The following is a 72,089-nucleotide window of genomic DNA, read 5'->3' on the forward strand; positions in this document are numbered from 1 at the left end:
GGTAACCAAGGCAAACAAATGGAGTAAGTATCAGTGGAGGAGAATTTTGCAGACAATGATCAGAACTCTTTTTGAAAGGATTCGGGATTGTCATAGAAATAGACAAGGATGGGCCTGCAATCAAAGCTTTAAATTAGGTGATTTTAATCAGACCCAATCTGTTTTGGCCAGATTGAACCAGGAGCAGATACTTTCAATTTGCAAAAGGAAAATTAAGTGGTGAGATAAGGAGAGCTATAACGGAACAGGAATTGATACTGCCAGGTAAAATAAAGGAAAATGTTCAGGTACATTATTGGTTAAAGGATAATGGAGGAATCAGTAAGGATCACAATGGCAAACTGTGTATGGGAGAAGAGGATTTAGGCCTGGTTCTAAATTAATACTATGTGTCAGTGTTCACAAGTGACAAAGATGATAGAGAGACTCCTGTGCTAGAATGTAAAGAAATTAGCAAAGAGTGAGTGAGAGAGAGAGAGAGAGAAAGTATTGAGTAGTCTGGCAGGCTTGAATGCAGATCAATATCACAGGGTCAATTGAAATGTATCTTGCTTTGTTGAGACGAAATAGCAGGGCGCTGGCAAAAATATTGAATTCCTCAATGACCACAGAAAAGGTGCTACAGGACTACGGATAGTCAAAGTGGACCTTTCATTCAAGAAGGGAGCAAGGAGAAAACCAAGAAACTGCAAGCCAGTCAGTCACCTCTTGTTGGTGGGGAGACTTCTGGAAGTAATTCTGAGGGATAAAGCTAATTTGTATTTGGAGAGGCAGAGGTTAATCAATAACAATCAGCATGCGTTTTATTTTGAGGGGAGTTCACGCCTGACCAACTTGATTCAATGTTTTGATGAGGTATTCAGCTGTGTCAATGAGGGCAATACTTTTGATTTTGTCTCTTTGGACATCAGTGAGGCTTTTGATAAGGTACTGCATGGGAGACTGTTAACAAAGGAATCGATTGCAATTTTGCAAATTGGAACAACAATCGGCTGAGTGGCAGGAAGCAGAGGGTGATGGTTGAGTTTTATTTTTCTGACTGGATGTCTGTGTCCATTGGGTTCCCACAGTGGCCAGTGTTGCGCCCTTGCTGCTTATAGTTTTTATAAATGTTGAATGTAGGAGGCTTGATCAGTTAGTTTGCAGATGATGCATGCGTAATGGGTGGTAAATGTTGAGGAGGATATAGACAGGCTGGTCAGATTGGCTGATCGGTGAGAAATAAAAGTCAGCCTGGATCAGTAAGAAACTACATATTTGGAATGGACAACTGATCATTACATTCAGCTGTTAACTATAAGGTTTGTGGTTCGTGCACAAGCCATGCAAGGAAGATTACTTATTTTTCCCATCAGCATATTCTGTGACACAATCCTGGATTGTCAATGGGGATTTTAGCAGCAAGACTATTTTGCCAAATGTTGCTCGTTTCACAGTTAGACCTCAAACAACAACACCTAATGCACAGTGCTGCAAATTATAAAGAAAGAAAATGGAATTTTGGCTTTAATTTCTAATATTTCACTGCCCCTTAAATGTTGACCATCTCCGATTGAAATCCTACAATCATGAAAATGAGGAAAGAAGCCAAACTTTTTTTGCCAGACAAATACATGTGTGAAGATGAGAGAACAAATAATGACAACAAATTGAAGAGACATACTTGAAACAATATTTCCAGATTACGCCCCCTCCCTGGATTCACTTCCACTTTCTTCCATTCCTGCAAGTGAACGCTTTCTCCCCTTCTCTCCCTCCCAGTATGAGAAAAGGAATGGAAGGGGCGTGGCGTTGCGTTGCTCCCAGATGTTGCACAGTCTCTCCCTCCTGGGAAGAGATAAGCAATGGAAGAGGGAGACATTGCTTTGCTTCCAGATGTTGCCCAGAGGAAGAAGGCTTAATCTGAAATGCAACATCTGCATTTTGCGCTCACAATGGAGGGGTGGGAATTGCCTGAAGAAGCCAGTATGAATCGCTGAGCTCGGCGGTGAAGTCTATGGGTTCAAGGAACGTGGACACGAGCGCCCCTCCCCCAAACATTCTTGTCCTTCCCCCTGCTGGAGCCAAGGTTTCCCGGGCAACGGACTGGGGACTGGGGCCAGCGCGACAACCCTCGGTGAGCTGCCCCTGTCCCCTCTGTCCTGCCACAATTGATGAATCAGAAGGTGAATATGATCAGCGTTTGACGGTTTTGTCAGTTTCAAGTTTCTCTGCTCTCTCTGTGGGGAAAGATATGGAGCATGTGGAAATAGAGAGGGAAGATCATGGAGGAATTTCAAAACAAAGATAGGATTTTTAAAATTTATTTGGCAGTGTACAAGGGGCCTCAGATTGTTCATGCGAGGGAGAACCCAAAAATCACACAACACCAGATTATAATTAAACAGGTTTATTTGGAAGTTCTAGCTTTTTGAGTGCTGCTCCTTCGCCAGGTAGCTGTGGAGTAGGATCAGAGGGCACACAACATATCGTAAAAGATCATGGCGTCATACACTGATTTGATATTTTGAACAAACCTGGATTGTTGTTAAGTCCTTCATCTTTTAGAATGAGTTGCATGTTTTGATTCATTAATATGTATTCCCACAACGTTTTTCAAGTCACATTCCCGAGATAACTTAAGGCTTTGTGCATCTCAGCTCAGACAATGCAGTAAAGGTGAATTTATAAAGTAGGAATTTATAAAAAGTCACATGGATTATATAAAACATTGACTGCTGACAGATTGTGTGTTTTCTTGAGGAAAATAGTTTCAGATAAGACTCCAGCACTGAACAATTTCCAGCACCAAAACTAAACCCTATTATATCCCATAATGACCAATCTATGCACGGTTATTTAAAAATTAAACTTAGTATTTTGTCAATCTGCCCCATGGTCACACTCTTGGTGAAATACAATTTCCATCTCAGCTTGGATTGGAAAACACTGTTTTATCTTACCAATGTACATAAAACCTAAACCTGCAGTTTCACTTCCAGTCAAGAACACATGATAGTTTTCTACTTAGCTTCAGCACATTTCCAGCATTCAACGTGTTCTTCCTCTTAATGTAAGTTGAAAACAAGATTCTGTTCGGTATCTAGGAGTCTGAGCCATGGGAGACAGTGGCTGGAACACATTTCTTCTTCACTGCAGGATAAACCAACACCAGGGCTTTGCTGTCAGTGAAGAGACACAAGAAAGATCAAACTGCCATTTGTCCCCCTCAGCGTGACCCAGAAGGGTGTGTCCTCGCTGAATAGGAGCAGATTTTTGGCCATTCGGCCTATCACGTCTGCTCCACGATTCAATCATGGCTGATAGGTTTTTCAAACTCATTTTCCGGCTTTCTCCCCATAACCTTTGTCCCCTTGGCAATCAAGAACTTATCGACCTCTGTTTTAAATACACTCAATGAACTGGCCTCCACAGCCTTCAATGGCAATGAATTCCAAAGATTCACCACTCTTTGGCTGAAGAAGTTCCTCCTCACCCCCGTTTTAAAAGGTCTTCCCTTTACTCTAAGGCTGATCCCTCGGGTCCTAGTTTCCCCTACCATAGAACATAGAACATAGAACATAGAACAATACAGCACAGAACAGGCCCTTCGGCCCACGATGTTGTGCCGAACTTCTATCCTAGATTAAGCACCCATCCATGTACCTATCCAAATGCCGCTTAAAGGTCGCCAATGAATCTGACTCTACCACTCCCACGGGCAGCACATTCCATGCCCCCACCACTCTCTGGGTAAAGAACCCACCCCAGACATCTCCCCTATACCTTCCACCCTTCACCTTAAATTTATGTCCCCTTGTAACACTCTGTTGTACCCGGGGAAAAAGTTTCTGACTGTCTACTCTATCTATTCCTCTGATCATCTTATAAACCTCTATCAAGTCACCCCTCATCCTTCGCCGTTCCAACGAGAAAAGGCCTAGAACTCTCAACCTATCCTCGTACGACCTACTCTCCATTCCAGGCAACATCCTGGTAAATCTTCTCTGCACCCTCTCCAAAGCTTCCACATCTTTCCTAAAGTGAGGCGACCAGAACTGCACACACTACTCCAACTGTGGCCTAACCAAAGTCCTGTACAGCTGCAACATCACTTCACGACTCTTGAATTCAATCCCTCTGCTAATGAACGATAATACTCCGTAGGCCTTCTTACAAACTCTATCCACCTGAGTGGCAACCTTCAAAGATCTATGTACATAGACCCCAAGATCCCTCTGTTCCTCCACCTGACCAAGAACCCTACCATTAACCCTGTATTCCGCATTCTTATTTGTTCTTCCAAAATGGACAACCTCACACTTGGCAGGGTTGAACTCCATCTGCCACTCCTCAGCCCAGCTCTGCATCATATCTAAGTCCCTCTGCAGCCGACAACAGCCCTCCTCACTGTCCACAACTCCACCTATCTTTGTATCATCTGCAAATTTACTGACCCACCCTTCGACTCCCTCATCTAAGTCATTAATAAAAATTACAAACAGCAGAGGACCCAGAACTGATCCCTGCGGAACTCCACTTGTAACTGGACTCCATGCTGAATATTTACCATCTACCACCACTCTCTGACTTCGACCGGTTAGCCAGTTTTCTATCCAATTGGCCAAATTTCCCTCTATCCCATGCCTCCTGACTTTCCGCATAAGCCTACCATGGGGAACCTTATCAAATGCCTTACTAAAATCCATGTACACTACATCCACTGCTCTACCCTCATCCACATGCTTGGTCACCTCCTCGAAGAATTCAATAAGACTTGTAAGGCAAGACCTACCCTTCACAAATCCGTGCTGGCTGTCCCTAATCAAGCAGTGTCTTTCCAGATACTCGTAAATCCTATCCCTCAGTACCCTTTCCATTACTTTGCCTACCACAGAAGTAAGACTAACTGGCCTGTAATTCCCGGGGTTATCCCTATTCCCTTTTTTGAACAGGGGCACAACATTCGCTACTCTCCAGTCCCCTGGTACCACCCCCGTTGCCAGTGAAGACGAGAAGATCATTGCCAACGGTACTGCAATTTCCTCTCTTGCTTCCCACATAATCCTAGGATATATCCCGTCAGGCCCGGGGGACTTGTCTATCCTCAAGTTGTTCAAAATGTCTAACACATCTTCCTTCCTAACAGGTATCTCTTCTAGCTTATCAGTCCGTTTCACACTCTCCTCTTCAACAATACGGTCCCTCTCGTTCGTAAATACTGAAGAGAAGTACTTGTTCAAGACCTCTCCTATCTCTTCCGACTCAATACACAGTCTCCCACCACTGTCCTTGATCGGACCTACCCTCGTTCTCGTCATTCTCAGGTTTCTCACATACGCATAGAATGCCTTGGGGTTATCCTTGATCCTATCCGCCAAGGATTTTTCATGCCCTCTCTTAGCTCTCCTAATCCCTTTCTTCAGGTCCCTTCTGGCTATCCTGTATCCCTCCACTGCTCTGTCTGAACCTTGTTTCCTCAACCTTATGTAAGCCTCCTTCTTCCTCTTTACTAGACATTCAACCTCCCTCGTCAACCAAGGCTCCCTCACACGACCATTTCTTTCGTGCCTGATCGGTACATACATATCAAGGACACGTCGTATCTGCTCCTTGAAAAAGTTCCACATTTCCACCACATCCTTCCCTGACAGCCTATGCTCCCAACGTATGCTCCTCCATTCCTGTCTTACAGCATCGTAATTTCCCTTCCCCCAATTGTAAAAACTTCCTTGTCGTGCGCACCTATCTGTCTCCATAACCAAGGTGAAAGTCACAGAATTGTGGTCACCATCACCAAAATGTTCACCCACTAACAAGCCCACCACTTGTCCCGGTTCATTACCGAGTACCAAATCCAATATGGCCTCCCCTCTGGTTGGACAATCTACATACTGAGTTAGAAAAGCTTCCTGGACACACTGCACAAACACCGCCCCATCCAATCTACTTGATCTAAAGAGCTTCCAATCAATATTTGGGAAGTTGAAGTCGCCCATGACTACGACCCTGTGGCTTCTGCACCTTTCCAAAATCTGTTTCCCAATCTGTTTCTCCACATCTCTGCTGCTATTGGGGGGCCTATAATAAACACCCAACAAGGTGACTGCACCTTTCCTATTTCTGACTTCAGCCCATACTACCTCCAGAGGCAGATCCCCCTCAAACTTCCTTTCTGCAGCCGTTATACCATTTCTAATTAGCAATGCCACCCCCCCTCCTTTTTTACCACCCTCCCTAATCTTACTGAAACATCTGTAACCAGGAACCTCCAACAGCCATTCCTGTCCCTCATCTATCCATGTTTCCGTGATGGCCACCAGTGGTAACATCTTCCCAATGTCCACCCTGTCCACATCATTGAGTATGATGCAAGTTTCAATCAAATCCTCCTGCGCCCCCATTCTTCTAAACTTCATTGAATATAATCCCAGAGTCCTCAAACGATCCTTTTATGCTAAGCCTTTCATGTCTGGGATTATTCTTGTGAACCTCCCTGGACCCAATCCAGGGTCAATGCAGTTTTCTTGAGGGATGTGGCTCAAAATTGCTCACAATATTCTAAATGTGGTCTGCCTAGAGCTTCAGAAAGCCTCAGAAGTACATCCCTGCTTTTATATTCTAGTCCTCTCTATGTGAATGACAACATTGTATTTGCCTTCCTAACTGCTAAATGACCCTGCAGGATTATCTTAGACAAGAACTCCCAAGTCCCTATGCGGTCCAGATTTCTGAACTTCTCTCCCCATTTAGAAAATCGTCCATGCTTCTAATCTTCCAACTAAAGTGCATAACCTCACACTTTCCCATATTGTACTCCAGCTGCCACTTCTTTGCCCAGTGTCTTAACTTATCTAACTCTTTATACCGCGTCCCCCGCCTCCTTAATACTACCTCCCCCTCCACCTATCTTTGTACGTCTGCAAACCTTTGCCAGAATGCCCTCAGTTCCTTCAGCTAGATTGTTAATATATAAAGTGCAACTGGCCCCGGCTGCAATCCTGAGAAGGACCCTTTTGCCCCCACTTTCTGGCTGTTGGGCAGAAAGCAATCTCCTATCCACATTACCACCATGCATCTACACCATAAGCCCTTATCTTACTCAGCAGACGCCTGTGTGGCACCTTGTCAAAGGCCTTCTTGAAGTCCAGACAGACAACAACCATTGGCTCTCCTTGGTCTAACCTGTACATAGAGTCATAGAGTCATAGAGATGTGCAGCACAGAAATATACTCTTCAGTGCAACTTGTCCATACCGACCAGATATCCCAACCCAATCTACGCCCACGTGTCAGTACCCAGACCATATCCCTCCAAAACTTTCTTATTGATATATCCATCCAGATGCCTTTTAAATGTTGCAATTGTACTAACTTCCACCTCTGACAGCTCATTTTATACATGTACCACCCTCTGTGTGAAAAAAAATTGCCCCTTAAGTCTCTTTTATATCTTTCCTCTCTCACCCTAAACCTATGGCCTCTAGTTCTGGACTCCCCCACCCCAGGGAAAAGACTGTCTATTTATCCTATCCATGCCCCTCATAATTTTACAAACCCCTCAACCTCCAATGCTCCAAGGAAAATAGCCCCAGCCTATTCAACCTCTCCCTATAGCTCAAATCCTCCAACCCTGGCAACATCCTTGTAAATCTTTTCTGAACCCTTTCGAGTTTCACAACATCTTTCCAATAGGAAGGAGATCAGAATTGCATGCAATATTCTAACAGTGGCCTAACCAATGTCCTATACAGCTAGATTGTTAATATATAAAGTGCAACTGGCCCCGGCTGCCATCCTGAGAAGGACCCTTTTGCCCCCACTTACTGGCTGTCTCCTGTACTCAACACTCTGACCGATAAAGGAAATCATACCAAACTTTTTTTCCACTATCCCATCTACCTGCGACTCCACTTTCAAGGAACTAAGAACCATTACTTTTCAAATAATTCTAACAGATTGTTAGGCAAGATCTCCCGTTGATAAAACCATTTAGACGTTGCCCTATTTTACCAGGCACTTCCAAGTATTCAGAAATCTCATTCTTCATAATGGACTCCAAAATCTTACCAACTACTGAGGTCAGGCTAATCGACCTATACTTTCCCATCTTTTGCCTTACTCCCTTCTTAAACAGGAGGGTTACATTAGTGATTTCCTAGTTCTCTGAAACCCTCCCTGACTACAATAATACCTGAAAGATCATACTAAAACCATTATTACCTCTTCACCAATTCCTTCAGAATTCAGGGTGCAGTCCATCTCGTCCAAACGATTTATCCACCCTCAGGCCATTCAATTTTTCTGGCACCTTCTCCTCGCTGATGGCCACCACACCCATCTCTATTCCCCTGACTCTCTTGTGCTTTTGGGATATTACTTGTGTCTTCCACCATAAAAACTGATGCTAAAGATTTATTTCGTTCCTCAGTCATTTCATTGTTCTGATTACTACTTCTCCAGCATCATTTCCCAGTGGCCCAATGTTCATTTTTGCCTTTCTTTTGCCCTTTATATATCTTATATTTCTTAATATTACTGGCTAGCTTAGCTTCACATTTAATCTTCGCCCTCCTTATTTTCTTCTTCATTGTCCTCTGTTGGTTTTGTCGATTCCTAATCCCCTAGACTCCCATTGGCCCTCATCACTTTAAATGCTTCATCTTTTGCTATTATAATAACCCAGACTTCCCTAATCAATCATGGCTGCCTCATCCGCCCTGTGCCATGCTTTTTTTTTGCCTTGGGATGAATCACTGTTGTGTCTCTCGAATTACTTCCAGAAATATTGCTGTTTCACTGTCTTTCATGTTCGGTTCTTCTCCCAATCAAGTCTGGTCAGCTCCTCCCTCATGTCTCCGCAGTTGTCTTTATTCAACTTTAATACCATTACATCTGATTCCACCGTCTCCCTCTCAAACTGCAGAGTAAGTTATATTGTTGTCATACAATCCTCGCATGAGACTGTCCTTTCTGAGCTCCAGGTGATACGAAACACTCATGGAAGAAATACAACAATCAACAGTGACGTGCTGAAGCAAATCTGATGTATTTGACATTTCTCCAGATAGTAAACTCCAGTTCAATTTGAGAAGTTATAAACATCATCAGAAAAAAAACCTCCAAAGGTCAGAATAAAGTCATCTGAAACTCACAGCACAGATGGAGACCATTGTGATTGTACGGATGTAATTGAACTATCCAAGCTGATCTCATTTTATTGATCTTAGTAAATAAACCTGTACATTCTGTATTTCAAGTGCATTCATGTCCTTTTATTTTAATGCAATAAGGATTACTGCCTCTATCAGACAGAGAGTTCCACATCCTCACCATGTCTGGGAGAAATGATTTCTCCCTTCCCCTTCTTTCCGTGAAATATTTTATATTTAAAACCTCCAGTTATCGACCTCTCTGTTCCTGAATAGCTCAATCAAATCCAATCTATCTGGACCCCTCATTATCTTATCAATTCAATTAAATCTCACGTCGGTCTACTTCTCTTCCACAGAAGACCACCTCAACCTGTCCAATCTATATCCAACCTATCCAATCCTGAGAGCTTTAATTCTCCAATTCTGGAAACATTCCCATCAATTTCCACTGCACCATCTCTAGTGTGACCACATCTATCCTGGAATGTAGGGCCAGAACTGAGTATCATATTTTAGCTGTGGTCAAATAGGTGTTCTCATCAATCACAGGAGTTGTATCCCTGGCAGACAGGCTGATGAAGAGGTACCTGGCACGAACTAAGTACAGGAGTTGGGATGTCATGTTACGGCCAAACAAAACATTGGTGAGGCCACATTTGGAGCACCTTGTACAGTTCTGGTCACCCAGGTATAGGGAGGATGTTATTAAACTAGAAAGGGTGCAAAAACGATTTATTAGGATGTGACAAAGACTGGAAGGTTTGTGTTATAACGAAAGGCTGCATAGGCTGGGACTTTTTTTCCCCTGGAGTATAGGAAGCTGAGGGATGACATTACAGAAGCCTTTAAAATTATGAAGGGCACAGATAAGGTGAATAACCAAGCTACTTTTTCCCTGTGTAGAGGAGTCCAGAATTAGAGGACACAGGTTTGAGGTAAGAGGCGAAAACTTTAATAGGGTCTTCAGGAGCAACGATTTCACACAGAGAGTGAGGCACATATGAAATGAGCTGACAGAGGAAGTGGTAAAGGCAGAAACAATTACAACATTGAAAAGACATTTGGAGAGGTGCAATGATAGGAATGGTTTATAGCAATATAAGCCAAATGCAGGCAAATTTGACTAACTCAGTTAAATCCATCTGGTCGGTATGATTGAGTTGGGCTGAAGGGCCTTTTTCAGTGCTGCATGACTCTGTGACTGTAATTATCTTGGTTTTCTCACATGGAACTCAATGCGCAGTCCAGGGGTCTACCTTGTGTTTATTTATTAACTAAGCCAAACCAAACTTCAGATTAAAATAAAGATCGATTCGTTAGCTACTCACTAATCAACTTCTTCCATTATTCAGAAGTCACCCTTTCTTAGTAAGTTAACTAAAATATTTTTTCTTTATTATTATTGAAACACTACAGATTTTCAGTTTCTGCCAAATCAGATGTCTTCACTGTTATAATTATTTTGTCAGTTAGCTTTATCGTTTTTAGAGACATTTGATGAATTGAACACTGATTTCAATTGAGTATCAAAATAACTTGAGTTTTATTATAATTAATCCAGTCTCACTTTGTAGTTCATTAATGTGATGAACAGAACTGTTCTCTGTACTCCAGCTGCGTTCTAACTCATGTTTTCTAATTCTCTACTATAATCTCCATGCTTTTATGTTCTAGGGTCAACCAAACCCCTCACTGACCTCCTTATGGGGATGTGTGGACATCACTCGGAGTGCTGGCTCTTCCTCTAAACTTCATAGTTTCATACTATTTATTGTACATTTCCTTTCCATGTTAGCCGCTCTCGTCCCAGATTCCTTATCTCCAGAATGAATTCCATTAGCCAAGTTTCTTCCCTTTTGTGCAGTCCATTGACACCATGCAGTCTGCTGCTTTCATTGTCTATTTCATGGCCAACTTCTGTCTTATTTACAAACTTTTTCATCATGGTCTTTACATTGAAATCCAAATCCTTGATTTTCAGGGTGACCCCCGTATCCGCAAAATCATTTTCCGTGGTTTCAGTTACACACTGATTACCATGCGCTGAACATATGATAGGGAACCAGAAGCCAAGAGACTGTGGGAAGGCATGTTTCTATGCTCCTATCCGCTGTGGATAAATCCTTTACAACACTTGCCCCTGGTCTTGCCCCTAGGTGGCTGTGTTGGTGAATTTCCAGCTCAGATGAGGACGTGAATGCTTTGCTACAATCCCAACATTGCCAACTTTCTTTCTCAGTGTGAGTGCACTTGTGGTTCTTCAGGCCAGAAGATTGTTTGAGGCCTTGTCCACACAAAGAATACAAATGTGCTTTCTCCCATATGTAAATTTCTTTTTATGTCCCATGTTCAATATCTGTTGATACTCAGGTTGCGACAAATTGAACAAATCCATCATATCCTGATTTGATGTTTGGTTTGAACTTCCCAACTGCAAAACTTCCCCTTCTAACATCCCGTGAAATTGGCTTAAAACAGAAAAAAAGGGAAGACAGAACCCACAAAACAGAAAATGATGTTGTGAAATTGATCTTAATGAACCTGATAATTTATATGAATGGCACTCAGGAAAAGTGGGAACGAAAACTGCTGAATTGATGCAATAACTGAATCCAATAACTGAATATCCATCTGGGAAGGGTAACTACCATCCTGTCTGTATCTACTCAAAAGTCTGGCCTCTAACGGATGACGGAGATGGACAGAGTAAGAGGGAGAATGCGGCTGGAGAGTGAGAATGGGAAAGGGAAGACAGGGTGTAAGTGGGAACAAGTCAGGAGAAAGAGGGAGTGCAAAGAATAGAAACAAGCAGGAGCATAGGAGCATGAGAGGGCAGTGTGTAAGTGAGGCCTGTGCAAAAGCAAGGGAGGACACGTGTGGGAGTGGGATAAATCAGTAGCACAAAGTTGGGAATGGGCAATGATGGAACCCTCATTTAGATATGCTTGGAAGAAATAGCGATAAACTATCACATGGGGTTAAAAACGCTCAATTTTAAAGGTAGAGGAGTTTGGACAATGGCAAAGAGGTAATTAGGCAGGATAGGGATAAAGCACAGCAATGGATAGACATAAATTCAGATTCACACTGAAGGGGTCACATCAGCCCTCCCCCATGAATCTCAGCACAGCAAGATCGGCATTGAGTTTGCAGATGAATGTTCAATAATACTCAGCTTTGGAAAAAATGTTAACATGATTAAATGTAAATTCTACTGCTCCATCTTGCAGCTGAGAAGATGACAGAAGTGAATCAAAGAAAAAGTTCAGAGTTTTTATGTCTTCCATTTCTCTGTAAAATGAGATGACAGCATAAATAAGTATCAGTCAAGGAAGGAATTCAGAGCAGGCAAACACTTCTCATGCTTTGAGTACTAAACATCAACCTGTTAAAGGAGTTTCCAACATCCATCACCATCAGTTCAGGATGGCAACTTACAACATGTTTTGAGGGATGAGGCATTTTAATTACAGGAATATGTTGTAGAGAGCAGACACCAATGCATGGAGTATTTCAGGGAAAATCTCTGGGACACTTACACCAAATAACCCTGCTACCTTGTGGCCGAACACTTCAACTCCCCCTCCCACTCCGCCAAGGTCCTGCAAGTCCTGGGTCTCCTCTAATGCCAGATCAAAGCCACCAGAGTTTATCTCTCATCCCCCTCTACATTCCTGAAGAACGGATGGAGGGGGTTTATTAAGGCCTCCAGAGATAGGCAAGCACATTGAAAGAGAAGCTACAGATTAGTTCTTTGCAGTTTCAGGTCTTTTCTCCAGGAATGGTCCGAGGTGAACAAATGCCATCTCAGCCAGTGATGGGAAGCGCCTGTGCAAGCTGGGTGGGTGATGTCACAGTCCAGGGCAGGGCTGAGCATCAATCCTGCAAATGATGGCAATCTGAGACGAAACCAGAAATTGCTGGAGGAATTCAGCAGGTCTGGCAGCATCTGTGGGGAGAGAGAGGGAGAGAGAAACAACATACTTAACGATTCCAGTCCATAGAGTATCTTCTTCTGAACTCAGTGCCCAGGAGGTGCAGTCCACTGGGCGATAGCTTTTTCATTAAATTCACCCACAGGTGATATTTGCAACAAACAGCAGTCTACGTTAATCCCAGGATTTCTCTGGAGTGAATATCTTTAACGAACCTGTTCTCATGTTATGACCACATTTCTGGAACAGATGGGACTTCAGAATCCAGCCATCCTTAGCCAAAGTAGTTTTCCTCAGGGTAGAGTCCTTGGCCCAACTGTCTTCAGCTGCTTTATGAATAACTTTCCCTTCTGAGTTAAAAATTACACAACACCAGGTCAACCAGTCCAACACCGGCATCTCCAAATCATTTCCCTTCAGAAGTAGGGATGCTGGCTGACGATTGCATCATTTGTGATTGCTCACACACTGAAGTAGTGCATAACCATACATAGCAAGACCTGGACAGCAGACAGTGGGGAGAAACCATTTGTGTGCTCCGTGTGTGGGAAGGCTCGTTCATCCAGCCTCATGGCACATCACTGTGTTCATACTGACAAGAGATTAAACGCTCTCACTGTGGAAAAAGCTTTAAAAGCTCTAAAGATCTAATTCAACATTAACCTGATCACACAGGGAAAAAAAATCATTCAGCTGTTTCACAGGGGGAAGGAATTCACTTGGGGATTTAGCATAATGTCACATAAATGTCTTCACCACAGGGAGAGAATCTTCATCTGCTCTGTGTGGGGGGGGGAGGATACACTTCACGCTCCAGCCTAATGTTACACAATCAAGTTCACACTGGATAGAGACCATTCATCTGTTCTGTGTGTGGGAGGAGATTCACTCGATCATCCATCCTAATGTCACAGTCACATTCACACTGGAGAGAGAACTGCTCTGTGTGTGTGGGGGGGGGATGCACATCTTCATCTAGCCAAAGGTCACATAAGCCATCTCACACTGGAGAGAGACCGTTTATCTGCTCTTAGTGTTGGAAGAGCTCCAGCCAGTTATCCAGCCTCACTAAACATCGACGTGTTCGCAGTGGGTGAAGCCATTCACTTGCTCCATGTGTGGGAATCGATTCACTTCTTCTTCCCACCTCACTTACCACAGGTGTGTTCACACAGGAGAGCGGTCTGCTCTGTGTGTGGGAAGGGTTTTATTAAATCAGCACAGCGTCAGAGACACCAGTGTGGTCACACTGGGGAGAAACCTTTTACCTGCTCTGTGTGTGGGACGGGATTCACTCAATTTCCAATCTCAGCACAAACGGAGTTATTCACACCAATGACAGAGCATTTAAGTGTTGTGAATGTGAGAAGATCTTTAGAAGCAGCAATGATTTGATGAAACACCAGCAAACCCATTCTGGAGAGAGTCTATTCACCTGCTCTGTGTGTGGGTAAGGGATTCAATGTTTCTTCCATATGTCTGTGACACCAGCGAGGTCACGTGATTATATTCGGCTGGTACTACACCCAGGACTGAATCGTGTTCACTCTGATAGCTGGGGTTTATTTCAGCGGATATGAATATTCTGTTTCGTTGGACCTGTGTTTAATTGTCCTGCTATCAACCTCATCAGATACACAGAGTTTATGTCACTGATTTCTCTCCGATTAGAGGATACTGAGAGATATTTTGCTACTGACCTTGTGTGAAGTGCAGTCACTGTTGTAAGACATACAGCAGCTAAATTTTGTGCAACAAACTCTTACAAAAAAAACATGCTGAAAATAATCAGCAGGTCAGGCAGCATGTGTGGGGAGCACAGTTGATAACAGAAAAATGGCTCTGACAGGCACTCTGTTCAGGGGTGATTATTGAGGGATGCACATTGAGTAGCAAAACTGACAGACCTGCTCTGCTCTTTGAAATAGCTTCATTGGATCTTTTAAATCCACCTGTGAGGGCAGATGTGGGTCCAACTAAAGGTTCCCTCTGAAAGATAGGATCTCTGACAATGCAGTTCTTCCTCAGTCCTGCAGCACAATATCAGCCGGGATTTTACAGTGAAGATTCTGGATGGGATGTTTGAGCTCACAACATCCTGACACAGAGATAAGCATGGAACCACTGAACATTAACACCACATCATTAGTTAAGATTATTTCAGATGTATGTATGACAGATTTTTTTATGGGACAGAAGATGGCCATTCAACCATCTTCTGTTATTACTGACTCTTTGAGCTTTATTCTAGCTTTTACGTCTTTGTTTATTCTCATGGTCACGTTCACCCATTGGGCTCTTGGTCAACACGGGATAATGATTTGCAGAGCAACACAAGAGCTGATTCTATGGCAGGAGTAGTGGAACTTTTTATTAAATTATGAAGAAAACGGCAGATATCAAACATTACAAACTGGGGCTGATAGGAACGAAAAGGGCTTAACCATTCAGGCCATTTCTTTTTTTTTGACTTTTAAAAAAATATAAAGTTATTTTAAAAGACAAATGCAAGTATAATAAACAAAAACGTAAATTTCAATCTAACTACTTAACTACTAATCTACCCTACAAAATGAAACAAAACCAAACAATGTGCAAAATAACACTAATAACTACGTGAGTGACTGAAAAAAAAGCACACAACTCAGAATAACAATGTTTGGCACGAAGCTCCCAAACAAAAAACGGGAGCATTGTACATATACCTATATTCACTCAGGAGTCGCCCTTCCAGGGCCCAGAGCTCAGCAAACCTAACCATCCTGTTTAAACAAACGCCCTAGTTGAGATAGCAGGCAAATCTGTATCCAAATAACTCAAAAATAGCCGCAATGTCTTATAAAAAAAGCTCTGTTTTGTGGTGCACCATATTCGTGAAACAATCCAAGGGACTGTGTTCCATAAGTACTTTTTGCCATCCCAGCAAGCCCGACTGGTTTTCAGACATCCAATTCATCAGAAATATTCTTCTGTGTACAGTAAGTAAGAATATTGAATAGTTTCTTCCCATGCCCATCTAAAGATAATAAATTTGGTAGACCTAGAATGAGAGATGTCGTGACTACTTTAACTTCAATCCTCAATACCCTCTCTATCTCTGTCGCCATAGCATTGCAACAAACATGGAGCCTGTGGCATGTCCAGAAGCAATGGGTAAGAGCACCTACAATTATTTAATATTTGGGGCACGTTGGAGGTTCTCCTTTTTTAAAACTTCACCAGATGGTCTGGTGCCAAATGAACCTTGTGTATAACTTTTAACTGCATAGCATTATGTCTTATTACAGATTGAGATCTTTTGTGTGTTCTTCCATATGTCCTCCTACGTTTCAGAAGAGACCTCCACTCGTGGCTCTTGTTCCCAGACTTACATAGCTGATTAATATCTTGGCAGGCCCTACCACCTAGCGGGCGATAGAGAGCATTAACCAACAGGTGCTTGTGGCACATAACAACAACCTCTCTGTATCTGGCTTATGGGGCTTAGCAAGAAGCGTAGTCTTCTTCTGGAGAAATCCCTAACCTAAAAAAAATGAAAAGAACTCTACTGGGCTCAGTTTGTGGCTCAGTTGCTCGAAGGACACCACAACCTCCCTCTCAAACAAGTCTCCAAACTTGAAATTCCTCTCTCTACCCATAGTTTGAACCCTGAGTCCATCATCCCTGGTCGGGACCCTAGCATACCAACTAGGGGGAGAGTGGCAAAGTCTTGGATAAACAATCTTCACTCTGATGCATTGCCCTCCATGCCTTGATCGTCCTAATAACAATAGGGTTCTGGCAATGGTCCATAACTGTCCTTATCCATGAACAACAGGTTAATAAGAGAGCTTTTTTCTGAGAAGCCTCAATATCCAGTCACACTAAACCTGGATCGTTACCTGCCCAATCAAACAACAAAGGACAGCAGTGAACTCAATTGACATCTCTGGATGCCTGTGAAATCAACTCCTTCCCATCCTTGAAGCAACTTCAATTTAGTAAGTTTGGTGAGGGGCCGCCGACGATACCAACCAAAATAACTAAACCAAACCATAAGTCTTCTCAACATTGACCTGGGAGACATTATAGGGAGCATGTGCTTGGGATAAAGCAAATGAGGAAGGACATTCATCTTAATAATGACTATTTGGCGCAACCACAAAATTGGAAGTGCGTCCCATCTCTGGAGTTCCTGCCTAATATTTTCAAGCAGGTGAACAAAGTTACTCCAAAATAACTGATCAAACATGGGGTTATAAGAATACCTAGGTATCAGAAAACTGCCTGTGACAACTTAAAAGGTAACCTTGGGCCACCTTCAACCTCTAGAACTTCCTTAAGGTCCCCCAAAGGCATAGCCTCCGACTTTGGAAAGTTGATCTTATATCCTGAAATATCTCCAAATGAATTAATATATTGTATTAGATGGGGTACGGAAGTCATCAGGTCCAATAAAACCAGAAGGACATCATCTGCATATAATGTAATCTTGTGTCCCCTTGATCCCACTTCCAGAGCGGTTATGTGGACGTTCCAACAAATGGCCTCTACCAACAGCTCTATCACCAACATAAACAATAATGGTAAGAGAGGGCAGCCTTCATGACTACCCCTACCAATCCTAAAGTTCTCAGACTTCACCACCTTGGTGATGACTGCGGACAGAGGGTGGCGATATACCCCCCTAGTAAAGACCCCACTCAGCCTAAACCACTCTAAGACAGAAAAGAAATGGAGCCATTCCACCCGGTCAAATGTTTTCTCTGCATTTAAGGAAATTACCAACTCCTGGATCAATCATTGCTGAAATGCTTGGATCATATTCAGCAACCTTCTAATATTATTAGAGGACCTATGACCCCTTATAAAACCTGTCTGGTCCTCTTTGGCAATATAGGGCAACACCTTCTCCAATCTCAGCATCAAAATGTTAGACCAAATCTTAAAATCTGAATTTAATAGAGAGGTGGGCCTATATGAAACACAGTCCTCAGGAAACTTCCCCTTTTTAAGAATGATGGAAATATTAGGTTGTCTTAAAGATGGTGGGAGGCATTCATGCATATAGGAGTGATGCACATTTCCAGCATCAACTCGGAATGAATCCCAGTAAACCCCTTATAAAGCTCACCCAGGAGGCCATCAGGGCCAGGCGCTTTCCCACTTTGAAGTTGCATAGCTGCCTCCTGTATTTGCTGAACTGTCAAGTGGGCATTATGGAGAGAGACCTATTACAAGATCACCCCCAGGAGGTCAAGGTCCTTAAAAAAGGACCTATCTTCACCTATTCTCACAACCTTCAGGTTGATACAATTCAGTGTAAAAACTCTGAAAAGCCTCACTAATCCTTCTGGCATCGTATGTAAGGACCCTGGTGCTGTCTCTAATTACAATAATGGATTGGAGACCATGCTTTTTCCTAGTTAGATACCCTAAATATTTCGCTGGCCAAACCCCATACTTGAACAGCCTTTGTCTAGGAGAAAGTGAGGACTGCAGATGCTGGAGACCAGAGTTGAAAAATGTGATGCTGGAAAAAGACAGCAGGCCACGCAGCATCCAAGGAGCAGGAGAATCGATATTTTGCGCATAAACCCTTCAGGAATTTGTCTAACAAAAGCAAGTTCTTTCTTTGTGGTTTGTGTAAGTACTGAATTCAGGGCTGTCCGGAGGACCATGATCCATTATAGATTGGTCATGAAACACCTCGCAAAATATACCACTTCAGTGGCTTTCATCCCCATCTGAAGTAAATGCTGCGGTTCCCCCTTCTGTTGGTTCTGGTTAGCCAAATAGGAAATAGCTAATCCCCTAGCAAAGGCCTTAGCGGTATCCCATAGCATAGACGGACTACTAGCCGTGTCTGAGTTGATAGTCAAAAGCTCCTGAAACTCCCTTGAACAGTTTTCCACAAATTTGGAATCCTGAAAGAGAAAAGGATCCAATTGTCAATGCCGTGAACCTTGTTCCTCATTCTTGGTCTTAACCTCCAAATATACCACCACGTGATCAGAAATAGCTATGTTCCCAACTTTACAACCAATAATCGAATCCAGAACAGTTGAGGGCGCCATAAAAAGATCCATGCTCATATGATATTTATGAGGGTTTGAAAAAATAATGGAATCCCTGCTGGTAGGGTGAAGACATCTCCAAATGTCCACCAGCCTCAACTCCCCAGTCACCTGCTTGGCCCACAAAGAGATAGTTGGAGGCTCGTTAGGCATCCTGAAAACTGTCAGATCCAAAAGGCAATTGAAATCTCCCCCTATAATATTGCGCTGCGTTCTAAAGGCACTCAGCCTAGAGAAGGCATGAATCAAGAGTTTGAGGGGATGTGCCGGGGAACAGTAGACATTTAAGATGCTATATTCCTCCCAAGTATCAGGGCCTTAAGAATCACAAACTTCCCTTGCTCATCTTTCACCTGTTCTAATAATGTGAACGCAAGATCTTTTTCTGGATAAATATAGCTACACGCACCACCCTATGAGTGAAAAAGTTGCCGCTTGGTCTCTTTTTTATATCTTTTCCCCTCACCCTAAACCTATGCACTCTAGTTCTGGATTCCTCTACCCCAGGGAAAAGACCTTGTCTATTTATCCTGTCCATGACCCTCATGATTTTGTATACCTCTATAATGTCACTCCTCAGCCTCCAATGCTCCTGGGAAAACAGTCCCAGCCTATTCAACCTCTGCCTATAGCTCAAATCCTCCTACCCTGGCAGCATCCTTGTAAATCTTTTCTGAACCCTTTCAAGATTTGCAACATCCTTCCAATAGGAAAGAGAGCAGAATTGCACGCAATATTCCAAATGTCCTGGGCAGCCTCAACACGACCTCCCAACAGCTGTACTCCAGCTTTAGGTGATAATACTAAGGTAATGATAAGTATTTAGATTTTGAACAGACAGTCTGCTGAATCTATTTAATATCACAAACAATTCCTTTTGAATAGAAATCAGAAAACTGGAAGTACATGTAATATGAGTCATACGGTAATAATGGGAGAAAGTTGGGACTGCAGATGTTGGATATCAGATTCCAAATGTGTGGCACTAGAAAGTCACATCTGGTTAGGCAGTATCCGAGGAGCAGGAGAATCGAATTTTCGAGCATGAGCATCAGGAATGTGGGATGCCCAAGGGGGCTAAGAGGTAAATGGGAGGGCTGTGGGGCTGTGGGGAAGGTAGCTGGAAATGTGACAGATAGATGAAGGTGGGGTGGGGGTGACAGTGATAGGTGGGAGAGGAGGGTTGACCAGATAAGTGGGAAGGAAGATAGACAGGTAGGACATTTCAAGAGGGCAGTGCTGAGCTTGAGGTGAGCTTGCTGGGATAAAGTGAGGGGAGGGGAGATGAGTAAACTGGTGAAATTGACATTGATCTGTGAAATTCACAAACCTTTTGGTGGATGGATGCTTGGACAGTGAATAAGTTTAAGGCAGAGTTTGACAACTTTTGACTTGGCAATGGGTTGAAGGGTTTTTGGGGAAGGCAGGAAAGACGAGCATATCAGTCATGATCAAATGGCAGAGATACTCAATGAGGTAAAAGCAATGACTGCAGATGCTGGAAACCAGATTCTGGATTAATGGTGCTGGAAGAGCACAGCAGTTCAGGCAGCATCCAAGGAACTTCGAAATCAACGTTTCGGGCAAAAGTCCTTCATTAGGAAACATCGATTTCGAAGCTCCTTGGATGCTGCCTGAACTGCTGTGCTCTTCCAGCACCACTAATCCGAGATACTCAATGGGCCGAATGGTCTAATTCTGCCCCATGTCTTATGAGCTAACGAACTAAAGTTATTCTGCAGTACTAACAAAAAAAGTAATTCTGATTTCTATACTGTCCAGTTTAACTTACTTTGGGTGTAGTTCAGGAGAGCATCCACATGCATTCTAGTGGATGCCTAGAATGTTTAGATGAGACACATACATTTTTTCTGGAACTATTTGCATTTTTGCCCATCATTTTTCATCAGGAACCACACTTGGTAGCCTGATTCCAAGCTGAAATGCCAGGACCACATAGGGGCGATAAGCAAACGTTTTGTGAGAGACCCCTGCTTTAATCATCTGTGTCCACCTTCCCCTACCTGAACCATTTACTGTGTATGAGTCCGCATTCTCAACACATTCTGGATAAGAAAGTTTCTCATGAAATCCCCATTGGATTAATGAACTCTTCCAAAATCTTCAAGAATTCCACCAGATCATGCTTCAATCTTTTCTTTTCTATGCCACCCCATCCTGCTGTTTCTGAGGGTGAAATGCTGTCAGTTCGGGTTTTATCTTTGTTAAACTGTGACACCTTCGCTTGTGCATCCATTCCATTTCTTGAATGACGAGAACGGAGACTGGGACTGTAATCCCAGTAAAATCTGAACCCATGGTTCTGAAATAGGTGGCATGAATCTCCCTGAATTTTCAGTGAAATCTCTGTAGAATGCAACCCCCATGTTTTGGCCCTATGCTTCAGGTATGTTGAGAAGTTCTCAGAGAGGTCAGTTAAGATTCAACCACATTGGTGTGGATCAGCAACACCAAGTATTGACAACAGATATGCCTCAGAAACAAAAATGGAAATTGCTGGAAAAGCTCAGCAGGTCTGGCAGCATTGAAGAGAAATGAGAGTTAATGTTTTGGATGCAATTAGCCTTCCGCTGAGGAAGTTTTTCCGGCAATTTCTGCTTTTGTTTCTGATTTCCAGCACCTGAAATTCTTTCAGGTTTTATTAGATATGACTCTGTCTTGGTCAGGGTCCTGAGTAGGCATGCTTAGTATTCCCACCTGTCGCACGGGAGACTGGGATTTAATTCCCAACCAGGGAGAGTGCAGCATTTTTAGGAGCCTGTTGTGGTGCAGTGGCAGTGGTAGTGTCCCTGACCCTGAATTGAGAGGCCTAGGTACAACTGCCAGCTGTCCCAGAGATTTGGAACAGCATCTCCCAACAGACTCCTGGGAAAGAAACAATACAAGCTCATGGGGGCTTGCCAAATCATTGCCCCATTCCTCATTGTCTCCCATTGTCAGAAGACCATCCATTCCTGTTAGGTCTTCCAGTCACGCCCAGAGCCTCCAGGAACAGACTGACGTCAGGCCGCCAGTACACTTCGTAGCATGGAGCAGGACAGAGGTGGAGCCGTCGGGTGTGGGAGAGGAATGGAACGGTGGCTGGGCAGGAGAGGGCATCCTGCACCTACACCTTGGAAGGGTTTGTGAGACAAGGTGGGAAGGTAAACTGGACAGGGGGATAGGAGGAGGAGGGGGCCCAAGGAGGTTATAAACTCGAGGGGGGGACCCGAGGCTGCAGTGGGGTGAACTGGCCTTCATCTTGGTGAGGGCAGGAATTCTTATGGGTAACTGTCCGGCAACTCGGTATGAGGAAAAGGCGTGTCTGACTTTTGGGAAAATCCATGAGGCTGTGATCAGGAAGGAAACCCTACAGGTGGGTAGGCCAGTGGGACGATTTACCAACACCACCTGGAAACCCCAAACCCCAATCAGACTCAGTGCTTTAATTTTCAGTCTGCAGCCAGAAGCTGGAGAACTGAATCCAGAGACAGGATAGAAAACTGGGAATGGGGAAAAGAGATTGGACTCCCTACAGTGTGGAAACAGGCCGTTGGCCCAACAGATCCACACCAACCCTCCAAAGAACAATCCACCCAGACCAATTCCCCTACATTTACCCCTTCACCTAACACTATAGGGAATTTAACTCAGCCAATTCACCTAACCTGCTCATCTTTGGACTGTGGGAGGAAACCAGAGGAAACCCACACAGACACAAGGAGAATGTACAAACTCCATACAGACAGTTGCCTGAGGTAGGAATTGAACCTGGGTCCCTGTGAGGCAGCAGTGCTAACCACTGCGCCACCTGCTGCTATTGCTGTTGTTGATCACTTTCAAGATTGACAGTCAGACTGATTTTTTTCAATTTGATATTACCACAACTATATCTCGCTAGAGTTAGGTAATCTGGATATGTTGTTAGATTAGATTAGATTAGATTACTTACAGTGTGGAAACAGGCCCTTCAGCCCAACAAGTCCACACCGCCCCGCCGAAGCGTACCAACCCATACCCCTACATCTGCATCTACATGACATCGACATCGACCCCTTACCTAACACTAGGGGCAATTTAGCATGGCCAATTCACCTGACCTGCACATCTTTGGACTGTGGGAGGAAACCGGAGCACCCGGAGGAAACCCACGCAGACACGGGGAGAACGTGCAAACTCCACACAGTCAGTCGCCTGAGGCGGGAATTGAACCCGGGTCTCCGGCGCTGTGAGGCAGCAGTGCTAACCACTGTGCCACCGTGCCGCCCACGTGTTGATTTTTGGGACTGCAGTGTCCCTTTTTAAAAGCACCAACGTTGATCCTGGATTCGAGATCTGTGTTTGGAGAGAGGAACACATATTCTGTGGAAGGGAAAACGCAAAATCATCAATATTCCAACAGAAAGCTGACAAAGGAGATCACCAAAAACGCTTTATCTAACAACTGCTCTGTTCATTGCCCTCTATTGCGCAGATTGACAGCATCATAATTTGTGATAGGAACTGGATGAAGAATGAAGTGAAATCGAGCTGTATTGGAGCCCTCACTTGGTTTTCCAATACCTTCTCCATTCTTTTCACTTTGGCATTCTCCTCTGATGTGGGGAAATTTACCTGAATACCAGATCAGACAGTCAGCTCTACAATCAATCCAGACTGAAAACAAAGACAAAAATAAAGCATGCATTTAGTCAGAGATTTCCTCTACCTTACACTGACGACAGTGCACTGATCACTCTCACAAACTGATCCACAATGAAGCAATTGTTCATCAGTCCTATGTTTAAACATAACAGATCCACACTTGGATCAGGATAAAGACCATCCTTCTGTGATTTTGAGACTGTCGTGAGCTAACCTGTTTCCTAGAGCAGAACTCAGTACACATGTTGGGAAAGCAGGGATCACCTTTAGCTGTCCCTTGAATTCTACATAGAATAACCACACCCCGACTCTGAGCATGTTGCTTTCTGAGCTCTGTGGTCTCAGAATCTTGTTGTCTGGAATTGGAAAACAGAGGACTGAGAGCAATTTTGGTCTATGGTCTATATTATAGATGTTATATATATGTAGATATTATTTATTTTAGAGTTTGGATTTTGAACTAGCATCTTTACGCTTTGATCTGTTAATGTGAAGGAGTTTAATTTGTTTTTTTAAGAAGTTATTCATCTGTGAGATGTGGGCATCACTGACTGGGCCTGCATTTATTTCCCATCCTGGGTTACACTTGAGAAGATGGTAGTGAGCTGCCTTATGTAGAGAATCCCACCAGTGTGGAAGCAGGGCATTCCACCCAATATTTCCTGACCAACCCTCTGAAGAGCATCCCACGCAGACTCTGACTCATCCCCCTAATGCTGCACTTCCCATGGCTAACCAACCTAACCTGCACATGCCTGGACACCATGGGTAATTAGGTTATCCAATCCACCTAACCTGCATATCTTTAGACTATAGGAGGAAACCGAAGCACCCAGAAGAAACCCCATGCAGACATGGGAAGAATGCACAAACTCCACACAGATGGTCATCTGAGGCTGGAATTGAAACCCAGGTCCCTGGCAATCTGAGTCAGTAACACTAATCACTGAGCCACCACTCCTTCTTGACCTGACCTGTGCTTTGCATATGGTGGACAGATTTTGAGGAATCAGGAGGTGAGTTGCTCACTGCAGTATTCCTAACTTCTGACCTGTTCTTGTAGCCACTGTGCTTATGTGGCAAATTCAGTTGTATTCCTAGTCAATGGTAACCCTCAGGATGTTGGTAGTGGAGTTTTCCGTGATGAATAGCAAGGGGCGGTAGTTAGATTGTCTCTTATTGGTAATGGTCATAGCCTGGCATTTGTGTGGCATCAATGTTACTTGCCATTTGTCAGCCCAAGCTCGGATATTATCCAACCTTGTTGCATTTAAGCATGGACTGCGACAATATCGGAGTAGTTGTGAATGGTGCTAAGCATTGTACAATCATTGGCGAACATCCCCAATTCTGACCTTATGATGGAAGGAAGGTCATTGATGAAGCAGCTGAAGAGCGTTGAGCCCAGGATACTATTCTGAGGGACTTCTGCAGACATGTCTTGGAGCTCAGATGGTTGACCCTAAAACAAAGATGACCATCTTTCTGTGTGCTAGGTATGACTCCAACCAGTGGAGGATTTGCCCCCAGTACCCATTGATTCCAGTTTTGCCACAGCTCCTTGATGCCACACGAGGTCAAATGCAGCCTGGAGGCAAAGGGCTGTCAGACTCCCTTCACTTCTGCAATTCAGCTCTTTTGTCCATGCTTGAACCAAGGCTATAATGAGGTCAGGAGCTGAGTGGCCCTGAGGGAACCCAAACTGGGCATCACTGAGCATGTTATTGCTGAGCAGCTGCTGCTTGATAGCACTGTTGATGACTCCTTCCGTGATTTCCCTGATGATCAACAGTCGACTGATGGGACAGTAATCGGCTGAGTTGATCCGTGGTGTGTTTGTGAACAGGACATACCTGGAGAGTGTTGCACACTGTTGGGTAAATGCCAATGTCATCATTAGACCGGAGGAGCATAGCCAGGGAAACAGGAAGTCCTGGAGTGCCTCCTCAGTCTGTTTTAATGGAATGTTGTCAGGAACTACAGCTTTTGCCTTCAACTGTTTCTTGATATCACATGGAGTGCATCGAATTGGCTGAAGACTAGTAACTGTAATTCTTGAAACACTGAAGAATGCTCAGATAGATCAGCCAATTAGCACAACTGGCTGAAGGTTTCTGCGAAAGCTTCAGCCTTATCTTTTGAACAGATGTGTTGGGCTCCTCCATCAATGAAGATGGGGCTATTTGTGGAGTCTCCTCCTCCAGTGAGTGGTGCAACCAGGGTTGCTCCCCTGGATTGATGGTAATGGTTGAGTGCCATGGTTGAATGCCGTGCCATGAGTTTGCTGATTGGGCTGGAGTACAATTGTGCTGCAGTTGTTGGCCCACAGCCCCTCATAGATACCCTTACTTGTGCAACGACTTTTCCATTTAGGACAGTGCTAGTGCTACAGAACACAATGGAGGGTAGTCTCAATGTGAAGGTGGGACTTCATCTCCGCAAGGACTGTGTGGTAGTCACTTTTACCAATACTGTCATGAACAGATATATCTGCAGCCTGTAAGCATGAGGTCAAGTGTGTTCTTGTTGGTTCCCTTACTGCCTGCCGCAGATCCAGTCCGGCAGCTATGTCCTTTCGGACCTGAACAGCTCAGTCAGTCACACTGCTGCCAAGTCACTCTTGGTAGTGGACATTGAAATCTCCCACCCAGTGGATATTCTGTGCCCTTGTCATCCTCAGTGCTTCATTCAAGTTTTATTCAACATGAAGATGAGCTGATTAATCAGCCGAGGGAGGACGGTATGTTGTAAGCTGCAGGAAGATTCTGTACCCACGTTTAACCTAAAGCCATAAGACCTCATGGGGTCCGCAGTCAATATTGAGAACCACCACAGCAACTCACTCCTGGCTGCATCACACTGTTGCACCACCTCTGCTGGGTTTGCCCTGTCAGTGGAACAGGACATATCGAGAGACAGTGATAGTGGTGTTCTGGGACATTATCTGTAAGGTATGATTCTGTGAGCATGATCTATATCCTGATGTATTGTTTGACAATCTTCCTCACTATTCTCAACTCCACTAATTCTCATGGCATTGTCAGAGGCGAGAGTGGTGCTGGAAGAGCACAGCATGTCAGGCAGTATTCAAGGAGCATGAGAATTGATGCCCAAAACATCAAATTTCCTGCTCCTCAGATACTGCCTGATTGTCTGAACCCAGTCCCACATGTCAGCAGTGTGAACATACTGATGTCTCATCAGTTGTGCTACAAAGTGGAATCCACTCCCCCCTAATAATTAAAACCAAAACACCCAGATATGGTTTTGTTTCGTAATCTGATAGAAAAGTGTCACAAGGGGTATAACCTACCTCTTATATCCAATCTGCTAGAAAGAAGTGGTTAAATGAAATAGAATCCTTTCACCCATTCTATAATTAACGATTTATTTATCTAACAGTGAACAAATTGACAGAATTACTAACAAATTGGACAAATTTTCCCTAAGTACCGAATATTCCCTAACTGAACAAAATTCTACTGGAATGAAAGCTGTTCAAATTAACACAAGTCCCATTTATATAAACCTAATTAATAAGAAAACAGTCAATTAAAATTTACTATCTCCAAGTTCATGCAGTCTATATCTTCTTGGCTTTATCTCCAATCTTCCTTCTGCTGATCTCACGTCACAAAACCTTCCCTTCCTATGATTGCTGTATCAGGATCTTGAGGTGCAAATACTGTGAGTCCTTTGATGTGCTTTTTTAAGAGAATTGAACCATTTTTGTCTAAAACCCAGATTTTTTTTTCTCTCAGATTGCAGACTTGCTTTTGCTGCGGCTTCAACTTGGCTCCCCCTTCAGTCAGCAGGGGGCTCTGTGTCCGGGGGCAGGGAGCTATATGTTTAGGGGGCAGAGGGCTCGATGCAAGAGGGGCGAGGGGTTCTGTGCTCAGACAGCAGGGGGTTCTGTGTTCAGGGGGCGAGACACTTTGTGTTCAGGTTGACAATGGGGCTCTATGCTCAGGGGGCAGGGGCTCTGTGCTCAGAGGTGGGTTGCTGTGTTCAGGGGCTGGGGGGTCTGTGTTCTGGGGGCTCTGTTCAAAGGGTGGAGCTCTGTGTTTTGGGGGAGAGGGGCTCTGTGCCCAATACATGGTGGGTTCAGGGGATGGGTAGCTGTGTTTGGGGGCAGAGAGCTCTGTGTTCAGGGGCCGGAGGGGCTCTATGACCTAGGGCAGAGCGCTGTGTGTCATAGAACATAGAACAGTACAGAACAGAACAGGCCCTTCAGCCCACGATGTTGCGCCGACCATTGATCCTCATGTAAGGTAAACCTAATGTACGAACCCTCAAATTTCTGTGACCATATGCATGTCCAGCAGTCTCTTTAATATCCCCAATGACCTCGCTTCCACAACTGCTGCTGGCAATGCATTCCATGCTCTCACAACTCTGCGTAAAGAACCCACCCCTGACATCCCCTCTATACTTTCTGGCAAACAGCTTAAAACTATGACCCCTTGTGTTAACTATTTCTGCCCTGGGGAAAAAATCTCTGGAAATCAACTCTATCTATACCTCTCATTATCTTGTACACCTCAATTAGATCCCCACTGTTCCTTCTTTTTTCCAATGAAAAACGTCCGAGCTCAGTCAACCTCTCTTTGTAAGATAAGCCCTCCATTCCAGGCAGCATTTTGGAAAACCTCCTCTGAGCCCTCTCCAAAGCATCCACATCTTTCCTATAATAGGGTGAACAGAACTGGACACAGTATTCCAGGTGCGGTCTAACCAAAGTTTTATACAGCTGCAACAAGATCTCACGGCTCTTTATCTGAATCCCCAAAACACCATATGCTTTCTTAACAACCCTGTCCACTTGGGTAGCAATTTTAAGGGATCGATGTACCTGCACACCAAGATCCCAGTGTTCCTCCACACTGCCAAGAATCCTGTACTCAACTTTCAAGTTCGACCTTCCAAAATGCATCACTTCACATTTATCCAGGTTGAACTCCATCTGCCCACCTCTCAGCCCATCTCTGCATCCTGTCAATGTCACACTGCAGCCTACAACAGTCTTCTATACTGTCAACGACACCTCCAACTTTTGTGTCATCTGAACTTTGTTAACAAAGTTTGCAATCTCCTCATCGAAGTCATTAATAAAAATTACAAAGAGTAGAGGCCCAAGACCAGAGCCCTGTGGAACACCACTCACCACTGACTTCCAGACAAAATAATTTCCGTCCACTACCATTCGCTATCTTCTGTCGACCAGCCAATTCTGTATCCAGACAGCTAAATTTCCCTGTATCCCATTCCCTCTGACCTTCTGAATGAGGCTACCATGGGGAACCTTATCAAAGTGTACAGTCATGGCAGCGCAGGCGGTGGAATGTTCCTCCTGCAGGATGTTTGAGGTAGGGGTGACCACCGATACTCCTGCCGACTTCGTCTGCAGGAAATGCAGTCAGATCCTGCTCGTCACCGAACAAGTTAGGAAACTGGAACTGGAGTTGGATGAACTGAGGATTATTCGAGAGGCTGAGAGGGTGATTGATAGAAGCTACAGGGACATAGTTACGCCGGAGAACAGAGGTAGCTGGGTAACAGTTAGAGGTGGGAAGGGGAAGAAGCAGGCAGTGCAGGGTTCCCCTGTGGTTGTTCCCCTAAATAATAAGTATACAGCTTTGGAAACTGTTGGGGGGGACAGCCTTGCAGGTGTAAGCTGCAGTGAAGGGGTCTGTGGCGTGAGGTCTGGCTCTGAGACTCAGAAGGGAAAGGGGGAGAGGAGGAGAGTGCTAGTTATAGGAGACTCACTAGTTAGAGGGATGGACAGGCGGTTCTGTGGACATGGGCGAGACTCTCAGATGGTTTGTTGCCTCCCGGGTGCCAGGGTCCGAGACGTCTTGGACCGTGTCTTTAGAATCCTTAAGGGGGAGGGTGTGCAGCCAGAAGTCGTGGTACACATTGGCACCAACGACATAGGTAGGAAGAGGGGTGGGGAGGTCATTCAAGAGCTCAGGGAGTTAGGCTGGAAGCTAAAAGCTAGGACAGACAGAGTCGTCATCTCTGGGTTGTTGCCGGTGCCACGTGACAGTGAGGCAAGGAATAGGGAGAGAGTGCAGTTGAACACGTGGCTACAAGGATGGTGTCGGAGGGAGGGCTTCAGGTATTTGGACAATTGGACTGCATTTTGGGGAAGGTGGGACCTGTACAAACAGGACGGGTTGCACCTGAACCAGAAGGGCACCAATATCCTGGGGGGGTAGGTTTGCTAGCACTCTTCGGGGGGGTTTAAACTAATTTGGCAGGGGGATGGGATCCGGACTTGTAGTCCAGCAAGTAAGCTAGCTGTGTGTCAGGATGTCCAAGACTGTAGGGAGGCTGTGGAGAAAGTAGCACTGACAGGGAATACTTGCGGACACAGAGATGGGCTCAAGTGCATATACTTCAACGCAAGGAGCATTAGAAATAAGGTGGGTGAACTTAAGGTGTGGATCGGTACCTGGGACTACGATGTTGTGGCCATCACGGAAACGTGGATAGATAAGGGACAGGAATGGCTGTTGGAGGTTCCTAGTTACAGATGTTTCAGTAAGATTAGGGAGGGTGGTAAAAAAGGAGGGGGGGGGGGCATTGCTAATTAGAAATGGTATAACGGCTGCAGAAAGGAAGTTTGAGGGGGATCTGCCTTTGGAGGTAGTATGGGCTGAAGTCAGAAATAGGAAAAGTGCAGTCACCTTGTTGGGTGTTTACTATAGGCCCCCCAATAGCAGCAGAGATGTGGAGAAACAGATTGGGAAACAGATTTTGGAAAGGTGCAGAAGCCACAGGGTAGTAGTCATGGGCGACTTCAACTTCGCAAATATTGATTGGAAGCTCTTTAGATCAAGTAGATTGGATGGGGCAGTGTTTGTGCAGTGTGTCCAGGAAGCTTTTCGAACTCAGTATGTAGATTGTCCAACCAGAGGGGAGGCCATATTGGATTTGGTACTCGGTAATGAACCGGGTCAAGTGATGGGCTTGTTAGTGGGTGAACATTTTGGTGATGGTGACCTCAATTCTGTGACTTTCACCTTGGTTATGGAGAGAGATAGGTGCGCACAACAAGGTAGATTTTACAATTGGGGGAAGGGAAATTACGATGCTGTAAGACAGGATTTGAGGAGCATGAGTTGGGAGCATAGGCTGTCAGGGAAGGATGTGGTGGAAATGTGGAACTTTTTCAAGGAGCAGATACGACGTGTCCTTGATATGTATGTACCTATCAGGCAGGAAAGAAATGGTCGTGTGAGGGAGCCTTGGTTGACGAGGGAGGTTGAATGTCTTGTAAAGAGGAAGAAGGAGGCTTACATAAGGTTGAGGAAACAGGGTTCAGACAGAGCAGTGGAGGGATACAGGAGAGCCAGAATGGACCTGAAGAAAGGGATTAGGAGAGCTAAGAGAGGGCATGAAAAATCTTTGGCGGATAGGATCAAGGATAATCCCAAGGCATTTTATGCATATGTGAGAAACCTGAGAATAACGAGAACGAGGGTAGGTCCGATCAAGGACAGTAGTGGGAGATTGTGTATTGAGTCGGAAGAGATAGGAGAGGTCTTGAATGAGTAGTTTTCTTCAGTATTTAAAAACGAGAGGGACCGTATTGTTGAAGAGGAGAGTGTGAAACGGTAAGCTAGAAGAGATACTTGTTAGGAAGGAAGATGTGTTGGGCATTTTGAACAACTTGAGGATAGACAAGTCCCCGGGCCTGACGGGATATATCCTAGGATTATGTGGGAAGCAAGAGAGGAAATTGCAGAGTCGTTGGCAATGATCTTTTCGTCTTCACTGTCAACAGGGGTGGTACCAGGGGACTGGAGAGTGACAAATGTTGTGCCCCTGTTCAAAAAAGGGAATAGGGATAACCCCGGGAATTACAGTCCAACTAGTCTTACTTCGGTGGTAGGCAAAGTAATGGAAAGGGTACGGAGTATCTGGAAAGCCACTGCTTGATTCGGGACAGCCAGCACAGATCTGTGAAGGGTAGGTCTTGCCTTACAAGTCTTATTGAATTCTTTGAGGAGGTGACCAAGCATGTGGATGAGGGTAGAGCAGTGGATGTAGTGTACATGGATTTTAGTAAGGCATTTGATAAGGTTCCCCATGGTAGGCTTATGCGGAAAGTCAGGAGGCATGGGATAGAGGGAAATTTGGCCAGTTGGATAGAAAACTGGCTAACCGGTCGAAGTCAGAGAGTGGTGGAGCCCAGTTACAAGTGGAGTTCCGCAGGGATCAGTTCTGGGTCCTTTGCTGTTTGTAATTTTTATTAATGACTTGGAAGAGGGAGTCGAAGGGTGGGTCAGTAAATTTGCAGATGATACGAAGATTGGTGGAGTTGTGGATAGTGAGGAGGGCTGTTGTCGGCTGCAAAGAGACTTAGATATGATGCAGAGTTGGGCTGAGGAGTGGCAGATGGAGTTCAACCCTGTCAAGTGTGAGGTTGTCCACTTTGGATGGACAAATAAGAATGCGGAATACAGGGTTAATGGTAGGGTTCTTAGTAAGGTGGAGGTGCAGAGGGATCTTGGGGTCCATGTTCATAGAGCTTTGAAAGTTGCCACTCAGGTGGATAGAGCTTGTAAGAAGGCCTTTGGTGTATTAGCGTTCATTAGCAGAGGGATTGAATTCAAGAGTCGTGAAGTGATGTTGCAGCTGTACAGGACCTTGGTTAGGCCACATTTGGAGTACTGTGTGCAGTTCTGGTTGCCTCACTTTAGGAAAGATGTGGAAGCTTTGGACTGGGTGCAGAGAGGATTTACCAGGATGTTGCCTGGAATGGAGAATAGGTCATACGAGGATAGGATGAGAGTGCTAGGCCTTTTCTCATTGGAACGGCGAAGGATGAGGGGTGACTTGATAGAGGTTTATAAGATGATCAGAGGAATAGATAGAGTAGACAGTCAGAAACTTTTTCCCCCGGGTAGAACAGAGTGTTGCAAGGGAACATAAATTTAAGGTGAAGGGTGAAAGATTTAGGGGAGGATGTCAGGGGTAGGTTCTTTACCCAGAGAGTGGTGGGGGCATGGAATGCGCTGCCTGTGGGAGTGGCAGAGTCAGAATCATTGGCGACCATTAAGCGGCAATTGGATAGGTACACGGATGGGTGCTTAAGCTAGGACAAATGTTCGGCACAACATCGTGGGCCGAAGGACCTGTTCTGTGCTATATTGTTCTACGTTCTATGTTCTAAGGATATACCAGATCTAAAGGTTAAAGTTCAAAATTGGAGGAAGGCCTATTTTGATGGTACTAGGGAAGAACTTCCAAAAATTGTTTAGATGTGGATATTCGCAGGTAAAGTGATGGCTGGAAAATGTGAATAATGAGATAATGAGAGTCCAAAGACAAAGTGTTCCTGTTAGGGTGAAAGGCAAGGTTGGTTGGTGCAGGGAACGCTGGGACTAGCGAAATCGCGGTTCGGTGAGACCTTAGGGTCTGTTTCTATGCTGTACATCTCTATGACTCTATAATGAAGGAAGCATATGTCAGGTATCTACAGCAGGGTGCCACTATTTAAGGAAAAGCCAGGGAACTATAGACTGGCGAGCCTGACATTGGTGGTGGGCAAGTTGTTGGAAGGAAATCTGTGAGACAGGATTTACATGTATTTGGAAAGGCAAGACTGATTAGGAACAGTCAACATGGCTTTGCATGTTGGAAATCATGTCTCACTAACTTGATTAATTTTTTTTCTCAAAAAGTAACGCAGAGGATTGATGCAGGCAGAGCAGCAGACATCATCTCAAAAGGACTGCAGTAAGGCATTCTTCAAGGTTCCTCATGGGAGGCTGGTTAGCAAGGTTACATGGAATACAGGGAGAACTAGCCATTTGGATACAGAACTGGTTCAAAGGTAGAAGGCAGAGGGTGGTTGGGGAGGGTTGCTTTTCAGGCTACAAGGATCGGTGCTGGGTCCACTGGTTTTCATTATTTTATATACTTGGATGTGAACACCGGAGTTATGGTTAGTAAGTTACAGATGACACCAAAATTGGAGCTATAGTGGACAGCGAAAATGATTACTTTAGAGTACAATGAGATCTTGATCAGATGGGCCAATGGGTGGCAGATGGCGTTTAATTTAGATATTGCATTTTGGAAAGACAAATCAGGGCAGGACTTACACACTTAACAGTAAGGTCATGGGGAGTGTTGCTGAACAAAGAGACCTTTAAGTGCAGATTCAAAGTTCCTTGAAAGTGGAGTCTCAGGTAGGGAGGATAGTGAAGCTGTCTGGTATGCTTGCCTTTATTGGTTACTGTGTTATTATAGGAGTTGGCAGGTCATGTTGCGGCTGTACAGGACTTTGGTTAGGCCACTTTTGGAATATTGTGCACAATTCTGGCCTCCCTCGTATAGGAAGGATGTTGTAAAATTTGAAAGGGTTCAGAAAAGTTTTACAACTGTGTTGCCAGGGTTGGAAGATTTGAGCTATAGGAGGAGCTGAATAGGCTGGGCTGTTTGCCCTGGAGCATTGGAGGGTGAGGGGTGACTGTATAGAGGTTTATAAAATCATAAGGGAAATGGAGAGGATGAATAGACAAGGTCTTTTCCCTGGGGTGGGGAAAAAGTATAGAACACAGGTTTAAAGTGAAAGAGGAAAGATTTAAAAGGAACCGAAGGGGCACCTTTTTCACACAGAGTTATATGTGTACAGCTGGCAAATGGGACTGGATTTATCTCGGATATCTGGTTAGCATGGTCAAGTTGGACTGAAGGGTCTGTTTCTGTGCTGTACGTTTCTATGGCTCTGTGTTATCTATAACACTCTCAGACATACAGCACGGAAACAGACCCTTCTGTCAAACTAGTCCATACTGACCAGATGTCCTAAATCAATAGAGTCCCATTTGACAACACTTGGCCCATATCCCTCTAAACCCTTCTTATTCATATACCCACCCAGATGCCTTTTAAATGTTGTAATTGTACCAGCCTCCACCACTTCCTCTGGCAGCTCATTCCATAGACCTCTGCGACTCCACCTTGAAAGAATTATGAGTTCCCCATAGTGTCTGTGTTCAGCAACACTCTGCAGGAGCCTATCATTAAGTGTAAAAGTCCTGCTCTGATTTGTCTTTCCAAAATGCAGCACCTCACATTTATCTGAATTAAACTTAATAAAATAGGCCAGGGAGTGGAGATTAAGGTCCCGTTCTATTCACAGATAACCTTCCTCACTGTCTACTATCTGCAAAGAGAAACCATTCCTCCAATGTTCAAATCATTTATATAAAATGACAAAAAGCAGTGGACTCAGCACCGATCCTTGTGGCACACCATTGGTCACAGGTCTCTAGCTGAAAAACAGACCTGTGACCAATTCGTTATCCTGTCTCTTACTTTTTGTATCTCAATGGGTAACTCTCCCTGAATTCCATGTGATCTAACTTGTTAATCATGTGGAAACTGATCAAAAACCTTACTGAAATCCATACAGACAACATCCACTGCTCTGCAGTCAATTTTATTTGTCATTTCTTCAAACAACTCAATCAAGTTCATGAGGTGCAAACTCCCACACACAAATCAATGTTGACTATCCCTAATCGGTCCTCATCAGTTTCCAAATTCAAAGTTTGGTAGAAGATTTGTAGCTCGGGTGCTCGTTGTTGTGGTTCTGTTCGCCGAGCTGGGAATTTGTCTTGCAAACGTTTCGTCCCCTGTCTAGGTATATTGGAATTCCTAGAGTCTGTGGATGAGTGCCATGCCTCTATCAGCAAACACATCGACCTGGACCCAATATACCGGCCACTACAGCGGACAGCTCGAACTGACAACCAGAAGCCGCAGAGACAGGCCACTATAAATGCCGGAGGAAACAGCACAGAAGCACTTCACAGGAGGCTCCCAAGCACTGAGGATGTCACCTAGACAGGGGACGAAACGTTTGCAAGACAAATTCCCAGCTCGGCGAACAGAACCACAACAGTTTCCAAATTCATGTAAATCCTGTCCCTCAGAATCCCCTCCAATAAAATACCTACAACTGACTTCAAGATCACCGGTCTGTAGTTCCTTGCCTTTTCCTAACCACATTTCTTAAACAATGCTACCTTCAATTTTCTAGCACTCACTGCTGGCTATCAATGGGATAAATATCTCAGCAAGGGACCCAGCAATGACTTCCTTAGCTTACCCAAAGTTCTACGATACAGATCTTGGGGATTTATCCACCTTTATGCTTTTTAAGGCATCCATCACCTACTCCTCTGCAATATGGCCAGTTTTAAAGTTATCGCTGTTTATTTCTCAAAGTTTTATAGCTCCCATATTTTTTCCCCACTGTAAGTACAGATGTGAAATACTTGTTTAGCATCTCAGCCATTTCCTGCATTTCCACTTCTAAGCAGCCTTGCTGATTTTTAACGGGTTTGGAATCATAGAATCCCTACAGTGTGGAAGCAGGCCCTTCAGCCCAACAAGTCCACACAAACTTCTGAAGAGTAGCCCACCCAAACCCATTCACCTATTACTCTACTTTCACCCTTGACTAATGCACCTAACCTACACATCCCTGCACACTATTGGCAATTTAGCATGGCCAATTCACCTAACCAGCACATCTTTGGATTAATGGGAGGAAACCAGGGTACCTGGAGGAAACCCATGCAGACACGGGGAGAATGTGCAAGCTCCACGCAGACAGTCGCCCGGGGCTGTAATCAAACCCAGGTCCGTGGCAGTGTAAGCAGCATGCTAACCACTGAGCCACTGTGCTGCCCAATGACTGTGTCAAAATTGACCTTACCCCAATTTAGAATTTTAACTTTTAGATGAGGTCTATCTTTTTCTACAACTATTTTAAATCTAATAGAATTATGATCACTGGCCCCAAAGTATCCACCCACTGACAACTCTGTCAAACGTGTGGCCTTAATTTCCAAGAGAAGGGAAAATTTTGTGCAGGGATGAACATCAGTACAAACAGCCCAAAGATTGCAGTTCATTCCTTGATTATGGTTTTCAATTATGGTTTTTGGTGAACCTGCTGGTGTCTCAGCAGGTTGCATGACTGAGTGAATCCCTTCCCACACACAGAGCAAGTGAATGGTCTCTCCCCAGTGTGAACTCGCTGGTGTATCAGCAGCTGCATTCTCTGAGTGAATGCTTTCCCACACTCTGAACAGGTGAATGGCTTCTCCCCACTGTGAACTCGCTGGTGCCTCAGCAGGTTGGATGACTCAGTAAATCCCTTCCCACACTCGGAACAGGTGAATGGCTTCTCCCCAGTGTGAACTCGTTGGTGTACCAGTAGTTTAGATGAGCGAGTGAATCCTTTCCCACACACAGAACAGTGGAATGTTCTCTTCCCAGTGTGAACTTGCTGGTGTTCTAGAAGGTAGAATGATTGACCGAATCCTTTCCCACAAACAGAACAGGTGAACGGTCTCTCCCCAGTGTGAACTCGTTGATGTTTTAGCAGGTAGGACGACTGACTGAATCCTTTCCCGCACACAGAGCAGGTGAACAGTCTCTCTGCAGTATGAACTCGCTGATGTTTGAACAGGTAAGAAGTCAGCATGAATCCTTTCCCACACACAGAGCAAGTGAAAGGTCTCTCTGCAGTGTGAAGTCGTTGGTGTATCTGCAGGTTTGATGACTGACTGAATCTTTTCCCACACACAGAGCAGGTGAATGGCTTCTCCCCAGTGTGAACTCGCTGATGTTTGAGTAGGTGAGAAGTCAGCATAAATCCTTTCCCACACACAGAGCAGGTGAATGGCTTCTCTGCAGTGTGAACTCGCTGATGTTTGAGCAGGTGAGAAGTCAGCATAAATCCTTTCCCACACACAGAGCAGGTGAATGGCTTCTCCGCAGTGTGAAGTCGCTGGTGTATCTGCAGGTTGGATGACTGAGTGAACCCTTTCCCACACACAGAGCAGGTGAATGGCTTCTCCCCAGTGTGAACTCGCTGGTGCATTTCCAGCTGAGACGGGTAAAGAAATCCCTTCCCACAATCCCCACATTTCCACTGTCTCTCCCCAGTGTGACTGCGGTGGCGTTTGGACATTTCAGATGAATCGCCACAGACCCTTCCACACACAAACAGTACGTGTTTCTCCCTGGTGCGAACAGGGCTTTTTCCTTCAGTGTTCAAAATCCTGAGATACTGAGGTCATTGCAAACAGAGTGACTGTCAGATCCGGATATGGTTTCGGTCGATTTCTCTAACTGTAATCAAAATTTCAAACAGAAAATAAAATGAGAGAGAGAAAGAAAGAGAAAAAAAAAGACAGAGAGAGAAAGATAAAAAACTGAACTGGTTCATAAATATCCTTCAGGGAAGGGAACAAGTCAGTGTCTGCACAAAACTACTGAAATAGAGAGAGGTGGAAAAGACAGGTACGGAGCAGAGGCGTTTTATACATCTGCAGCTCAAACCAATTCCTATTTCTCTCCATACCTTTTGATCCATTTGAAGGACTAAGAATAAGAAACAAAATACCTGAAATAAAAGCAGAAAAAGATGGAGATACACAGCAGGTCTTGAAGCATCCAAAAGAGTGACAAATTCAGGAACCATTGTTATCATTACAAACTGTTTAGATGGTCACCCAATGCATTGCAATATAGGTGGCACGCTCACTACTGGAAAATGGGATTAGAGTAAATAGGTGCATGACGACCAACATGGACAAGACAAGAACATTGTGTTCAACAGTTTTATATCAGAGACTCTGACCACATTTAGTCTCATGTTTCTCTGTGACTCTCTCTTTTAGGAAGCAGGCAGGAGCAGCAAGCAGTGAAGAATGCAAATGATACATTGGCTTTCATTGTTTGACTTTTCAAGTACAGAAGCAGGGATATTTTTCTGGAAGGGCTTTGGTGAGACCACACTTGGAATATTGTGGACACCTTTGTTATTCCTTCCCAAGGAAGGATGCCCTTGCTACTGAGACAGAATAATGAAGGATCACCAGACTGATTTCTGGGATGTCAGGACTGATGTATAAAGAGAGACTCTATCCTTATTTAATCTTAATTTCTTTTGTTTTTCTGAGTCACTGACAGCATCACCAACTAATATTATACCTCCAAATTCCTGATCAGAGTCTGATACATCTAAGCCTACATTTTGGTTCTCATCCCCCCGACAGACTAATTTGAACCCTCACAATCGAACTAGCGAAAGCATCCACAAGAATATTTCTCCCAGCTTTGCCTGGGAGCAAGTGGTCAGGCCTGTATATGTTAGACCTTCTCCAGAAACAGTCCCAATGCCTCAGGAATCTAAACTCTCTCTGGTACACCATTTCTCCAGCCACACATTCAGCGGATCTATTCCCTTCTTTGTGCTCTGAGCAACACATGTGTTATAGCTGTCCATGACTAAACATGGCCAAAAGGGTTGGCAGCTACAGAAAGCAGCTGTTCAGTCAGACTTGTGCTCTCCATACAGAGCTACTGGAATAGATAATGAAAGGTCCTGTGGGGGTCATAAAAGAGTCCTGGTGAGAAGAAACATTAGGAAATTTACTTGGGTTTCTGTAAGCAGACAGTTCAAAACACATCAGCATTTGTAATAACAAGCATTTTTGAAAGGCCTAGTTTAGCCCCAGTCCAAAGTTTGTTGTTAAGTAAAGAGTAGAAGGATCCCACAGCATTCTGAACTGTTTGGGTACTGGTAAGCTAGAAATGCAAACAACAAATTAATGTGAAAGGGTTAGCAAATGTTTGAAGGTATCATTAGGGAAGACAAAGCAATAAATGGTGTAAACACAACCCTGAAAAGATCATCAGCATAGGAAGATGGGAAAGAAAGCTTGTAAAATGAGAGGAGTCAGGATAGCGGGAGACACAAACAATCAAAGCTCAAGTGCAGATGTGGACAATTTGAACAAGTTCTTACATGCAAAAATCAAGGGAAGAGTGACAGAGATAGATTACAAAATACAAAGTAGTTATTTGTGGAGTCAAAAACAAATATTGTTTAACAGAATTAAACAAAACAGTGGAATTTGAATAGATGTTTTTTATTAAAAGAAAGTAATAATGGGAAGTATTTAGAGTAGAAACAGTAAAGACTTATTTAAAAATGAAAGTTTAGTTTAAAATTTACTTACAGTGTGTGTACAGCAGGAATTGTAAACTGCAGCTACAAATCAGAAGGATTGTTTGTTTGATCTCTCAGACTGAAGTGAGAAAGGGCTGTTCTCAATGTCTCAGCTGTGTCACAGAATTGTAGTCACTTCATAATAGAGTTGATTGCAACATCCCAAAGACAGATGAAGAAAATTTCTGGTAAATATCATGAGATTATGGGAGGACCTAGGGCTATCCATAGTATTATCTACGATTGTACGTTTACTGGATTGAATGAATAAATTAGGGGTGTGTAGCTAACTATGACATCAATATTGCATGTAAATATTGTCACGTAAAAGGTACAAAAATGTTGTATTTAGATAGGGAGGTTTGAGTATCATTGACCGCTCCTCCAATCTGAAGTGTAAATCAGACAGCCCCCACATAAAAGCCAGATTCAGACAGGGCTCTGGTCACTTCCATGAATGGTAAAAGTGCTCTGAATAAAGGTCGCTTGTACTGCTGAACACACAGCTCAACACTCCTCTTCAATATTTCTCCCTACAACAACGTAGCACTGGCTGTAAGTCTGACATTACTAGATTGTGAGGTCTTGTATTTTAATATTTTTCTTCCGCTTTCAGGTCTTCACCCCATTATTTTCCTACGTCGTTGGTAGCTAGGTGTGGCTGTTCACCCTCCCACTCCTGACGGTCCTGCAGTTGCTCCAACATCCCATCTTGGATTCACGTCTGTCTGTTGGATCCCATGCCACTATAGTCCTGCTGCTTGTTTTCCGCCACTTCTGTACAACAGGGCCACCAGTGGGGCCATGAACTTGGCTGATGCTGCTATCCCACCCCTCACCACCTCACTCCAAACAGTACCCAAAGCAGAAGGGGATGACCACTGGGGTCTTCTGCACTTCCTTCCTAAGCCTTTTACTTTATCTGATGGTCACCCATTCCCTTTCTGCCTGTGTAATCCTCACCTGCAGTGTAAGCAACGCACTAACTGTGCTGTCCATAACATTCACAGATGCTCCATAGTCATTCCATCCACAGCTCCAGCTGTGAAAAGCAGTTACCCAGTAGCTGCAGATGGACACACTTCAGGCACATGTAGCCAGCAGGGACACTGGAAGCATCCCTTATTTCCCACATTGTGCAAGGGGAACACACCATGGGTCTGAGGCTTCCAGTCAAAACTTCTCTCCAGGTTCAGCTAGTTACTCCCTTTAAGAAATTTTAATTAAGCTGGGACCTGCCCCTTTATTTCAAACACTTCTAATGTTATCAAAAGTGCCTGACTTTATTTAAATTGATATATACTTTAAACCATAAGAAAGTTCTCTGCAGGTATCACTTACTGATTGGCTGTTTTCATTAGGACCATGTGACTTTCTGAACAGCCTGAACTGAGACTGAGCACCAAACACAGTCTTTCAGCTTCAACCTCTCCCTGTCTCACCTCACTCTCTGGTTTCACTCAACTCCAAAGCACAGTCATTGAGCCAGAAGGCAGTGCAGCCTTGTCAGCTAATTGGCTGCTCACATCCACACTGCCCTCAGCCTCCTGTACTGTTCCAATGCAGCTCAATGAGAGCTCAGGGAACAACATCTCACCTTTCAATTCTGCCCTTTAAAACCCCAGACTCAATGTGCACTTCAGCAGTTTTTGGATCAACAGAGAGTTGTCAGGATCTGGAATATCCCACCTGAAGGGGTATTGGAATTTGAGTCCAGAATGAACTTTAAAGGAAATTTGCAGGTATTTGAGAATGAGGAATTTATGGGTTAAAATCAGGAAATGGATGATTGGGACTAAATATGACAGTGCCTTCAAAGACACGAGATGTAATTTGGATAAATCTGTGCTCCCCTTCTCTTTCCTCAGCTGCAGGGCCCAGAACTGAGCACACACCCAAGGGTAATCTAAACAATAATCTGAATATCCAAGTTACAAACATATCAGAAATATTTTCCCACAATATAGACAAACCTCTTTCTTTCCACAGTTAAATGCCAGTGAGTGATATTTAGATCCTTATGACTCCACTTACTGTCAGAACTGGTTTTGAGATCCCGGTCTGCAATTTATTTTCAATTAGTATCCTGCAAAACAAATTCACAAAAGAAAAGTCACTGTCAGCCCAGGATAGAAATCTTGCAACACCCTCGAAACACCCCATCCATGCCCCTCATGATTTTACAAACCTCTCAGATTGTCTAGAAATGACAAACATTTATTTTGGTTTCAGTTTGTGGTGTGTAAATCCTCCTCTTCAAATTACCCTACTCCCCCACCAGAAAGATGCAGAGTGAAAATACACCCATTATGAGAGATTGAGGAAGTCAGATATTGACAAAGAGTTGATCAAGGAGCACAGAAGTGAATGAGAGCTGTTCCGGTATTCCAATCTCAATTGGATGAACACTGAACAAATGGATATGCTTTGACAGGTCATATTGTTTAAAGCAGGGCTTCCTACATTGAGTCTGCCATAGGTAACACGGAGCTGTAACCGGTTTACAGGCAATGCTCCTCCACTAAGTACCTAAAGTGTAACAGCAGCAGTGATGCTGCCTAAAGCAAGTATTCTGCCAGCATCAGCACACCTCCGCACCCCCCCCCCCGCCCTGTTCCTTTACTGCGTCCTGCATTTTCTGTAAGTGCTCGAGCCTCACACACAGCAATAGTGCAGACAACGACAAGTTACGTGACATCCACTATTCCTTCTGTCACTCACTCTGATTGGTTGGAGGAGCAGTGCTTCCGCTCAGTCCTCCAGGCCCACCCTCTACCCTCCTAATGGACCAGAGCTTACGTCAATCACACGGGCTATCACTGAGAGCTGAAGCATGTGCAATGCTTTCTGTTTTTGCTGCTGTTCATCAGCTCGGAGTGATGGTGAGAGTTCATAGAGTCATAGAGATGTACAGCAAGGAAACAGACTCTTCGGTCAATTCGTTCATGCCGACCAGATATCCTAACCTAATCTAGTCCCTAGTCCCATATGCCAGCCCTTGGCCCATATCCCTTTAAACCCTTCCTATTCATATACCATCCAGATGCCTTTTAAATACTGTAATTGTACCAGCCTCCACCACTTCCTCTGGCAGCCCATTCCATACACACACCATCTTCTGTGTGAAAACATTGCCCCTTAGGTCCCTTTCATATCTTTCTCCTCTCACTCTGAACCTATTCCCACTATTTCTGGACTCCTCCACTCCAGGGAAGAGACCTTGTCTATTTACCCTATCAAAAGCCCCTCATGATTTTACAAACCTCTGTAAGGTCACTCCTCAGCCTCCAATGCTCTAGGGAAAACAGCCCCAGCCTATTCAGCCTCTCCCAATAGCTCAAACCCTCCAACCTTGGCAACATCCTTGTAGATCTTGTAGAATTTTGTTAGTTGTTTTAAGCAGGTGTACAGTGAATATTCCAGGAGTGATGCAGTTGGTCAAACAACTTTGTTTAAAATAAATCAGAATTTATTTGCAAGATTACTGAAAGAAATATAAACAACAGAGAACAGAATACAGAATAACCTAAACTATCTGAAACCCCAACAGATTAGCAGTATGCTATCACCGATACTTGCAACAATCCCCACAAACACCCCTTGGCACAAAAGGTAAAATCAAACACAGGGTCTTACGGGAGAGAGGGAGGATCCGCATGGACCTGCTTCTTTGGGTCCAGCAGCTACAAAACTTCACTGCTAAAACCCAAACCAAACCTGAGCTGGGGAGAACTGGTCACTCCCCCTTCATTTTACAAGTGTTTTTTGAAAACATGCCTGAGGCAGTATCGGTAAGCTATAATCAAATTGGCCCTAAAATCTTTCAACTTAAACTTTTCAGAGTCTGTCTTTTACGACCTCTCAAAAAAATCCAAGGACAGCATAACCTTGTTAAAGGAGCAGTATCGTCACACCCCTATGCTCACATCCAAATCATTTTTATAAATTACGAAAAGCAGTGGACTTAGAAACAATCCTTGTGACACACCACTGGTCACAGGCCTCCACTCTGAAAAGCAACCATCCACCACCACAGATGGGGAAGCAGTGTGTCATTCTTGATTCTTCCAATGTAAGGAACAACAACAACTTACAGTTTATTGAATCTGTCACATTGTCACTCTCCCACGATTCCTCACAGGTGATGAACATACTGATTAAAGATATCGATTTTAATGACACACTATCTTGAACGAGAGAGATGTGCAAGGAGGAAATTCCGGAACTTGTATTGTAGGCAGCTCAAAGCCTGGAGTGATGTAAGTGGGGTGAGTGAGAAAGGCTATTTGGAAAGGGGAATAAAAACTAAGAACTGTGGATGCTGTAAATCAGAGACAAAAATAGAAGTATCTACTGAGTTCAGAGGAAGGGTCACTCGACCTTAAACATTAACTCTGATTTCTCTCCACAAATGCTGCCAGACTTGCTGTGCTTTTCCAGCAATTTCTGTTTTTGTGTAGAAAGGCAAGGAATGAATCGGGTTTTAAAGTTGGCAAAGGTTCCAGATACTGTCTGCGATAGGCAGGAGGGTTGCCTCATGGAGCTTGAAGTATGGCAGTGCAAGCCCTGACCACAGTGGGACAGAAGATTTCTGCTGCTTTTTACAGAATGACAGATCTTGTATCCGTGGGCTTATACTGCTCTGAGGTAGAGTTGGGGTCTGATGCTGCTAAATGAAAAGGGACAAAACTCTCCCCTCTTCTTACTATTTTCACCCCCAAAACTGAATGCGTACCTGTCACACTACTTCTATTCCAACCACAATACCTTGTCCCACAGTAGATGTGTGGGGGCTTGCACAAGTAAAGAGAAACAGTCATTGCTGGACTCTCTGGGGCTCAAACTCTCAGTAAACAGCAAAAGCAATGGAGTAGTGAGAGCAGAGATTTCAGAAGACTGTTTGTACCTTCACTAAGACCCGCAAAATGCACCAGGAAAAAAAACAAGAAGCATCTGGACTACAAAATGGTATCAATCAATCACTTCGGGGGAGGCAGTAGGGGGAGTTCACAAAATACTCAGTTTCCTTTGCTGGGTAATCCAAGATAGAGGATGGGAAAAATTGTGGCTGCTTTTTTTTGATGTATTTTCAGTGTTGAAACTGATTTCGTTAATTCTATGAGTGGTAATTACAGTTTGATAAGCTGTTGCATTGTTTTGGAAGAAGGAAGATAGACAAAGGCCAATGACCACATGGGAATTGATTCAAACAGCAAAATACACTGTCTTACCCAGCAGTGAATCCACAAAGCTAACGGTTCTGCTGTTTGATTTCAAGCATCTCCAAACCACCAGAATCATTGAAGAAAAATTAACCAACAGTGAAATTCATAGATGACCATGGAGACACCTTTGTTAGCTAAGTGGCTTTTTAAAGTGCAACATTACTTTTCCTTTGTAAATTTACAATAGTGAGTAGACTGGGCTCGTTTTTGATGGAAAGTTTTATTTAGATTTGTCTCTTTATTAAACTATAAAACGTTGGTACTAATTTAGTCTGGAGCAGTATTTTTTTTTTAAGAGCAGTAAGACTGTGCTGTTTTCTGGGTCTGTAGACTGCTAAGGTGCAAAGATGGCCCTTAGTAGAGTGTCGTGCTCTTCCTGTCAGACGTGGGAGGTTAGGGAGAGTTTCCATGTTACTGATGGTTATGTCTGCAGGAAGTGTGCTCGTTGGAAATCCTATCGGATCATACAGATTGGTTGGAGAGGCAATGAGGTATTTACTGGAACTGGGGGTATGATGGAAGGGAGAAAAGCTACAGATACAGTCAGGTAGATGGGTGACCTCCAGAAAAGGTAGGAGGGGTAGGCAGGTTGTGCAGGAGTCTCCTGTGGCAATCCCCATCTGAAACAAGTATGCTGTTTTGGAAAACATAGAGGGTGATGGACTTTAAGGGGAATGCAGTATTGACAGCCAGGTTTCTGATGCCGAGACTGGCACTAATGTAACAAGGGATATCACAGGTTCCAAATGATTGACTGAGATAGGGGACTCTCTAGTCAGAGGCACAGACAGAGGTTTCTACCACTGACAAGGAGACATCAGAATAGGGTACTGCCTCCCTGGTGCCAGGATCAAGGATATTTTGGAGAGGGTACAGAATATTCTCAACTGGGAGAGGGACTACTAGGAAGCCATTGTACACATTGAAGCTAGAAACATGGGAAGAGAAAAGGACGAGATTCTGAGAAGACAACATAGAAAGTTAGGCAGGAACTTAAAAAAGGAGGTCCTCGAGGGTACTAATACCTGGATTACCTGGTGCTTAGAGCTAGTGAGGGTATGAAATGGAGGATAGAGCAGATGAATGCGTGGCTGAGGAGCTGGTGCAGGGGAGAAGGGTTCACATTTTTAGATCATTGGAATCGCTTCTCAGGGAGAAGTGACCCGTACAAGAAGCTCAGATTGCATCTGAATTGGAAGGGTACTAGTACACTGGCAAGATGATTTGCTAGACCTGCTCGAGAGGATTTAAACTATGGGAGAGGAGGGACACCCAGGGAGATAACGAGGTAAGAAATCAGTCTGAGATTGATAGTGTTAAGAAAAGGAGCAAGTCGAACAGTTAAGGCAGGCAGGAACAAAATAGTGAACAAGATAGGACTGATAAACTCATTTATTTCAATGCAAGAGGCCTAACAGGGAAAGGGGATGAACTCATGGTATGGTTGGGAACATGGGAATGGAATATCACATCGTGGCTCAGGGATGGATTGGACTGACAGGTTAATGTTGTCGGATACAAATACTATCAGAAGGATAGAAGGGAGGGAAAGAGAGGAGGAGTGATGTTTTTGTTTAATGTTTAACATTATGACTATACTTCAGCAGGATATTCCTGGGAATACATCCAGGGAAATTATTTGGGTGATACGGAGAAAAAAGAAAGGGGTAGTCAGCAGGAAGTTGAGAAACAAATTTTTAAGGAGATCTCAGTTAACTGTGAGAATAATAGGGTGGTTATGGTAGGAGATTTTAACTTTCCAAACATAGATTGCCATCGTGTTAAGGTCTTTTATACAGACATATTTGTAACATGAATACAGGAACATTTTCTGATTCAGTATGTGGTTGTATCTACTAGAGAAGGTGGAAAACATGATCTACTCTTGGGAAATAAGGCAGGGCAGGTGACTGAGGTGTCGGGGGGGGGGGGGGCGGGGAGCACTTTGGGGCCAGCTCCTGTAATTCTAGTAGTTTCAAAACAGTGAGGGAAAAGGAGTGACTGGATTTAAGAATTGAAGTTCTAAATTGAACAAAGGCTAATTTTGACGGTACTAGGCAAGATCTTGTAAAAGCTGATGGGGGGGGGGGGGGGGGGGGGGCGGGGGGAGGTGATGTTCGCAGGTAAAGTGATAGCTGGAAAATCGGAAACTTTCAAAAATAAGATATTGATAGCCCAGAGAAAATATGTTCCTATTAGGGTGAAAGGGAAGGCTGGTAGTGGTGGGAATGCTGAGACTAGAGAAATTGAGATTTTGGTCAAAGAAAAGGAAGCATATGTCAGATATGGACAGCAGAGACTGAGTGAATCCTTAGGAGAGTATAAAAGCAGTAGCAGTGTACTTAAGAGGGAAATCAGGGGGACAAAAAGGGGACTGAGATTGCTTTGGCAAGAAGGATTAAGGAGAATTCAAAGGGATCTTATAAAGACATTAGGGACAAAAAGGGAAGTAGGGAGAGAATAGGGCCCCTTAAAGATCAACAAGGCAACCTTTGTGTGGAACCACAGGAGATGGGGGGTTGCAGAGATACTAAACAAATATTTGGCATGAGTGTGTACTGTGGAAAAGGATGTGGAAGGTATAGAACATAGGGTAACAAACAGCAACATCTTGGAAAATGTGAAAATTACAGAAGTGGTGATGCTGAATGTCTTACAACGCATAAAGGTGGATAAATCCTCAGGACCCGACGAGGTGTACGCTAGAACTATGCGGAAAGCTAGGGAACCGATTGCTGAGCCACTTGCTGAGATATTTGTATCACCGATAGTCACAGTGAGATGCCGGAAGACTGGAGGTTGGCTAATGTGATGCCACTATTTAAGAAAGTTGGTAGGGAAAAGTCAGGCAACTACAGACTGGTGAGCCTGACCTCGGTGGTGGGCAAGTTGTTGGAAGAATCTTGAGGGACATGTATTTGGAAAGGCAAGGACTGGTTAGGGATAGTCAGTATGGTTTTGTGTATGGAAAATCATGTCTCACCGACTGGATTGCATTTTTTGAAGACGTAACAAAAACAAAGGGCAGAGCAGTGGACGTGATCTATGTGGAATTCAGTAAGGCATTCCACAAGGTTCCTCATGGGAGACTGGTGAGTAAGGTTACATAGAATACAGGGAGAACTAGCCATTTGGATACAGAACTGGCTCATAAGGTAGAAGGGTGGTGGTGGAGGGTTGCTTTTTAGACTGGAGGCCTGTGACAAGTGGAGTGCCACAAGGATGGGTGCTGGGTCGACTACTTTTCATCAGTTATATAAATAATAAGAGCATAAGAGGTATAGTTAGTAAGTTTGCAGATGACACCAAAATTTGAGGCATAGTGGACTGCACAGAAGTTACCCTTAGACAAGAACAGGATCTTGATCAGATGGGCATTTGGAGTTTAATTTAGATAAATGTGAAGCGCTGTATTTTAGAAATGCAAATCAGGGCAGGACTTATCTACTGAATAGCAAGGCCTGGGGAGTGTTGCTGAACAACGAGACCTTAGAACGCAGGTTCATAGTTTCTTGAAAGTAGAGTCCCAGGTAGATAGGGTAGCGAAGGTATTTGGTATGCTTTCCCTTGTTGGTCATTGTGTGTGTTGCAGTTGTACAGGACTTTTGGAATACTGCATGTAATTCTGATCTCCCTCCTATCAGAAGGATGTTGTGAAACTTGAAATGGTTCAGAAAAGATTGACAAGGACGTTGTCAGGATTGGAAGGTTTCAGGTTTCAGATTAGAAGAGGCTGAATAGGCTGAGGCTGTTTTCCCTGGAGCATCGGAAGCTGAGGGGTGACCTGAAAGAGTTTATAAAATCATGAGAGGCATGGACAGGGTGAATAGACAAGATCTTTTCCCTTTGGGTGGAGAAGTCCAAAAGTACTGGGCATCGTTTAGGGTGAGAGGGGCAAGATTTAAAAAGGACCTATGAGCTGCCAGAGAAAGTGGTGGAGGCTTGTATAATCACAACATTTAAAAGGCATCTGGATGGATATATGAATAGGAAGGGTTAAGAGGGATATGGGCCAAGTGCTGGCAAAAGGGACTATATTTATTGAGGATATCTGGTCAGTATGGACAAGTTGGACCAAAGGATCTGTTTCTGTGCTGTACATCTCTATGACTCTATGTTTGAGAACATTTTCTTCATCAATGTAAATGTTCCTACTACAGAAAGAAGAAAATGTGACCTTCTCTTGTTTAATAAGGCAGGGCAAGTGACTGAAATGATAGTTGGGGAACACTTTGGGTCTAGTGATCATAATTCTATTAGTTTCAAAGTGGTTATGGAAAAGGATAAGCCTTCATTAGAAGGCATGGTTACTGAGCTAGCGGATGACACCAAAATTGGTGGTATATTGGACAGGAAAGAAGGTTGTCTAAGATTACAAAGTGATCTTGATCAATTGGATCAATGGGCTGAGGAATGGCAGAGTTTAAATTGAATATTGCATTTTGTAAAACAAACAAGGGTGGAACTTATACAATTAAAAGTAGAGTCTCAGATAGTGCTGTCAACAGAGAGACCTTGGGGTTCAGGTACATAATTCTTTGAAGTTTGTGTCACATGTAGACAGGGTGGTTAAGGCTGGCCTTATTGCTCAGACCTTTGAGCATTGGAGTTAGGATATCATTGTTGAGGTTATGCAGGTTGTTGATGAGGCCTCTTCTGGAGGCCTCATCTGTTCACTTCTGTTCAGCCTTTTGTAGGAAAGATATCATTAAGCTCGAAGAAGAGATCTAGCAGGGTGCTGCAGGGAACAGAGGTTTGGTTTTTTAAAAAAAAAGAGGCTGGAATCTTTTTCAGTGGACAATAGGGGATTGAAGGGTGACCTTATATAGGTTTGTAAAATCACGAGGGACTTACATAAGGTGTCCTTCCCATAGAGTGGAAGACCTAAAGACTAGGAGGCATATTTTAAAGGTGAGAGGAGAACGATTTATAAAAAGAGATGAGGGGCATGGACAGGGTGAATAGACAAGATCTTTTCCCTTCGGGTGGAGATGTTTCATACTGAGAATAGACTTCCAGAGGAAATGGTGGATCTGGGTTACAATGTTTTTAAAAGATATTTGAATAAGTACTTGAATATGAAATGTTTGGAGGGATATGGGCCAAAGGCAAGCAGGTGGGATGAATTTAGTTTGGGATTACAGTTGGCATGAACTGGATGGACTGCAGGATCTGTTTCCATGCTGTACGAATGTATCTATGATTCACGAGGAAACTCAAATGTCTTTTATCCAAAGTTGTAGATGACATGAAGCTGGGTAGGACAGTGAACTGTGATCAGGATGCAGATATGTTTCAGTGTTGTCAGCAAAGTGATAGAAGGTGTCATCAACAGTGCCATCAAACAGCTCCTACTCAGCAATAACCTGCTCAGCTCCTGACATCATTACAGCCTTGGTTCAACCATGGACAAAAGAGGTGACTTCCAGAGGGGAGAGTGACAGTCCTTGACGTCAAGGTAGCATTCAACCAACTGTGGCATCAAGGAGCCCACAAGAAACTGGAATCGATGGGAATGAGGGGGCAAACTCTATCATAAAGTCAGAAGTGGGGACGTTCACCGATGATTGTGCAATGTTCAGCACCATTCGCTACTTCTCAGATACTGAAGCAGTCCGTGTTCAAATGCAACAAGATCTGAACAGTATTTAGGCTTGGGCTGACAAGTGCAAGTAACATTCACGCTACACAAATACCAAGCTATGACCACCACCAATGAGACAATCTAACCACTGCCCTTTGGCATTCAACTGTGTTACCATCACGGAATCCTCCACTACCAACATCCTGGGGGTTAGGCATGTAACGGAATACTGCCCACTTGCCTGGATGGGTGCAGCTCCAACAACATTCAAGAAGCTGACACCAGATGAAGGATAATGTAGATAAATGGGAGGTTATCCAGTTTGATCACAAAAACAGGAAGGCAGATTAATTTCTGAATGGCGAGAGGCTGGAAAAGGAGGAGGTGAAATAAGATTTAGTGTCCTTGTCCACAAGTCGCTGAAAATAAGCACGCAGGTGTAGCAGGAGGTGAAGGTGGCAAACGGTGTATTGGCGAGAAGCAGGGATGTCTTGTTGCAATTGTACAGTCTTGGTGATTCCACATTGTGTGCAGGTTTTGAAATCTTACCTGACGAAGAATGTTCTGCTTAATGGAGGGTGTACAACAAAGGTTTACCAGACTGATTGCTGGGTTGGCAGCATTGATGGATAAGGACAAAACAAATTGGTTAGGATGAAACCCACTGGAGTTGGAAGGAAAGAGAATCTCACAGAAACCCAAAAACATTCTGACAGGACTAACAAGGTAAATACAGGAAGGATCTTCTAATGAATGGGTAGTCAAAGGTTAAGGATATGGGGTAGGCCATTTAGGACTGAGATGAGGAAATATTTATTTTCTCAGAGTCTGGTGGTCTGCAGAACTCGCTGCCACACAAAGCAATTTAGGCCCAAACACTGAATGTTTCCAAATTGAAGATAGATATAGTTCTGAGGGCTAAAGGGATCGAAGGATATACTCTAAAGGGAACAAGCTATTGAGTAGAATGATCAGCCATGATCATACTGAATAGAAGAGCAAGATCGAATGCCACAACAGTGTACTCCTGTTCCTATTATCTATGTTTCTATTGTGTTAAAGGTGGGATATAAAAACAAAATGATTGTAACTGACACAAATATCTGCACTACATTTTCACTACTGGATGAAAATTCTGTAACTCCTTAGTGAACAGCAATATGGGTGCAGCTTTGCAACACAGACTGCAAGGGTTCAAGAAGGTCAAGAAGGTGCAGAGTGAGTTTGGAAGCTTCTGAACTGGCTGCTCCCTCTCTCGTTTTCTACCCAGCTCTCAAATTTTTCAATGTTCTGAGAAAAGCAAGAACAAAGTATATAGATCAAAGTAAATATTTATAGGAGTTTGCTGAAACTGTTTCCATTGACTGCTGACTTAGAAATTAGATAAAGTTTACGTGCCTGTGAAAATCTCATTATCCAAGAATTGCACAAAGGCTTAGCATCCATTGTTGACAAGTATTTACTTGAACTGACAATTTACATTAATTTCAATTTCTGTTTCATCTATCCCTACGTGTCTGTGAGTCAGTGAGAGAGTGGAGGTTATGAATGAAGAAAAAAATGTATTTAAATCACAGATATTGATGAGATTAGTTGCTTATATTTGTTTTGCTCAAGTTATTATTTCTTCTTTCTATAAACTCAGTGTCCAAGATCTGTTACTTATAAAGTCTAGTTAAGAATGTTTGGGCAATGTGGAGGGTCATTCAATGTTTTAATTTCACTGTGTTGTGAATCCAGTGTTAGTGAGGCTGGTTTGCTTTGGGCTGCTATCCTTGTGTCATAAAAAGTGATGGTCAATATTAGCTCAGAAAAAGAAATGATCTCCAGTGCAGGACAAACAATTCCTGCCCATGGGAAGATAAAGCTGGGAAATCACAACGTATACTGGGAGATGGGCAGCAATGGAAACCTCATTTGCACACAGTCAGCAGAAATAACAACAAAATACTAATAAAGGTTCAAATAATCCTGGAATTAGAGACAGAGAGATGATGTGGAGAGGTATAAGAGAGCACTAGATGGGATACAGATTCAGATCCACAGGAAAGGTGCCACATCAGCCCCAGGACTATGGAAGCACAACAATGCACAACAAGATTGAAATTGTAGATGAATGCTCAAAAATACTCACCTGCCAAAGAGTCCCACTGTTTTCAAATATCCTGCTGGAGCCTGGAGCTGGAAAGATATCAGAAGCAAAGAAATTCTTGCTGCCTTCAAATCTTATAAATTCCTGGAAAAGGAGATGACAGAAATCAGAAGTTCCAGTGAGGTTAGAAATGCAGCAGAGATAGGGTTACAAGGAATTGAAAGGAAAGTGGAATTGAGGTCAGAATCAGATCAACCATGAGCTCAATGAGCCAAATAAGACTAAAATATCGCAGCAGAAATAGGCCACTCTGAGCATTGAGTCTGCTCCACCATTCGATCATGGCTGATTTGTTTCTCAAGCCCATTCTCCTGCCTTCTCCCTTTAACCCTTGATCCCCTTACAAATCAAATACACTCAAAGACTAGGCCTTCACAGTCTTCTGCGGCAAAGCATTCCACAGATTCACCACCTTCTGACTGAAGAAACTCCTCCTCAGCTCAGGTCTAAAAGGGTATTCCCTTCACTGTAAGGCTGTGTCCTCAGTCCAGGGGGAGTAAGGGACAGGAGGGGATGTGAGGAATGGGGGGGGGGGGGCTCAGTAACGGATGGGCAAAGGGGAAGGAAGGAACTTGGGGAGTGGGGGGGGGGGGGGGGGTGAGAGAAGTGGTGAACTGACAATAACCCCAACATCCGAAGGGCCCACACTGCTCAATTTTCTCCCTGTCACTCCCTAGTCTGCTCTCAAAGTCTCCTCCCAATTGGCAACCAGTTCAGTGAAACAGTTTTGTAAGTGGCCACTTTTCAATCAATCGCACATACACAAGTGCCTCCCAACACCATACTGCACATACTCCTCAGCAAATGTGGCTCAGTGGGTAGCACTGCTGCCTCACAGTCCCAGGGATCTGGGTTAGAGTCCTCCCATGGGTGACTGTCGGTGAGGAGTTTGCATGTTCTCCTGGTGACCGCACAAGCCTCTTCCAGGTGCTCCGGTTTCCTCCCACAGTTCAAAGATGTGCTGATTCGATGAGTTACCCAAACTAATTGCCCCATTGTGTCCAGGATTTTTCAGGGTGGGTGGATTAACCATGAGAAATACAGGGTTACAGTAACAGGGTGAGGCTGGGTGCGATGCTCTTCCTAGGATCATTGTAGACTAGATGGGCTGAATAGCCTTTTTCCACACTGTAGGTATTCTAGGATCACTGCAATGATTGAATTCAATCACTTGTTTTCAGCCCTATTCATACCAAAGACAGACAAACAGTCATTGAGTAATTTAGCATGGAACAAACCCCTTGATGCAACCACTTCATGCTGACCATAATGTCAAACTATACTAATCCCACCAGTGTCTGCTTGGCCCATATCCCTTGAAACATATCTCATTCATGTACTTATCTAAATGTCTTTTAAACGTTGTAACTGCCTCCACCACTTCCCTCTGAAAATTCAATCCACACACGAACCACTCCCTCTCTGTGAAAAAGAAATGTCCCTCATCTTTTTAAAATCTTTCTCCTCTCACGTTAGAAATACATTCCTCATCTTGAAATCACCCACCACCTGCCATTTACCTTATCTATACCCCTTACGATTTTACAAACCTCCATACGGTCAACTTTCAACCTACTACACTCCAGTGAAAAAAGACCTAGCCTTTCCAGCCTATCCTTATACAGTAGCGCCTCGACATACAAATGACCCCGTTCACGAATAAATCGGTTTACGAACAGGATTGTACGTAAAACTTTACTTCAACGTATGTATGAAATTCAAGGTACGAATGAAGGTACAAATGCAAAAAGCCAGTGGTTTCATTGTCATTGTTCTGCTTTGCTACGCACGCTTTGAATATCTGAATAATGGGAAAATTGATTCAGTTCGTGAACTTTTTGGTTCGCGAACCGGGTCCCGGAACGGATTAAGTTCGTAAGTCGAGGCGCTACTGTAAATTCAAACCTTCCATTCCTGGCAACATCTTGGTAAATCTCTGCTGAACCCTCTCCAATTTAATGGCATTCTTCCTGTAGCAGGGCAACCAGAACTGGACACAGCACACCAGAACAGGCCTCATCAACATCCTGTACTACCTCAATATAATGTCCCAATGCCTACACTCGATGGTCTGAGCAATGAAGGAAGCGTACTAATATCTTCTTGAGGTTTAAAGGGATAAATTAGAAAAATTTTAAAAAATTACAAAACTGGCCAGAATACTTCAGTAGTTTCCATGATGCATTATTTCACAGACACAAAGGTTGACAAATCCTCAGACTGTCGCATCAATAGACAAAATTCTTCTCTCAAAAAACCAAAGATCAAAAATAGTATCAAAAATCTCCAGCTTGCTTCTGTTTGATCACATCCTCTCCCAGACACTAACCTCATTAAGAGTTAAGAGTCTACAGAGTTCTTTAGACAAGAAACAACCTGCAATTAACATTCAGGCTCGAGCCTTAACAACAAACACCAGCTGGTTTACTCTTATCAAAACAAGCTGCTGCTCACAATCCAGAGGTCCACCACTGACCTCAGTTTCAAAACAAAAATGATTTTAAAATTCAGCAAAAGTTCTCTCACAGTGTACTGACTATGGAGAGAACTTTAACCAGTGATTAAGTGAACAAAACATGACACACTAGAGTTTAGAACAATGATAGATCTCATTGAAGCAAATCAGATTTTGAATTGTCTAGACAGGGTGTGAGAGGATATTCCCATTCACGCAAGAATATAAGACTAGAAAGTATAATCTCAGAATGAAGAGATATCAAAATTGAGTGGAGAAGGAATTTCTCCTTGTTGGAACTCTTTGCCATAGAGCTGTGGGGGAAAAGTCTGTTTGTACCTTTAAGGCTGAGACAGATAGATTCTTGATCAGTAGGGGAAACAAAGGTTCTACGAAAATGCTGGAAAGACAACATGAGGAATATTTGATCAGCCACAATCCTATTGAATGATGTGACTGGCTCGAGGGGCCAAATGTTCTGATTACATATGGTCTTCCAGTGGACTGTAGAAACAACTGAGTTACACAGCCTGAGTAAAAGTGTACAAAGGAACCGACTGCAGAAAGAGCTTTAAGAGCTCATTAGCAGCTGTGGAATTCACTGCTCAGAGAAGCAGTTGACGCTATCTCTTTGAATGTTTTTGAGGCAAAGATAGACCTGTTCATGAAAAGATTAGCCAGGCTGATATTGAATGGCAGAGCAGGCTAGGTGAGCCAGATGGCCTACTCCTGTTCGTCTTTCCTCCAGTTAACCTAGACCGAAAGAGAAATGATATGGATGTTCTGTCCATTCAGTTAGAATTTATCCGGCCAGCAGAGACACTATTGACGTCCTGAGGAAATATCAGGATAATGACAGGGATACTCAGTTACCCATCTGAGTTGCCCAACCAATGGTGCAGTCACATGCGCAGGAAGAATTCAGTCAGACATCCAGCTGCTGAAAGGCCTGTTAAGTTTTCAGGGGGGTCTACAGTGGTTAGATTCTGGTGGGATTGCTGCTTTTTTAAATCTAAACCAGCTGCATCTCCCCTTCATATTGCCCTTCGTAAGCCCGCCCTCCGACGGGGAGAAACCAAACAAACCAGTAGGGCCCCAGATGGAGTCATTGGCTCACATTTAAGGGGAGGAGGTGAATGGAGAGACTACACACGGCTCCGCCCACTCCCGGTGACATCACCGCGCTAACGGCGCCTACAGACCCTCCCACCCGACCAAAACAAATACTACTGGCCTTCAACGGGGGCCTGTGGCAGGAAGAGGCCTGAGGCTCTCTGCGGCACTGGAACACCCGATTTGAGCATTGCGACCTAAACTTCGCAATCGTGAATTCTTCTTTTCAGAATGTTTCTCCGAGCACTGGCCGTTTTAACCTTTACCTACCGCCCGTGGATGTGATAAACAAACATTCACTTCCAACCGTCACTCCCGGCACGCGCATATTCAAATATCCCAACCAACTGTACGCATGCATCGCTCTTCTGCCCGCATGATTGACAACGCCTCAGGGCAAATAGGAAGCAGAAGGCGTGATAGTAGCCGCCAGCCATCCAATCAGAGTAAACATGTGGTGACAAATGCCCAATCAGAGATATTGGGCGGGCTAAAGTCTTAACCTATCGAGGGGTGCGAGGGGCGGGATTAGTTCTCCAACCAATCCGTGAATGAGGAGTTAAACATCACACAATGCCAGGCTATAGTCCAACAGGTTAACTTGGAAGCACTAGCTTTGACAGCGCAGGTAGTTGTGGAGTATCTTGGTGAACGAGCTGTGCACAGAAAGCTAATGCTTCCAAGTAAGCCTGTTGGACTATAACCTGGTGGTGTGTGCTTTTTAACTTCGTATACCCCAGTCCGACACCGGCATCTCTAAATCGTGAATGAGGAGGCGAAACTGGAGCCAGAACATTGTCCTGGACTGACGGGAGAGAAGGGGTTGCTTTCTCTCACTGTTTCTGCAGCACATTTAATGGAAGCATTTCCAGATCGTCAATTTCAAACAGGTATCAAGCAATATCAAATAAAGTCACTCCCCATTCTTTAACTCCTCAATATCATCGGCCTTTCACCGTGCAAGATAAAAGGGTGTATGCGAAAAATTTCCGGGATTAGTGTCACCGCAAAAACTCAAGAGATTTAACAGCTGGCGCAGGATGTTGTCCAGGTCTGGGCACCTCACCTGTGGAAGGAAAGGCAAGGGAAAAGCACAAATATACCTAATTAATCCCTGGATCATATTATGAGCAGGGTATTACAAAAATTAAATTCCCCTGCTCCCTTCCCAAAGCTCTGCAAGATTATTTGCCTTAAATGCTTGTTTAATTTCCTTTTTTTTTAACCTGTCGATTCTTTTGGTTTCCACCCATAAGCAGAGAGGACTGGAAAAGATGCTTTATTTCCCCCCTGTGTCTTGCCTGTCTTGTAAGTGATTGGTCTAATACACGAGCGAACCTTTAAAAATGTATATGAATCACTTAAACAAGAGAATTGCAGGCATGGTAGCTAACGATGGGTAGAAAATATTTTTTATACATTCATGAGATGAGGGTGACAGTGTCTGCCCATCCCTAATTGCCTAGAGGCCAGTTAAGACACAACCACATTGCTACGGGTCTGGAGTTACATGTAGGCCAAACCAGGTAAGGGTGGCAGTTTCTGTCCCTAAAGGACATTAGTGAACCAGATGTGTTTTTCCAACAATCTGTAATTCATGGTCATCATCAGATTCTTGATTCCAGGTATTTATTGAATCCAAATTTAACCGTCTGCTGTGGCGGGATTTACATCCAGGTCCCCAGAACATTATCTGGGTCTCTGGATTAGCATCTAGCAATAATACTGCTAGGCTGTTGCTTCCCCCATAAATATGTTATGATGAAGACATAAGGAGTTTATGGACCCACGCGGATGAATTTTGTGAATAGAAAAAATAATGCAGATGGAGTATAATGTAGGAAAATGTAAAGTCATTCACATTGGCATGAAGAATAAATAAGAGCAGAACATTACTTTTAAATGGAGAATGGCTGCAGAATTGTGAAGCTTGGAGGGATTGAAAGCACCGGTGACAGAGGGGCCATAATCAAGGGACCCAATGGGCTACTATCCTTTATTAATCCAGGAACTGAACATAAATGTTAAGATGTTATGCTTCATTTGTGCAGGAAATTGGTAAGATTCACATCGCAAATACTGTTTTTATCTTTGTCGAGGAAGTGTGTACATTTATTGGAGTGATTCAGAGGAAGTTTACTAGATTGATACCTGGATTAGGTGACTGTGACAGTGAACTCGAGAAGCATCTTCAGGGAAGAAGGTGTTGGGTGAAAGCAAGGAGATAATCTGATGGATTAGCATTCCAAACTTAGATAAAGAGGGAATATGCAGGACATAGTCATTTATAGTTTCACAATAAATATATTCACAATGTCCAGAATAATGTGGTCTGAATGTCTATCCTGGACGATACCTCTTGTAAAACCATATTCTTCTTCATGAGCAGATGGGGAGGATTGAGGATGACTCCCTTCCGCTTCAGTCTTGTGTGTCCTGAGGCTATTAAATAGTTCAAGGCTGGATCCACAAGCACTGCCACATATGGGGCAGATAATATTTGCTCAAGCACATAGGAATACAGCTTTGATTTTCACATGTTCCAATTTAGTAGTTTAACTTTTAGGATCCAGTCCATCTTTTTGCATCACTATTTTAAAGCTAATAGAATTATGGTTGCTGGCCCCAAAGTGCTCCCCCACTGACAACTCAGGCACCTGCCCTGTCTTATTTCCCAACAGTAGGTTAAGCTTTACACCTTCTCTAGTAGATACATCCACATATTTAATCAGCACGTTTTCTTGTACACACTTAAATTCCTCTACCTCCAAGCCTTTTTCACTATGGCAGTCCCAGTCTATGTTTTGAAAGTTCAAATCCCCTAGCCAAACCAGCTTATTATTCTTACAAATAACTGAGATCTCCTTCCAAATTTGTTTCTCAGTTTCCCACTGATGAATTGGGGAGGGGGGGCGGGGGGGGGGGGAGGGCTCTATAGTCCAAGAAGCTGATTATCCATTTCTTATTAGTTCCATCCAAATAACTTCCCTGGACATATTCCCAGGAATATCCTGCCGAACATAGAACATTACAGCATAGTACAGGCCCTTCAGCCCTCAATGTTGCGCCAACCTGTGAAACCAATCTGAAGTCCATCTAATCAGCACTATTCCATTATTATCCGTATGTTTATCCAGTGACCATTTAAGTGCCCTTAAAGTTGGTATTCTACTACTGTTGCAGGCAGGGCATTCTACACCCACACAACTCGGCGTAAAGAACATCTGTCATCTGTCCTATATCTATCAACCCTCAATTCAAAGCTCTGTTCCCTCATGCTAGCCAACACCATCTGAGGAAAAAGACTCTCACTGTTCACCCTACATAATCCTCTGATCATCTTGTATGTCTCTATTAAGTCACCTCTTAACCATCTTCTCTCTAGCAAAAATAGAGAGAAGACCCTCAACCTTTCCTCACAAGGCATTCCCTCCATTTCAGGCAACATGCTGGTAAATCTCCTCTGCATTCTTTCCAATGTTTCCACATCCTTCCTGTAATGCAGCGACTAGAACTGTATACAATACTGCAAGTACAGCCACACCAGATTTTTGTACAGCTGCAGCATGGTTCCGAAACTCAATCCCTCTACCAATAAAAGCTACACAACATACGCTTTCTTCATAACCCTATCAACCTGGTGGTAACTTTCAGGGATCCATGAACATGGATACTGAGATCTCTCTGTTCACCGACACACTGCCAAGAATCTTACCATTTGCCCAGTACTCTGTATTCCTGTTGCTCCTTCCAAAGTAAATCACCTCACACTTGTGTGTATTAAACTGCATTTTCCACCTCTCAGCCCTGCTCTGCAGCTTATCTATGTCCCTGTGTAACCTGCAACTTCCTTCAGCACTAGCCACAACAATTTGCAAATTGACTAACACATCCTTCCATGCGCTCATCCAAGTCATTTATCAAAATGACAAACAGCAGTGGCCCTAAAATAGATCCTTGCAGTACACCACTAGTAACTGAACTCCAGGATGAACATTTCCCATCAACCACCATCTTGGTTGTCCTTCAGCTAGCTAATTTCTGATCAAAACCACTAAATCACCCTCAATCCCATAAACAACAATTAGATTACTTACAGTGTGGAAACAGGACCTTCGGCCCAACAAGTCCACACCGCCCCGCCGAAGCGCAACCCGCCCATACCCCTACATTTACCCCTTACCTAACACTAGGTGCAATTTAGCATGGCCAATTCACCTGACCTGCACATCTTTGGACTGTGGGAGGAAACCGGAGCACCCGGAGGAAACCCACGCAGACACAGGGAGAACGTGCAAACTCCACACAGTTAGCCGCCTGAGGCAGGAATTGAACCTGGATCTCTGGCGCTGTGAGGCAACAGTGCTAACCACTGTGCCACCGTGCCGCCCATCAATGCTGCAACAATGTTATCCCTAATCAAAAATGCCACATCTCTCTTCTCTTGCTCCTCTCCCCCTTCTATCCTTCCTATAGCATCAATAATTTGGAACAATAAGCGGCCAGTCCTGTCCATCCCTGAGCTACATCTCTGTACTCACTGTGATATCCCAGTCCCACGTTCCCAACCATGCCGAGTTCATCTGCCTTGCCTGTTAGGCTCTTGCATTGAAATAAATGCAGTTTAATTAATCAGTCCTACCTCTTCAATGTTAATGACAATTGTGTATCTGTAGTGTAGGTTTTGGAAATAATCACTTTATTACTGTACATCAACATATTCACTCTGGGTAAAGACAGCCATCTGCACAGTGTGTGGAAAGGGATTTCCTGGTTAACCATTAGTCAGTTCCTAACAATCTGCAGGAATTGCTTTTCTGATGCTCCTGTTATTCTGTGTCTAAGCCATGTTATTGGGGCCTGTGTCAGATGATGTTTGTAAACACCAAAATGTCTGGTTACATAGCTGGGAGAAAACTGATAAAGATCAACTTTCTGTTGAAGCTGCGCACATCAAATCCCTCCTTCCCTCTCCCCGTTTGTATGGAGTTGGATGGGGATAGTTTGTGGAGGGGAGGAGGGAGGGAGGGAGAAGGCGAGAGTGGAGAGGGAAGAGGGGAATAGGAAGGGAGGGATGGGGATGGGGGGAGGAGTATGGGATGGGGAGTGGGAGGAGGGATAGAGGAGGAAAGACGGAGGGAGGGGAAGGGAAAGGGAAAGGGAGATATAGAAAGAGAAAAGGGGAGGGGGAAGGAAAGGAAAGGGGAGGAGAAAGGAAAGGAAAGGGGGGGAAAGGAAAGGGAAGAGGGGAGAAAGGAAAGGGAAGGGAGGGAGAAAGGAAAGGGGGAGAAGGAAAAGGAGGGGGGAAGGAGAAGGAGGGGGGTGGGGGAAGGAAAAGGAGGGGGAAGGAGAGGGGAAGGGGGAAGGAGAGGGGGACGGGGAAGGAGAGGGGTGTGGGGAATGAAAAGGAGGGGGAGGGGGAACAAGAGGAGTGGGGGGAAGGAAAAGGAGAGGGGAGTGGGGAAGGAAAAGGAGGGGGAGAGGGAAGGAAAAGGAGGGGGAGGGGAAGGAAAAGGAGGGGAGAGGGGGAAGGAAAAGGAGGAGGAGGGGGAAGGAGAGGGGGAGGGGGGAAGGAAAAGGATGGGGCTTGGGGGAAGGGAAAGGAGAGGAGGAGAGGGGAGAAGGTGGAAGGGAAAGGAGGGGGAGGGGAGGGGAAGGGGAAGGGAAAGGAGGAAAGGGGAAAGGGAAAGGAGGGGGAGGGAAAGGATTGGGGGAGGGGCAAGGGAAAGGTGGGGGGAGGTTGGAATGGTAAGGTGGAGGGAGGCGGAGAAGGGAAAGGTGGGGGGAAGGGAAGGTGGGCGGAAGGGAAAGGTGGGGGAAGGGGGAGTGAAAGGTGGGGGTAAGGGAAAGGTGGGGGAAGGGGAGGGAAAGGTGGGGGGAGGGGGGTGAAGGACAAGGAGGGGGAGGGGGTAAGGACAAGGAAAAGGAGGGGGAAGGAAAGGAGGGGAGAAGGGAATGGAGGGGGAGAAGGGAAAGGAGGGGGGAGAAGGGAAAGGAGGGGGCAGAAGAGAAAGGACGGGGGAGAAGGGAAAGGGGGAGAAGGTAAATGGGGGGAGAAGGCAAAAGAGGGGGAGAAGGGAAAGGAGGGGGAAGAAGGGAAAGGAGGTGGGGGAGAGGGGAAGGAGGGGGGAGAAGGGTAAGGGAGAGAAGGGAAAGGAGCGGGGAGAAGGGAAAGGGGGAGAAGGGAAAGGAGGGGGGGAGAAGGTGACTGGGTCCAACTTGAGATGAGTTACTTGGCACATTGCTTCTCATATTAGAGAAAACATGAAGCTATACAATTTACAATTCAAATTTTGCATTGATAGATCAATGCTGATGTACTATTTTTTCCCAGTCCCAGTGTTCTAGTAAATTGTGGGTCCACAAACATCAACTGAGAGGTTTATAGAGAGAGCCAGGGTGACAGGTAATGTGATGGAGAGAAATGAAGAGATAAATAAAAGAAACTGCAGCGGAAACAGCCGAAAGTGTAGATATGAAGATGGAGAGAAAATAAAGTGAAAGAAACAATGGTGTGTGTAGGTGAGATTGTGAGAGAAAGAGATGTATACTGATAGGGCACACCTCACGTCCAATTCCCTGCCCTTTCCCTGTCTCCCTTAATTCTCCTACTGATCAAGAATCTACCTCAGCCTTATATATACACAAAGGCTCTGCCCCCGCAGTTCTCTGTGGCAAAAATTTTCAAAAACCCAGTACCTTCTAGGAAAAGAAATTCTTCCTCACCTCACTGTTAGCTTGATATACAACTAGATAGAAAGATGGTGTGCTCTATTTGTGACGCAAGAGGGGTGGTAGCACAAACTCTGCGAAAAGGGATGCAGAGAGAACTAGAAAACATAAGAATTTGGACAACCACAAAACCATTGGGGCCACTCGAGCTCTGTTTTGTCATCCATAAGATCATTCATTCTCAGTGTTTTCAATTCCACTTTCACACCTTACTCTAATTATCTTCTCTCTCAAGATTATCCATCTCCATCCATCCAAGGTAATTGCCTCTATGGCCTTGTGAGGCAGAAATTCCAATGTCAAACAGCTCACTGTGAGAGAAAAAAAAACCCTAATCTGTCTAGAAAGAGGGACACCTAATTTTGAAACATTGCCCCTATCTCTGTACTAAACCACAAGATTAAACATCCTTTCCTCATCTGTCCAGTAAAAAAAATCTTGAACTTTATAATGCAGTCATTGCTGACTGCTGTGAATCACAGTGAACAGCAGGAGAATCTGTGCAACATTATCTCAAGAGACAGCCTGTCAATTAAAGGTGTCAACTTAGGAAGCACATTCCACACTATCTCCAACATATCTGCATCCTACCTGAACTAAGAAAACCAAAACCACATAGAGTATTCCAGTCTTGGCCTCACCACTTAATGCAGAACTGAAGCAGAACATTGTTACTCATCTTTGTGCAGTTCCTCCTGCAATAAATCCCAGAATGCCACTAGTTGCCTTAATAATTTGCTGTAGCTTCATTTTATTTCACTTTGATTCACTACTTGCCTCAATGTCACAAGTGATCACAATAGATAGATGGATAAGAACATAAGAACCAGGAGCAAGAGTAGGCCAACTGACCCTTCAAGTTTGGTCTGCCATTCATAAGATCATGGCTGTTCTTTTCATGGACTTAGATCCACTTCCTCATGCTCTCACTGATAAGAACATAAAAATAATTTCACTGTGATTCAGAGCAGTCAACAATGATGCATTATAAATTTCATAATGGTTTTGACTAGATGGACAGGGAAAGGATGTTTCCATGACATTTCAAAACTGTGCATCATTATGGTTCATGTAGAGGAGGTAAGGAGGTTTTGGAATTTTCTATACAAGGTCAGTAAATTGGTAAACACGTGCAAGGTGCAAATGTGAAGTGGTCCACATTGAAAGAAAAAAAAAACAGAAAGGCAGCAAATGATTCAAATTATGATAGAATGGAGCAATATTGGCTCAGTAAGGAGAGGAGGGATAGAACATTTTTTCACTGGAGCATAGGAGGTTGAGGTGTGACATTACAGAGGCATATAAATTCCTGAAGGGCATAAATGAGGTTAAATGGCAAAGGTCTTTTCCCGAGTGCAGAGGAGTTCAAAACTAGAGGACAGCGTATTTAGGTGAGAGGTATACAGGACTGGTAGGGTAACCTTTTCACACAGAGGGTGGTTCATATGTGAATTGAACTGTCAGAGAGAGTCAGTTGCTGGTACAGATGCAACATTTATAGAACATGGAACATCACTGGACAGTAGAGGCCCTTTGTCCCTCAATGTTGCGCTGACCTGTGGAACCAATCTGAAACCTATTGAACCTACACTATTCCAGTCTTGTCCATATGCCTATCCAATAACAACTTAAATGCCTTAAAGTTGGCGAGTCCCCTACTGTTGCAGGCAGTGTGTTTTACGCTCCTCCTACTCTCTGAGTAAAGAAACTACCGCTGACATCTGCCTGAAACTATCACACCTCCATTTAAAGCTTTGTCTCCTCATGCTTGCCATTGCCATCTGAGGAAAAAGGCTCTCGTTGTGTAACCTATCTAACCCTCTTATATGTCTCGATTGAGTCAGCTCTCAACCTTCTTCTCTCAAACAATAACAGCCTCAACCTATCCTCATGAGACCTACCCTATGAATCAGGCAACATACTTGTAAATCTCCTCTGAATCCTCTCCAAAGCTTCCACATCCTTCCTGTCGTGTGGTAACCAGAAATGTACATAATACTCCAACTGTGGCTGCACCAGAGTTCTGTACAGCTGCCGCATGATGTTCCGAAACTCAATCCCTCTACCAATAAAAGCTAACACATCATATACCTTCTAAAGAACCATATCAACCTGGGTGGCAACTTTCAAAGATCGATGTACATGGACACCAAGACCTGTCTGCTCATCTACACTACAAAGAATCTTACCATCAGCCCACTACTCTGCATTGCTGTTACTCCTTCCAAAGTGAATAATCTCACAGTTTTCTGCATTAAACTGTATTTGCCAGCTCTAAGTCCAGCTCTGCAGCTTATCCATGCCTCTCTGTAACCTATAACATCCTTTGTTACTATCCATGACTCTACTGGCTTTAGTGTCATCCACAAATTTACTAACCCATCCTCCTGTGTCCTCATCCAAGTCATTTCTAAAAATGACAAACAACAATGGACCCAAAACATATTTTTGCAGTACCCCACTAGTAACTGAACTCCAGGATAAATATTTCCCATCAACCACCTACCTCTGTCTTCTTTCATTCAGACAATTTGTGATCCAAAATGCTAAATCACCCTCAATCCCATGCCTCCATATTTTGTGCAATAGCCTACCATGGGGAACCTTATCAAATGTCTTACTGAAATCCATATACAGCACATCAACTATTTTATCTTCATCCACCTGCTTGGTCACCTTCTCAAAGAACTCAATTAGGTTTGTGAGACATGACCAACTATTCACAAAATCATGTTGACTACCCTTAATCAACTTATTCCTTTCTAGATGATTATAATTCCTATATCTTATAACCCTTTCCAACACTTTACCCACAACCGAAGCAAGGCTCATAGGTCTATAATTTCCAGAGTTATCTCCACTCCCCTTCTTGAAAAAGAGAAGAACATTAGCTATCCTCCAGTCTTCTGGCACTATTCTTGACAATGATAACATAAAGATCAAAGCCAAAGGCTCCGCATTTTAAATGACGTTTGGCAGACACAACTATATGAAAAGAGTATTTGCCAAATGGGAATAATTTAGTTTGGGAAACATGCTGGACATGGACAAGTTAGAATTGTAGAATCCCTACAGCGTGGAAATAAGCACCTCAGCCCAGCATTCAACTCTGAACCTGGGAAGAGCATCCCACCTTGACCCATTCCCTTCTTACTCGACATTTACACCTTCACTAATCACCTAACCTCCACATTCCTGAACACTATGGGCAACTTAGCATGGCCAATTCACATAACCTGCATATAAGTTTGTGGGGTGAATCTGTCCTTGCAGTATTTCATTTTACTTTCATCAAAAACAGCATGAATCCATGTAAGCTTCTGTTAATTCGTTTTTAGATTAGAATCAGTCTGATTATTGTGGCACAGTCTCACCCAGGGAAGCTCACACCTTCAATACATTATTTGGGCCAACATGACGCCAATTGTAAAAGTTCACTTGAGAATGTAACTTTTAAAACTGTTTTGCGATTTACACATGAAAGAACTGAAACCAACATGGTCATTCTAACAGATGGGAAACTTAACAAACAATCCAGGTCTTTTACAATGTATAATTTCAGTTACATCACACTGTAACCTTTTGCTATAAATCAAGTAGATTGGATGGGGCAGTGTTTGTGCAGTGTGTCCAGGAAGCTTTTCTAACTCAGTATGTAGATTGTCCAACCAGAGGGGAGGCCATATTGGATTTGGTACTCGGTAATGAACCAGGACAAGTGATGGGCTTGTTAGTGGGTGAACATTTTGGTGATGGTGACCACAATTCTGTGACTTTCACCTTGGTTATGGAGAGAGATAGGTGCGCACAACAAGCTAGATTTTACAATTGGGGAAAGGGAAATTACGATGCTGTAAGACAGGATTTGAGGAGCATAAGTTGGGAGCATAGGCTGTCAGGGAAGGATGTGGTGGAAATGTGGAACTTTTTCAAGGAGCAGATACGACGTGTCCTTGATATGTATGTACCTATCAGGCAGGAAAGAAATTGTCGTGTGAGGGAGCCTTGGTTGATGAGGGAGGGAATGTCAAGAAAGAGGAAGAAGGAGGCTTACATAAGGTTGAGGAAACAGGGTTCAGACAGAGCAGTGGATGGATACAGGATAGCCAGAAGGGACCTGAAGAAAGGGATGAGGAGAGCTAAGAGAGGGCATGAAAAATCCTTGGCGGATAGGATCAAGGATAACCCAAGGCATTTTATGCGTATGTGAGAAACCTGAGAATGATGAGAACGAGGGTAGGTCTGATCAAGGACAGTAGTGGGAGATTGTGTATTGAGTCGGAAGAGATAGGAGAGGTCTTGAACAAGTACTTCTCTTCAGTATTTACGAACGAGAGGGACCGTATTGTTGAAGAGGAGAGTGTGAAACGGACTGGTAAGCTTGAAGAGTTACTTGTTAGGAAGGAAGTTGTGTTGGACATTTTGAACAACTTGAGGATAGACAAGTCCCCCGGGCCTGACGGGATATATCCTAGGATTATGTGGGAAGCAAGAGAGGAAATTGCAGTACCGTTGGCAATGATCTTCTCATCTTCACTGTCAACGGGGGTGGTACCAGGGGACTGAAGAGTAGCGAATGTTGTGCCCCTGTTCAAAAAAGGGAATAGGGATAACCCCGGGAATTACAGGCCAGTTAGTCTTACTTCTGTGGTAGGCAAAGTAATGGAAAGGGTGCTGAGGGATAGGATTTATGAGTATCTGGAATGACACTGCTTGATTAGGGACAGCCAGCACGGATTTGTGAAGGGTAGGTCTTACCTTACAAGTCTTATTGAATTCTTCGAGGAGGTGACCAAGCATGTGGATGAGGGTAGAGCAGTGGATGTAGTGTACACAGATTTTAGTAAGGCATTTGATAAGGTTCCCCATGGTAGACTTATGCGGAAAGTCAGGAGGCATGGGATAGAGGGAAATTTGGCCAATTGGATAGAAAACTGGCTAAAAGATGGGGTACTGGGCTAATGGTCGGATATTTGGTAGTGTGGAAGAGCAGACGGATCTTGGTGTCCATGTACACAGATCTCTGAAAGTTGCCACCCAGGTAAATAGTGCAGTGAAGAAGGCATATGGCGTACTGGCTTTTATTGGTTGAGGAATTGAGTTCCGGAGTCCTGAGGTCATGCTGCAATTGTATAAGACTCTGGTGCGGCCGCATCTGGAATATTATGTGCAGTTTTGGTCGCCACACTATAGGAAGGATGTGGAGGCACTGGAACGGGTGCAGAGGAAGTTTACCAGGATGTTGCCTGGTATGGTAGGAAGATCCTATGAGGAAAGGCTGAGGCATTTGGGGTTGTTTTCATTGGAGAAAAGAAGGTTTAGGGGTGACTTGATAGAGGTGTACAAGATGATTAGGGGGTTAGATAGGGTTGACAGTGAGAACCTTTTTCCACATATGGAGTCAGCTATTACAAGAGGGCATAGCTTTAAATTAAGGGGGGGTAGATGTAGGACTGATGTTAGGGGTAGGTTCTTCACTCAGCGAGTCGTCAGTTCATGGAATGCCCTGCCAGTAGCAGTAGTGGACTCTCCCTCTTTATGGGTATTTAAGCGGGCATTGGATAGGTATATGGAGGATAGTGGGTTAGTGTAGGTTAGGTGGGCTTTGATCGGCGCAACATCGAGGGCCGAAGGGCCTGTACTGTGCTGTATTCTTCTATGTTCTATGTTCTAACCGGTCGAAGTCAGAGAGTGGTGGTAGATTGTAAATATTCAGCCTGGAGCCCAGTTACAAGTGGAGTTCCGCAGGGATCAGTTCTGGGTCCTCTGCTGTTTGTAATTTTTATTAATGACTTGGATGAGGGAGTCGAAGGTTGGGTAAGTAAATTTGCAGATGATATGAAGATAGGTGGAGTTGTGGACAGTGAGGAGGGCATTTGTCGTTTGCAAAGGGACTTAGATATGATGCAGAGCTGGGCTGAGGAGTGGCAGGTGGAGTTTAACCCTGCCAAGTGTGAGGTTGTCCTTTTTGGAAGAGCAAATAAGAATGCGGAATTCAGGGTTAATGGTAGGGGTCTTAGTCAGGTGGAGGAACAGAGGGATCTTGGGGTCTATGTACATAGATCTTTGTAAGTTGCCACTCAGGTGGATAGAGTTTGTAAAAAGGCCTATGGTGTATTATCGTTCATTAGCAGAGGGATTGAATTCAAGAGTCGTGAAGTGATGCTGCAGCTGTACAGGACTTTGGTTAGGCCACATTTGGAGTACTGTGTGCAGTTCTGGTCGCCTCACTTTAGGAAAGATGTGGAAGCTTTGGAGAGGGTGCAGAGAAGATTTATCGGGATGTTGCCTGGAATGGAGAATAGGTCGTACGAGGATAGGTTGAGAGTTCTCGGCCTTTTCTTGTTGGAACGGCGAAGGATGAGGGGTGACTTGATAGAGGTTTATAAGATGATCAGAGGAATAGATAGAGTAGACAGTCAGAAACTTTTTCCCCGGGTACAACAGAGTGTTACAAGGGGACATAAATTTAAGGTGAATGGTGGAAGGTATAGGGGAGATGTCAGGGGTGGGTTCTTTACCCAGAGAGTGGTGGGGGCATGGAATGCGCTGCCCGTGGGAGTGGTAGAGTCAGAATCTTTGGCGACCTTTAAGTGGCATTTGGATAGGTACATGGATGGGTGCTTAATCTAGGATAGAAGTTCAGCATAACATCGTGGGCCAAAGGGCCTGTTCTGTGCTGTATTGTTCTATGTTCTATGTTCTATGTTCTAAATACTGTGTCATACAATCTTGTACTCCATAACAACCTGATGAAGGAGCAGTGCTGTAAAAGCAGTTGGACCATAACCTGATGTGTGATTTTTCACTTTGTACACCCCCACAGTCCAACACAGGCATCTCCAAATTGTGACAGAGAGAGAAAGACAGCGATACAGACCGAGTGAGTCAGTGGCAGAGTAGAAACGGAGAGAGACTTAAGGAGTGAGAGAGGGGGAAAGAACAACAAAGATGAACAGAGCAAGACAGTGAGAGATAACTAGTGTATGTGTATGTGTGAGAATGTTGGTGCAAGGGAGAGAGCAGGACAGTGAGAGAATGCGTGAGAAAGAAGAGGAGACTGACAGACAGTGAGAGACAAAGAAAGAGAGAGTGGGAGACGGTCTGTGTGTGAGAGAGACATTGGGGAAGAGTGGCCGTGAGAGATCCATAGTGAGAGAGAATGTGAGTGAGGGAGGGGCATAGAGTCATAGAGATGTACGGCATGGAAATAGACGTTTCGGTCCAACCCGTCCACGCCGACCCGATTTCCCAACCCAATCTAGTCCCACCTGCCAGCACCCAGCCCATATCCCTCCAAACCCTTCCTATTCATATACCCATCCAAATGTCTCTTAAATGTTGTAATTGTACCAGCATCCACCACATCTTCTGCCAGCTCATTCCATACAGGTACCACCCTCTGCGTGAAAAAGTTGCCCCTTAGGTCTCTTTTATATCTTTCTCCTCTCACCCTAAACCTATGCCCTCTAGTTCTGGACTCCCCGACACCAGGGAATAGACTTTGCATATTTACCCTATCCATGCCCCAAAGAGAAAGATAAAAATCACAACACCAGGTTACAGTCCAACAGGTTTATTTGGAAGTACAAGAACGCTGCTCCTTTGAAAGGTAGCTAGTGGGGCACACAATATTTATAGTAAAAGGTCAAAGTGTCATACAACTGATAGATGTATTGAATACATCTAGACTGCTGTTAAGTCTTCAATCACTTTGCACAGTGCTGCAAGTTTTGATGTGAGAGAGATGTGCAAATGTGCATATTAATCAATCTAAACTGGCAACCCATTCTAAGTGATTAAAGGCTTAGCAGGAATTTAGGTTTGTTCAATACATCATATCCATTGTATGACACTGTGATCTTTTAAGAAAAATTCTGTGTGCTGTGATCCTACCCCACTAGCTAATTGATGAAGGAGCAGCGCTCTGAAGGCTAATACTTTCAAATAAATCTATTTGACTAAACCTGGTGTTTTGTGATTTTTAACTTTGTCCACCCCAGTCCAACAAGGGCACCACCCCATCAGAGAGTAAGAGATGAGAGAGAGAGGCACTGAGACAGAAACAGCAAGAGAGAGAGACAGAGAGAAAGTGAGAGAGAGAAGTGCAAAGGGAGGAAGAGTGGGATATAAAGAGAGAGGGAGAGAAAGAGAGAGAGAGAGAGAGAGAGAGAGAGAGAGGCAGAGTTCGAACCAAATAGAGAGAAACGGAAAGACAGTGGTTCAAAAAAGATTCACCGATCAGAATCACCTCGTCTCTGAATTAACTACTCTGTCCTTGTGCCCTCAATTTATGTTATTTTCCATGTTGGGCCACTTCTTCTTTTGATTAGGCTAGACGCATACATCTTGCAAAATTATCTTCTTGGCCAAACTAACCACAGCACATCCATCTAACTCTTAAGTCAACAGCAATAAAATGCAAAGTGCAAAAAAAAAGATTGCATTTGCATGTTTTTTTGCTTTGGACCTATTTGAAGACTATTCTCTGGTGGCTGGTTCCAGACTCTCCTCAAGGCAAGATCTTTATGCAGCATTCGACAATTCAATGTGTGTTTACTTAAATAAACTCTACTTTTTTTAATGCACTAAATAACTTTGTGTGCAATGCTATTGTCAGAAGCAAGCGCTTCTTCTGCAGAAATACTTTTATGGTGATCTCTTCACTGGAAGCATATCCTTCCCTCATAAGATCAGCAATAGTGTGAACTTTACTCAAATACATAAACCACTTGAAATTTGGCAAGTGGGCAACCTGACAGTGAGGCATTGCCTCATCACTGCTCCTAATAACGCAATAGTCTGTATACTCTGTAGTTGCGATAGCTTGCATTTAAACCAAAGATTTTAACTGTTTCGACATTTGTAACAAATCTAAATTCCAGTCATGAGCAAAAGCCCAACAAAATACAGGGAGAGTGCAGGTAAGTAGTGTTGAAATGCCCATCAGCTATGATCGAATGGAGGAGTGGACTTGATGGGCCAAATGACCATACTTCCACTCCTAT

The 72,089-nt window shown here is 44.0% G+C and overlaps 1 protein-coding gene across 7 annotated transcripts; it reads right to left on the minus strand.

Annotated features, from left to right (window-relative positions):
- Positions 1-8,795: 8,795 nt before the first annotated feature.
- On the minus strand, positions 8,796-56,715 carry LOC140456974 (uncharacterized). 7 transcript variants are annotated; one of them, XM_072550843.1, is made up of 5 exons: positions 56,620-56,715; positions 52,764-52,865; positions 41,855-41,906; positions 39,831-39,955; positions 27,141-37,935 (listed from the first exon to the last, which is right to left on the minus strand). In XM_072550843.1, exon 5 carries the CDS (start codon positions 37,772-37,774, stop codon positions 36,731-36,733), a length of 1,044 nt encoding a protein of 347 aa, XP_072406944.1. In that variant the 5' UTR covers positions 37,775-37,935; positions 39,831-39,955; positions 41,855-41,906; positions 52,764-52,865; positions 56,620-56,715; the 3' UTR covers positions 27,141-36,730. The 7 variants fall into 7 exon arrangements, 5 of the variants coding, with proteins under 5 accessions (XP_072406944.1, XP_072406943.1, XP_072406945.1 ...); XR_011953290.1 differs by lacking the exons at positions 27,141-37,935; positions 39,831-39,955 and adding an exon at positions 8,796-13,083; XR_011953289.1 differs by lacking the exon at positions 27,141-37,935 and adding an exon at positions 8,799-18,975 and having other exon boundaries at positions 39,831-41,906.
- Between the last annotated feature and the right edge of the window lie 15,374 nt (positions 56,716-72,089).

The sequence above is a fragment of the Chiloscyllium punctatum genome, chromosome 31, assembly GCF_047496795.1.
Source record: "Chiloscyllium punctatum isolate Juve2018m chromosome 31, sChiPun1.3, whole genome shotgun sequence".
Classification (NCBI taxonomy): Eukaryota; Metazoa; Chordata; class Chondrichthyes; order Orectolobiformes; family Hemiscylliidae; genus Chiloscyllium; species Chiloscyllium punctatum.

Bases quoted from the DNA above. Each gene is read 5' to 3' on its own strand.
- LOC140456974 (XM_072550842.1), bottom strand. From the start codon at position 37,774: ATGTCCAAACGCCACCGCAGTCACACTGGGGAGAGACAGTGGAAATGT.